Source organism: Papio anubis, chromosome 5 (assembly GCF_008728515.1).
Source record: "Papio anubis isolate 15944 chromosome 5, Panubis1.0, whole genome shotgun sequence".
Classification (NCBI taxonomy): Eukaryota; Metazoa; Chordata; class Mammalia; order Primates; family Cercopithecidae; genus Papio; species Papio anubis.
This window is the reverse complement of record NC_044980.1, coordinates 165358248-165422231: the sequence shown is the minus strand read 5'-3', so window position 1 is coordinate 165422231 and position 63984 is coordinate 165358248. Positions and strand designations below refer to the sequence as shown.

At 48.9% G+C, this 63984-nt stretch overlaps 1 protein-coding gene and 2 long non-coding RNA genes across 4 annotated transcripts; 2 read left to right on the top strand and 1 right to left on the bottom strand.

Moving 5' to 3' along the window:
- Positions 1-17272: 17272 nt before the first annotated feature.
- On the bottom strand, positions 17273-23320 carry LOC103885585. 2 transcript variants are annotated; one of them, XR_002522877.2, is made up of 4 exons: positions 22561-23320; positions 19693-19759; positions 18334-18796; positions 17273-18084 (listed from the first exon to the last, which is right to left on the bottom strand). It is a non-coding gene; the product is annotated as an uncharacterized LOC103885585 (long non-coding RNA). The 2 variants fall into 2 exon arrangements; XR_002522876.2 differs by having other exon boundaries at positions 17273-18796.
- LOC116274992 lies at positions 20997-24328 on the top strand. Its single transcript, XR_004183899.1, has 2 exons — positions 20997-21073; positions 23709-24328. It is a non-coding gene; the product is annotated as an uncharacterized LOC116274992 (long non-coding RNA).
- A 949-nt stretch (positions 24329-25277) lies between these two features.
- DUSP1 (dual specificity phosphatase 1) lies at positions 25278-28389 on the top strand. The gene is made up of 4 exons (XM_003900522.2): positions 25278-25941; positions 26223-26368; positions 26693-26912; positions 27355-28389. The coding sequence occupies exons 1-4, from the start codon at positions 25575-25577 to the stop codon at positions 27723-27725; spliced, it is 1104 nt and encodes a 367-aa protein (XP_003900571.1). The 5' UTR covers positions 25278-25574; the 3' UTR covers positions 27726-28389.
- The last annotated feature ends 35595 nt before the right edge of the window (positions 28390-63984 follow it).

Genomic DNA, 63984 nt, shown 5'->3' with positions numbered 1-63984 from the left:
AATAACCCAGGCTGCTTTGTCGAGAAAAATCTCTGGCTTTCTAGGCTCTCCTAGACCAACGCAGATGATGATGTGTGAAATGTGCCTTCAGTGCCTGCCGATGAAGAGTAGGTCTCTGTAGAGAAAGCATCAAAAGAACAAAGGTTCGGGGTCAGCCACTCTGGGATGGATTCCTGGCTGTGTGAGCCAGGCCAGTCCCTTGGTTTTCTTTTTTCTTTTTTTTTGAGACGGAGTCTCACTCTGTTGCCAGGCTGGAGTGCAGTGGTGTAATCCCGGCTCACTGCGACCTCCACTTCCTGGGTTCAAGCGATTCTCCTGCCTCGGCCTTCCAAGTAGCTGGCATTACGGGTGCCTGCCACCACACTTTGCTAATTTCGTATTTTTAGTAGAGACGGGGTTTCACCATGTTGGCCAGGCTGGTCTTGAACTCCTAACCTCAGATGATCAGCCCGCCTTGACCTTCCAAAGTGCTGGGATTACAGGGGTGAGCCACTGCACCCAGTCACCTTGGTTTTCTTGTCTGTGAAATGAGGCTCCTCTTCCTCTTACGCAGGGTCTGGAGAAGCGATGGCGTGTAGAACACCTGGCACCAGCTAGATGTCCTGTCAATGTTTGCTGACTACCTGTCTGAATCCATGGGCAAATGAGTGGGCGTGTTGCAAGGCGTCCCAAAGCACTAGCGTGCCCAGGTAGGGGGCCACCACCTTGCTGACTGGCCTTGTTTGAGACATCGTGCCTGACCTCCCTCTTCTGGGTCCAGCTACCACTTTTCTCCAAGGACAACAAGGTCTTATCTGGCCTCTTGGGCGAGGAGAAGCTCCGCCTTTTTGCTCCTGTTCGTGCCCATAGATGGGGCCTCACCTAAGATCTGATGCTTGCAGTGGTTCTACCCGGGAAAGTTGGGGACTGGCCGGTGTGACTTAATGAGATCAGTGATTCATTTTGGTCCCAAAAGGAACAAAAGCCCAGGTCTTCCCAAGGCCCCTCTGCTGTAGCTGGCCTGGTCCCTCCGTCAGGGAATGAGTCACCATCTTTCTCTTCGGTGCTCCTATTTTCACTTTGCCTGGGCCTTCGGAAAGCAAACAGCAGCTTCCTCTTTTCTTTGCTCTTGGGGGTAAAAGGTGATAGATAATAGAGGCCTGAAAAGAGCAAGTAAGTCGGCCTTCCGTGGCGGCTGCTGGAAGGACAAGGCTTCTCCGTGAGGGACCTTTGAACCAGTGATCTCTCACGTGGTTCAGTGATCTCTCACGTGGACCTTTGAACCACGCATCTCTCACGTGACCTTTTCCTCTGTCTGGCTGAAGGTAGGGCCTGCAGGCTGAAGTCCAAATTCCTTACCCAAAACTGGAAAACTAACCACCCTCTCCAGTCTGCTGGAATTTTAAAAGGTGTCCTTGATAATATTATCTGCCTGGGGCACCACTCAGTGATTCCCTGCTTAGATAAACCATTCGACCTCAATTTCCTCATCTGCAAAACGAAGATCTTCATCCCGAGCTGGCAAATTGTCACAGGCCACAAAGAAGATAACGTGGGTGCAGCACAGAGCAGGTGGCCCAGGTGGGATGAAGCCCCTGCTTGGGTTTCAGGGAGGAAGGAGCAGTGGAGAGTGTGTGGCCTTCCATGATCTGCGCCTTTCTTCCCTAGAGCTCAAGTTTATCTGGAGGTCAGACCTCTGGCCAAAGGCTAGACCCTTAGTTACCTGGAGTTCACTGTAGGCCCAGAGTAACTGAACAGGAATTCTGAGGAGGAACTGGGAGTCACAAAGCCCAGGCACATTTCTTTGAAGCCTCAGCTGAGACCACGGGCATCAAAGAAGATAGAGAGTAAAGGCAGAATGTCCTCAGAGGCCATCATCTCAAACAGCGGGATGTGGGCTGAGTCACTTCCCCTCTCTGGGCAGCGGGTTCTGGTTTTTCTTTAATCAGTAAATGGGAGATGAAAATTCCTCCCTCACAGAGCAGTGGGATTTGGGCATGGTTCGGTGATTACGTCCAAATTGGCAGAATGAGGGCATCTCATCACGTGGAACCTGCTTTGCTCATCCTTATGGCAGGGATGATCATAATTCCTCCCCAGAAGGGAGTTGTAATGATTAAGTAAGACGCTCGTGCCACGCGCTCATGGCTGGTGGATCCAAGCATGCAGTAACTGATAGCTGCCGTGATACAAACCACCAAGTTCAGTCTCCACCATATAACAGGTGTTCAATAAATGCTCGTTACTGTTGAGGATAACGATGCTATTAACGGAAGACACAAAAATAGAATAACGGAGTCTGTGCCATCAAAGAGGCAGTGGAGATCACAATCTTATTTTAGATCATCCCCTACCTTACCACGAGAATGTGGAGGCCCCGAGGGGAGAGATGCCCCGCCCAAGGCTGCCGCAAACTACAGGCAGAGCCAGGATGGAAGCCCTGCTCCACCGCCCAGGGCTCTTGGCTGACCCCACTTCACCCAGCAGACAGGGACCATTTAGAGTAAGGAGGCTCATGGGCCTCAGTGCCCCCACCCCCAGGAATTGCTGGGTGACAGCCCAGGACAGGAATGAAGGGGCTTCAGAAGGACTGAAGTCATCTAGAAAGATCCAGAGGGAATTAACTGTAGCAGCAGAGGCCAAATGCAATGACTTATGCCTGTAATCCCAGCACTTTGGGAGCCCAAGGTGGGAGGATTGCTTGAGGCCAGGACCATCCTGGGCAACATAGTGAGATCCTGTCTCTGCAAAAGACCAAAAAACCAAAAAAATTAGCCAGGCATGGTGGTGCATACCTGTAGTCCCAGCTACTTGGGAGGCTGAGGTGGGAGGATTGTTTGAGCCCAGAAGTTTAAGGATGGAGTGAACTAGGATTGCCACTGCACTCCAGCCTTGGTGACAAGCGCAAGGCCCTGTCTAATAAATAAATAAATAAAAATTAAAAAATCAGCAGCAGCAGGGAAAGCTGATGCCCTTCAGAAAGCTCTGCCCCAGTGAGTCGAGGTAACAGCTCCTCTTTGGAAGCAGTGTGGCTCTCTGGGACCGCATATGCATATACAGGCACGTGCATGGCTTGGAGCCAATGATGGTGGAGGGCAACAATGGCCACCATTGGGTGAGTGCTGACTGTACTCTGGGCCATGCCAAGTGCATACATCTCACTAATCCTCATGGCAACCCTATGGGGTCAGGACTCCAGGACCCAGCAAACTGAAGTACAGAGAGGCTAAGGCACTTTCCCAAGGCCCCACATTTGGTCCCTGGTAGAACTGGGATTTAAACCTGGACAGTGTGGCCCAAAGCCCATGACCCTCCACACAAGCCTGCTACCCTAATAAATCATTCCTGTGTCACCCTCCTCACTGATTCACATGGTTTCCAGCTCTGTGACCTCAAGCTTTCCTTGAGGGCAGCCCTGTGAGGCTCCAAGGGTCCTGCCCCCTGCGCCCAGCGCCAAGTAGGGTCTCGCTTGCACAGCAGGTATTTCCAAGCAGTACTGCATGCCAGGGCCTGAACCAGGGAAGACCAGCTTGGTGCTGGCAATCATGGGGCAGAAATCAACCTGTCCACAGTCTGTCCCCTCTTGGGCACTGGAGGTGGGCAGGGTGGCCTCAGTTGGAGTGCCCAGCCAGGTGAGGGGCATGGCTGGGGTCAAGAGCCAGGCATCCTGGTCCCTGCTGAGTGCCTGCTGGGCACCTAGGCCAGTCCCTGCCCCTCACTGGGCCTTGCTTTTCCCTATCAGGATGAAGAAGCTGGGTGTGGGTGTGGGTGGTCCTGGCAGGCTCTTTGAGTGGGCCACGGCAGTGGGGCTAGGACCTGCCTGAGGCCCCCGACCTGGCTGGCATCAGCCTTGGGCTCTGGTCTGAGAATCCAGCGGGCAGCCCTCAGCGGGTTCTTCTGGGCCAGAGCAGGCAGCCTGCTCCCAGGCTGGCCCCACCTGAGTCTCAGGTCGTGTCTCGGATCCTTGGTTGGCCCCATCACACGCTGGCTCACAAGGTGACATCAAATATCCCTATGAGTCCCTCCTCTGAGCTGAGGCCCTCACACCTTCATCCTGACCTAGGAAAGCTCTCCTTCTGTCTGTGAACTCAGGAAGTTCAATGGCAGCAAAACATATCCGAAGACACTGGGTCTGCTCTTCAAAGTCCCTTTGCAGACACTTCCCCATTTCCAATTAATAATGGCAGGTACCATTTATTAAGCGTTGCAGGTGTAGGGGAACTTTATACGCGCCTCTTGCCCTGGAATCCTCACAATCCCCTTTGTGGTACTATATTATGATTGTATTTTACAGATGAGGAGACAGAGGTTCCAAGAGGCAGAAGCAATCAGGCAGTAACAGAGTGGAGAAGTAAGAGAGCTGGCAAACAGTGGGGATGGGGGGACGGAGGGGAGTCCTCACTCCAGAGCCCCGGGAATTTCCTTCCTATGTCTGCACTGTTGCTCTCTTGCCATTCAGAGTACCGACTCTGCACCAGGCATCCTGCTAGATGCTGGTGCTAGAATGCACAGTGAATGGGCCAGGCCTGACCCCTGTGTGAGCCACAGTCTACCAGAAGCCCCTAAAGTGCTGAGAATACTAATCAGAGGCCAATGAGGCTTCTTTTTGTCTCTCCTCAACTACCCCCAGCTCTACCACCTGCCAGCCGCGTGACCTTGGACGGTTACCTTCCCTCTCTGTGCTTTAGTCCCATGAAAATAAAAATGACAGAAATATTAATTTCCACCTCACTGGGTGATTGCAAGGAATGAATAGGACATGCACGTCGATCAGTAATACCAGTGCCTGGCCCAGAGAAGGTGCTTGGTGCCCCATCTAGGTCTGTGTTTGTTCCAGCTGCAAGCACGCTCTACCAGGCTGCTGTCACTGCCAACTCCACTTGACAGCTGAAGAAACTGAGGCTCTGAAGGGTGAAGTGGCTCATCTAAGGCATAGGCTAAGAGGTGAAGCTGAAATAGAGCCCTCCAGGGTCCCAGATGCATGCTTTCTTTCCCTGGAACCCCTGGGCATCTGTACACCTGTGACCCTTCCCTCTGGGTTCTGAGTCTCCTCAGAAGGAGTGGGAGGTGAGGGGTTAAGCAGGCTGCTTGGCACTGCAGCAGAAGTCTCAGGAAGTACTGGGCTGAGAGTACTTCTAAGAAAGAGGGAGGCAGAAAAGGACATACTCATCCTGGCCTCAGTGGGCAGAGGTCAGCCTGGCTCCTGGCCCAGAGGCTTGCCCTCGAGGGGCCCCTGGCCTACAGCCCAGCTTGGCTCAGCATAGAAATGAAGTATTTGATGCCCCATAGTGGACCTCCTCCTTCCAGATTCTTCTCCAGGCCTGCCTCTCCTGGCCTTCCTGGGTAGATGCCTAAGGCTGAGGCCTGGGGCGAGATGACCAGGGCTGGGAAGAAAGCCCTCAGCCCCCTCCACCATTCAGGCGCTCTGAAAGCACTGTGAGGCCTGCACGTCGGGGTCAGGGGCCTTGGCTCTGCCCCTTTGGCAGGGAAGGCCCTGGTCATGTGACCAAATGGCTCAGCCCCATGGTTCTTGTCCACAAACAGGAGAAATAATAGTATTGCCTCCCGGGATTGGGGGAGGCCTTCATTTCTCTAAGTTCCTGGCCTGGCAGGTGCTACGCTTCTGGTTGGGGAAGCAGTTGCTGGGACCCTGCTCCAACAGGCTTAGGGCTGGAGTGGGGATTGCCCACTGCTTTCCTCCCATGCTTCAGGTTTCCAGGGGGTCTTGCTTAGGCTGTAGAGTTACCTGGCTCCTGCTCTGTATCCAGCCAGGAGAGCCCGAGGCAGAGTCCCAGGACGGTGCGGGAGGGGAGCCGAGCCTCAGGATGCCAGGAATTTCAGAGTCCTAAAATTCAGGAGCGTGTGTGGCTTAGGACCAGCACCGAGGGACCCTGAGCCTGGCCTTGGTGTCCCTATCAGCAGCCCAAGGACCCTGATCTGGCCCTCACAGAGCGCCACATGTCTTTTTTACGCTAGATAACAGCCCTTGGAGCGCTCTCCACACCGCTGCCTGGAGTTTTCTCTGAGACACCCAGAGGCGGGGCCTGGTGGCTGTGTCAGTGTGAGCTCACTAGAATGACTTGTCTCCACGACCTTGATCTAGTGGAGTGCCAAGGCTAGCGGACTCAGGAACCCAGGACCACCCCCCACCCCCAACCTCCAACCCCCAACCCCCACCAGTGCCACCAGCCCCCAGGGCCTCCCCAGCTTTTCTGTTACCACAACCCACGGCGGGATCCAGGCTGCTTAGGGACTCTTGAAGGGGTTTTGGAGGGGCTCAGCAGCTCAGCCCTGTGGGCTTCAGCTCACAGATTCAGCCCCCACTGAGGTGTTTCCTTTCCATGGCTATTTATGAGCATTTCCTGTCCCTTGAATAGGGAAAGAAAAAGGAAGCAAAAGAAACTGACCTATGGGTCCTTGAACAGCTGGCAAATCCTCTCCATTATCATTGATTTTAAAAAGCATACAAGTGGCCGGGAGTGGTGGCTTATGCCTGTAATCCCAGCACTTTGGGAGGCCAAGGTGGGCAGATCACCTGAGGTCGGGTGTTCGAGACCAGCCTGACCAACATGGAGAAACCCCGTCTCTACTACAAATATGAAATTAGGGGGGCATGGTGGCGCATGCCTGTAATCCCAGCTACTTGGGAGGCTGAGGCAGGAGAAGCGCTTGAACTCAGGAGGCAGAGGTTGTAGTGAGCCTGGGGCGTCCAGGCTACGCTCTAGCCTGGGCAATAAATGTGAAACTCTGTCTCAAAAAAAAAAAAAAAAAAAAAAAAAAGCATACAAGCTTGGAGTAAAGAATGCCAAAGCTAGAAAGCATAAGCATGGAAAAGTGCAAGTCTAATAACAGGAGGGAATCCATGCTGATACTTCAACCCTCCAGTGAACATATGCTGAGCACCTACTATTTGCCAACCACCGTGCAGATTCCTTGACTTGCTATTTTCATTCCATAATGTATGCTGGGTATGAAAGATAACCCTTTAAGTCAGTACTTTGCAGCCCTGAGACTGTACATTGGGATCCTTGTGAAGATGTTTACAGTCCCCATGCCCAGGCCTCCCGCAGGTGAGTGACATCAGAAGTCTGGAGGTGGGACCCAGGTGGCGGGAATCATGAAAGGTCCTAGGTGAGGAGCCTGGCTGGAGTATTGCTCTGGGCTTCTCCTGGCCGCCGGGGTCGGAGCCGGCCCTCCACGTGGCGTGTGAGGTGAAAACTAATGTGTCCTTGCATCTGAATGTCACTGTGCTGCTTTCTGCCTGGGAAAATGGGGGGAGAGAAGTCAAGGAAATATCCCTTTATTTTAATCATAACAGCATAGTCTCTCTCTCCGTGGGAAGATTGTGACAGCTTGTCTTAGGAAGACCTTACCCAGGTCATCACTGAGTAGGTTAGCCCTGGTGTCACCCCTTCTGTTCATTTCTACAGGAAGAATTTCATCAACACTTAGCTCATTCTGGAATTTGTTATTCTGACAATTTGGCAGTTCAGTTTACTAACGTATTATGTGTGTTTACATGTGTGTTTCTGAGTGTGTGTATGAATGTGTGTGTCTGTGTGTGTCTGTGTGTCTGTGTGTGTCTCTGTATGCCTTTCTGTGCGTCTGTATAACTGTGTATCTCTGTGTATGTATGCGTGTGTCTCTGTATGTCTGTGTGTCTGTGTGTCTCTAAAGGTCTCTTGGATATCTGTGTGTCTCTGTGTGTCTCTAGATGTCTCTCTGTGTATCTGTGTGTGTCTGTGTGTGTTTGTATGTATGCGTGTCTCTGTCTCTGTGTGTGTCTGTGTGTGTTTGTATGCATGTCTCTGTATGTCTCTGTGTATGTCTGTGTGTTCTCTGTGTGTTTGTTTCTCTGTGTGTGTGTGTGTGTGCCACCTAAATGACTCATGTAGGAGGTGTCACTGCTACTCCCCCATGTCCTAGGTAAGGAACAGATTTAGAGGCCAATGGTGGCACGGTCACCATGCACTCTGCCCTTTCCTGCCCAGCAGCCAATCTCCCTCTGGACTTCCCTCTCGCTTAGCCCAGATCCCCACGGTCCTCTGGACAAATGTCTCTGTGTGTGCCTGTGTGTCTCTGTGGCTGTGACCTTGAGCAGGCATTTTAACTCTCTAGGCCTGCAGGTATTGGGGGATAGAATAGGGCTCATGATATAAGTGGTGGGCTTGGTGCTTACTGTGTGTCACTGTGCTGAGGACTTTCCTGTGAACCCATCTCCTCCTCAACCTCCCAAATGAAGTGTGTCCCACTGTCCCGGTACCACACACGTCCATCCTGTCCTTGCTCTGCCCACTGTGCCCAGGGTTCCTGCTTCACTCAGGGGAGAAGCTCCCCATCCTTTTGATGGCCTGAGAGGCCCTGCAGAGTCTGGTCCCCTACCTTTCTGCACTCTTTCCTCCTTTCTCTCCCTTTCTCCCCCTCACTCGTGCTGTCCCCCTACACTGGCCTCCTCTCTCTCCCCTGCACACTCTTCATTCATTCTTCCTGTCTCTGTGTCTTTCATATAACATGTTTTTATCATCCGGATACTTCAGCTTCTCCAACCAAAGTTTTCATTTACCTATTTTTTTTACTTTCCATTCTCTGCCTACCTGTTTTAGGGAAACAGTAGGTTGTTTGCTCACTTTGTTCACCTTAAGTGGGCTATTTTTCCTTTTGCCCAGCATTCTCTTATATCTAGGATAAAATCACATTAGGTTAAATATATTGTACTTTTACCATGCTAATTTTTTCTTTTTTATTATTCTCACACTAAATCTCAATCAAAGACTTCCTTGATGAAATAAAATTCGGAAGTGGCATTCTCTTTCTGCTTGACTCTGGCTTTCCAAATCATGCTTATTAACTTTGTAAGCCTTTATTAAGTCCCATTTGTCCTCAGAAATTTATACCGAAGTGGAGAGCTGACTATATAAATGAATATAAACCAGTACCCATCCTACATGGGGTGGGGAGGTGTCTATAATGCTACCACGCACAGCGAGGGTTCCATGGCAAAAGGAGTGGGTCCTATCCTTGCCTAACACAGTCAGAAAGCCTTCTGGGTCAGGTGTTCAACACTGAATCCTTGAACTTGAACCTTGGTATCTGGACCCTGTGGTTTCCTGGCCAGAGCTGTGCTGAGAACAATGTGAACAACGTGCTGAGATTGTCCAAAGTCACAGGGAAAATGGCGGAAGGTTCACCCTTGCTATTGCCAGAAAGAGGCATTTATGGATTTTCTTTCCTTTTCTTTCTCTTTTGACAGGGTCTTGCTCTGTCATCCAGGCTGGAGTGCAGTGGCACAATCTTGCCTCACTGCAGCCTTGACCTCCTGGGCTCAAGCGATCCTCCCACTTCAGCCTCCTGAGTAGCTGGGACTAGAGGCATGTGTCACAACACTCAGCTAAGTTTTGTATTTTTTGTAGAGACGGGGTTTCGCCTTGTGGCCCAGGCTGGTCTTTAAATCCTGGACTCAAGTGATCCTTCCACCTCAGCCTCCCAAAGTGCTGGGATTACAGGTGTGGCCACAGTTCCCAGCCTTGTTTTTTTTCTTGTTTCCAGTTTAACTTCATACTGTATATTGTGTGGGCCTTTATTCCTGAATCATGGTTAAACTCCTTAGGCTTGGCCGGGCGCGGTGGCTCAAGCCCGTAATCCCAGCACTTTGGGAGGCCGAGACGGGTGGATCACGCGGTCAGGAGATTGAGACCATCTTGGCTAACGCGGTGAAACCCCGTCTCTACTAAAAAAAATACAAAAAACTAGCCGGGCAAGGTGGCGGGTGCCTGTAGTCCCAGCTACTCGGGAGGCTGAGGCAGGAGAATGGCATGGGCCCGGGAGGCGGAGCTTGCAGTGAGCTGAGATCCGGCCACTGCACTCCAGCCTGGGCGACAGAGCAAGACTCGGTTTCAAAAAAAAAAAAAAAACTCCTTAGGTTTGACTTATGGGCCTCAAAATTATTGGGCAGTTACATTACTTGTCTACCTCCTTATTCCTTATTTTAGTAATCAGTTATTGTGTTAGGTCATTCTTGCATTGCTATAAAGAAATATCTGAGACCGAGTGCGGTGGCTCATACTTGTAATCCCAGCACTTTGGGAGGCCGAGGCAGGTGGATCACAAGGTCTGGAGTTTAAGACCAGCCTGGCCAATATGATGAAACCCCATCTCTACTAAAAATACAAAAATTAGCTGGGCACAGTGGCAGGAGCCTGTAATCCCAGCTACTTGGGAGGCTGAGGCAGGGGAATAGCTTGAACCAGGGTGGCAGAGGTTGTAGTGAGCTGAGATTGAGCCACTGCACTCCAGCCTGTGGGACACAGTGATACTCCGTCTCAAAAAAAAAAAAAAAAAAAAAAAAATCTGAGACTGGGAACTTTACAAGAAAAGAGGTTTAATTGGCTAATGGTTCTGCAGGCTATACAGGAGGTATGACACCAGCATCTGTTTCTGGGGAGATCTCAGTCTCAGGAAGCTTCTAATCATAGCAGAAGGCGACGGGGAGCAGGCACATTACATGGTGAAAGCCGGAACAAGAGAGACAGGGTGTGGGGGGTGCCATATACTTTTATTTTATTTATTTTTTTGAGATGGAATCTCACTATGTCCCCCAGGCTCGAGTGCAGTGGCGCAATCTTGGCTCGCTGCAGACTTCCTCTCCCAGGTTCCACTGATTCTCCTGCCTCAGTCTCTTGAGTAGCTGGGATTACAGGTGCCCACCATCACGCCTGGCTAAGTTTTGTATTTTTAGTAGAGACGGGATTTTGCCATGTTGCCCAGACTGGTCTTGAACTCCTGGCCTCAAGTGATCTGCTCGCCTTGGCCTTCCAAAGAGCTGGGATTACAGGTGTGACCAGATCTACCATGAACACAGCACCTAGCCATGAGGAATCTGCTCCCATGATCCAAACACCTCCCACCAGGCCCCACCTCCAACACTGGGGATTACAATTCAACATGAGATTTGGGTGGGGACAAATATCCAAACTACGTAAGTTATGCACTCTTACTTGGAATTAGCACAATGGATACCCCTCCACTCAACTCCATTCATACAATCACAGATAACTAGGCCAAACACCAACAATAAAAGGAATACCAAAAGAGACCATACAAGGCATTAAGAGATACTCCCCGTAGTGAAGTAAAACAAACATCCTTTCTTGCAGCCAAAAAGCTTTACGCCAAATACTGAATTGTGTGTAGACATACTAATATGAAGCATTTGTTTTTAAGTTTTTGGCATAATTTTGACCATAATTATTTTGACTTTTTAAAAATTAATACCCAGTATTGAGATATTTTAAAAAATAAGTTGAATTTCTCTTAGATTAAGCTCCATTAACATTGTAAATGTTCTCAAATAATAGCCATTAATGGGCAGAACAAATAAAATACTGGATTACCATAAAAAAATGAACCTTGAATCTTTTTTAAAAAATAGATCTATTGAGGTACAATTTAAATATTGTAAAATTCAACCTATTCAAGTATACAATTCAATGTTTTTTTGTAACTTTACCAAGTAGTGCAACCATCACTATAAATCGATTTTATAGCCAGGAGCAATTGCCTGTGCCTTTAATCCCAGCTGAGGCTGGAGGACTGCTTGAGCCCAGGAGCTAAGACTAGCCTAGGCAAAAGGCAAGACCCCATCTCTACAAAAAAAATTTTAAACATTAATCAGGCACAGTTGTTCATGCGTACAGTCCCAGCTACTCAGGTAGCTAAGGTGGGAGGATGATTGTGCCTGGGAGGTTGAGGCTACAGTGAGCCAGGATCACACCACCGTACTCCAGCCTGGGCAACAGAGCAATATCCAATCTCTTAAAAAATTAATTAAAGGGCTGGGCTCATTGGCTCATGCCTGTAATCCTAGCACTTTGGGAGGCCGAGGCGGGAGAATCACGAGGTTAGGAGTTCAATACCAGCCTGGCCAACATTGTGAAACACTGTTTCTACTAAAAATACAAAAAATTAGCTGGGTGTGGTGGTGTGCCCTGTAATCCCAGCTACTCGGGAGGCTGAGGCAGGAGAATCCCTTGAACCCGGGAGGTAGAGGTCAGAGTGCGCCGAGATCGTACCATTGCACTCCAGCTCAGGAGACAGCATGAGACTCCATCTCAAACAACAACAACAACAACAACAAATTAATTAAAAATCAATTCTGCAGGCCGGGCGCGGTGGCTCACGCCTGTAATCCCAGCACTTTGGGAGGCTGAGGTGGGCGGGATCACGAGGTCAGGAGATCGAGACCATCCTGGCTAACACAGTGAAACCCCATCTCTACTAAAAATGCAAAAAATTAGCCAGGCGTGGCGGTGGGCGCCTGTAGTCCCAGCTACTTGGGAGGCTGAGGCAGGAGAATGGTGTGAACCCGGGAGGCAGAGCTTGCAGGGAGCTGAGATCGTGCCACTGCACTCTAGCCTGGGCGACTGAGCGAGACTCCATCTCAAAAATAAATAAATAAATAAATAAATAAATAAATAAATAAATAAATTCTAGAACATTCTCATGGTTCCCAGGAAGATTCCTCCCTGATGCCCACTTACAGATAATCATGTTCCCACCTCAGCCCCAGCCATTAATCTGTTTACTGTTTCTCTAAATTTGCCTTTCTGGACATTTCATGTAAGTGGACTCATACAATACACAGTTTCTTGTGCCTGGTTTCTTTCGCTTTCCCACCTTTGAGGTTCATCCATACAGCAGCGTGTGTCAGCAGTTTGCTCCTTTCTGTTGTTGAATAGCGTTCCAGTGCATGGATAGAGCACATTTTGCCTATTCATTCATCAGTGGATGGATATTTAGGTAGTTTCCAGTGCTTGGCTATTATGGATTATGCTGTATGAACAGTGACTCACAAGTCTTTGTATAGTACCTGTTTTCATTTCTCTTGGGTAGATACCTAGGGAGTGGAATTGCTGGGTCATATGGTAATTGTATGTTTAACTTTTTGAGGAACCTTCAAACTGTTTTCCAAAGAGGCTGCAACACTTTATATTCCCACCTGCAAAGTATGAGGGTTCTCATCTTAGTTTGTTTTCTGCTGCTATAACAGAATACCACAGACTGGGTAATTTATAAAGGTCCCACTACTTAATACTGCAAATGGCAATTAAATTTCAATATGGGTTTTAGAGGGGACATTGAAACCATAGCAGTTCTGTTCCTCCACATCCTAGCCAACTTCTGTTATCTGTCTTTGATTAGTCATTTTAGTGTGTGTGAAGTAGTACCTCATGGTGATTTTAATCTGTATTTCCCTAATGACTAATGATGTTGAGCATCTGTGCATATGTTTATTAGCTATTGGCATATCTCCTTTGGAGAAATATCTGTTCATTTCTCTTTCTTATCTGTTCTCTTTCTCTTTCTTATCTGTTCATATCTGCTTCTTTTCTCTTTCTTTTTTAATCCTAACCGATAGACCACCAGGGATTTTGCTCCTTTGTTGTCGTTGTTATTAAGTTGTAGAAGTTCTTTGCAAATACTGGACACAAGTCCGTTATCAGATTTGGTTTGGCAAATATTTTCTCCTAGTCTGCTGCTTCCCTTTTTGTTTTCTTAGTGGTGGCTTTCTTCAGCTTTATTGAGGTATAATTGACAAACAAAATTATATAAATATAAGGTGTACTCGATCTTAACCCTAACCTTAATCCTTATTCATCCTCGGTAACTGAAAGTTTGTACCCTTTGACCAACATCTCCCAGTGCTTTGCAACCACCATTCTATTCTTTGGTTTTATGAGTTCAACTTTTAAGATTCCACATGTAAGTGAGACCACGTTCTGTGTCTGGCTTATTTCACTCACCGTAATGCCCTCTGGGCTCAACAGCATTGCACGTGAACACCCTTATGCCCATCACATAGACTCAACAATCGTTAATGTTTTGCCACATTTAATTGATTTATTTGTGTGTATATTTTTCCTCCCCAAACCATTTGAGACCAAGTTGCCAACATCACGACCCTTCTCTGCTAAATACCTCAGCATGCATCTCTTAAGAACAAGATGTTCTTCTAGGCACCCACCAAAGTTAACAATTCCATAATATCACCTAATATCCAGTCCATAGTCAGGTTTCCCTTGTCCCAGAGGGTGCTGTCAAGTTTTTGGATTTTGGCTAATCTGATGATGGATGAGAAACAGTCTCTCAAGTAATTTTCTTGTCTCTTATTATGATTAACAATGGGAATCTTGGCCAGGTGTGGTAGCTCACACCTGTAATCCCAGCACTTTGGGAGGCCGAGGTGGGCGGATCACCTGAGGTCAGGAGTTCGAGACCAGCATGGCCAACATGGTGAAATCTGGTGAAACCCTGTCTCTACTAAAATTACAAAATGAGCCAGGTGTGGTGGCACGTGCCTATAGTCCCAGCTACTAGGGAGGCTGAGACAGGAGAATAGCTTGAACCTGAGAGATGGAGGTTGCAGTGAACTGAGATCATGCCACTGCACTCCAGCCTGGGTGATAGAGCGAGACTCTGTCTCAAAAAGGAAAAAAAAAAAAAAAAAAAAAAGAATGGGCATTTTACGTGTTCAGAAGGACTGTAGTTCTTTTTCTATAAACTATCTGCTCACGGTTTTTGTCTATTTTAAAATCATATTTTTGGCTTTTTCATCTCTGTTTTTAAGAACTCCTTTAATATTGGTGAAATTGGCCTTCATCTGTAAATTACAATTTTTTTTCCCATTTGCCTTTATTTTTTATTTATTTATTTTTTTAAAGACGGAGTCTCCCTCTGTTGCCCAGGCTGCAGTGCCGTGGCACGATCTTGGCTCATTGCTCCTGGGTTCACGCCATTCTCCAGTCTCAGCCTCCCAAGTAGCTGGGACTACAGATGCCCGCCACCATGCCCAGCTAATTCTTTTTTTTTTTTTTTTTGTATTTTTAGTAGAGATGGGGTTTCACCGTATTAGCCAGGATGGTTTCCATCTCCTGACCTTGTGATCTGCCCACCTCGGCCTCCTAAAGTGTTGGGATTACAGGCGTGAGCCATCACACCCAGCCCCATTTGCCTTTTTTAAAAATAAAATTTAACTTTGCTTCCGGAGCTTTAGGCACAAAAAGCTTTCTACAAATTTGGATTTTTGTTGTTGTTGTTGTTTGTTGTTGTTGTTGTTTTTGAGACGGAGTTTCACTCTTGTTGCCAAGGCTGGAGTGCAGTGGTGTAATCTCGGCTCACTGCAACTTCCGCCTTCTGATTTAAAGAGACTCTCCTGCCTCAGCCTCCCGAGTAGCTGGGATTACAGGTGCCCGCCACCACACCTGGCTAATTTTTGTATTTTTAGTAGAGACGGAGTTTCATCATGCTGGCCAGGCTGGTCTTGAACTCCTGACCTCGTGATCTGCCCTCCACAGCCTCCCAAGGTGCTGGGATTACAGGTGTGAGCCACTGCACCTGGCCGGGTTTAATTTTTATATAGTTGAATTTAATCAAGATTTTCTTTCACTGTTTGAGTCTTTTGAGTCCTAAATAAAAAATTTTCTCACTTCTGGGTTATAAATAAATTTCCCTCTGTTTTATTTTAAAAGTTGTACACTGGGCAGTGCGGTGGCTCACACCTGTAATCCCAGCACTTTGGGAGGCCAAGGCAGATGGATCACTTGAGGTCAGGAGTTTGAGACCAGCCTGACCAACAATGGTGAAACCCCATTTCTACTAAAAATACAAAAATTAGCCAGGCAAGTTGGCGGGTGCCTGTAGTCTCAGCTACTCAGGAGGCTGAGGCAGGAGACTTTTGAACCCAGGAGGTAGAGGTTACAATGAATAGAGATTGCTCCATGGCACTCCAGCCTGGGTGACAGAGTGAGACTCTGTCTCAAAAAAAAAAAAAAAAAAGAGTTGTAAACTTTCCTTGGCTGGTCCAAAGGTAGTGAGTTATCTCAATGAATTGTTGACTATCAGTTACTGATCAAACTCCTTGTTCTACCCTTTCCCCTCTTCTCACTACTGTAGTTGACTAGTCTTAAAAAAAGAAAAAATAAAAATAAAAAAGAAGTTGTAAGGTTTCATTTTTAAAAATCTGGATCTCTGGACCATTTGGTGTTTATTCTGATGTTTGGTGTGAGGTATGGATCCACTTTTATCTTTTTTTTTTTTTTTGAGATGGAGTCTCGCTCTGTCGCCCAGGCTGGAGTGCAGTGGCCGGATCTCAGCTCACTGCAAGCTCCGCCTCCCAGGTTCACAACATTCTCCTGCCTCAGCCTCCCGAGTAGCTGGGACTACAGGCGCCCGCCACCTCGCCCGGCTGGTTTTTTGTATTTTTGTAGTAGAGACGGGGTTTCACCGTGTTAGCCAAGATGGTCTCGATCTCCTGACCTCATGATCCACCCATCTTGGCCTCCCAAAGTGCTATGATTACAGGCTTGAGCCACCGCACCTGGCCTCACTTTTATCTTTTTTCCAAATGGAATGTCATGGTTCCAGCACTGCTTATTAAGAAGTCTTATGTCCCAGTGATCTGAGACGCCACCTTGGCCATGCACCAAATCTTCACATGTACTTGGATACATTTCTGGACTTTCTATTGTGTTCCATTGGTCTGTCTGGCTATGCGTTTCCAGGTACACCATTTTTATTACAGAGGCTTTAAAACATTAAAAAAAAAAAAATTTTAGAGGCCGGGCGCGGTGGCTCACGCCTGTAATCCCAGCAATTTGGGAGGCCGAGGCGGGGCGGATCACGAGGTCAGGAGTTCAAGATCGGCCTGGCCAAAATGATGAAACCCCATCTCTACTAAAAACTACAAAAATTAGCTGGGTGCAGTGGCATGCGCCTATAATCCCAGCTACTTGGGAGGCTGAAGAAGGAGAATTGCTTGAACCTGGGTGGCAGAGGTTGCAGTGAGCCGAAATCGCACCACGACACTCCAGCTTGGGCGACAGAGTGAGACTCCATCTCAAAAAAATAAATAAACAAATAAAATTAGAGACATGGTCTCACTCCGTCCCCCAAGCTGAGTGCAGTGGTGTGATCATAGCTCACTGCAGCCTCAGATTCCTTGGTTTAAGCAAGCCTTCCACCTCAGCTTCTGGAATAGCTGAGATTACCAGCGCACACCATCACACTTAGCTAACTTTTAACTTTTTATTTTTGTAGAGATAGAGTATCGCTATGTTGCTCAGGTTGGTCTGAAACTCCTGGGCTCAAGCAATCCTCCCATCACAGCATCTCAACGTGCTGGGGTTACAAGCATGAGCCACTGTGCCTTGCCAATTACAGAAGATTTATGGTATGTTTTAATGTCTGGTAGGGCTTACCTCCACCCCACTGCCCTTTTTTTTTAAAAAAGAAATTCTGCTATTTTTGCTTGTTTATTATTTCATATCAACTCCAGAATCAACTTGTTTAACTCCAGAAAAAAACACCTACCCTCAGTATTTTTGTGACGATCATGTTAAATGGATATATTTACCTGGGCCAATTGGACTGTTTGTGGTATTGAGTCATCCTATCCAAGAACAAGGGGTGTTTTCTTCTCATGTTTATAACTCACACCTTCATTGCACACAGAAGGAGGCTCTCTTTGGGGCACAGGCCCTCCGATGGGTTGAAGTATGCCCCCAAAAAACATATGTTCAAGTCCTAATGCCCAGCACCTTGATCTCAGACTTTCAGGCTCCAGAACCACGAGATGATACATTTTTATTTAAGCTGCTCAGTCTGTGGCACTTTGTTGCGGAAGCCCTAGCAAACTAATTCAGGCCCCCCGGAGGATCTCCTAGGGAAGAACTGAGCAGCCCAGCAACAGCTTGAGGATATCCAGAAACACTTGTGTGCTCTCCTGTCCCTGATCCTGGGCAGGCTCACATAGGCCTGTTTCTTGCCTGCCATGAAGCTAGGTGAGCGGATCAATGAATGCATCGCAGTGCTGGAGGTGTGACTTCACTCTCAATGGGTGGCCAAACCCACTGAGGTCAAGGCCAGTGAATAAACCATTTGTCCAATGCAGCTCAGACAGTCAGGCAGGGCCAGGAAGAAAGTCTGAGTTTGGGGCATATTTCTTTTTCTCTTTCCTTTGGAATCTAGAAGCAGCCCCCTGTAAATTATTATTCCAAGAAACAAACAGCAAAATTGTGCAGCACGCCACCCTCATACCATGCCTGCTATGTGCTGTGAAAAGATAAGAACAAAAAACTTAGAAAGCGGAGAGTCAGAGCCCTTGCTGTGTGTCTTTGGACAAGTTAGTTCACCTCTCTGGTCCTCAGTTTCCCCATTTCTTCACATGGAGATAGTAAGGGTACCCATTTCCCAGGGTTAATGTCATGATCACACCAGGAAATGAATATAAAGCACCTAGCAAGTACTGTGTCTTAGTAGAGATTGGCAATTATTAATAAGCACTGCCCCCACGTTACTTACAAAGGCAAAATTGGGATGAACAATTTCTGCATCTTCAGCTATGATTCTGAACATAGTGCCAATAACTTTTCCTCCTCCTTTTCCCAGAGATGAGTTTGGGACAGACAAACTGTGTTCACATTTGCTTCCAACAACATTAGTTACTAAGTGTTTTCTCATTATGAAAATGAAATTATGTCTCAATTCATATTCTGTTTTAAAAAAAGAAAAAAAAGAATCAACAGAAAGCTGTCACTTCTCACCGCAGCATCAGTTCCCCCAGTGGCGGGCGCGGCTTGGGGCCATTGTTGGCAGCTGCATCCTTGCTTCAGGGATGAGGCTTGTGTGAGTCATGGAGGCCCTGCTGTTCCTGGTCCCTTTCCTGGGCTCCTGGGCTCGTCTTCATTTATTTGTTCAACAAGCCTTGCTTTGAGATTTGTACTGGGGACCAAGAGAGACAAGAAACCATGCCCTTGCTTCCAAGCTAGTGGGAGAGAGAGAAATGATCACCGACAGGCCAGTTGCAGTGGCTCACGCCTGTAACCCCAGCACGTTGGGAGCCAAGGCAGGTAGATCATGAGGTCAGGAGTTTGAGACCAGCCTGACCAACATGGTGAAACCCTGTCTCTAATAAAAATACAAAGATGAGCCGGGCGTGGTGGCGGGCGCCTGTAGTCCCAGCTACTCAGGAGGCTAAGGTAGCAGAATTGCTTGAACCCTGGAGGTGAAGGTTGCAGTGAGCTGAGATCGCGCCACTGCACTCCAGCCTGGGCGACAGAGCGAGACTCCATTTCAAAAAAAAAAGAAAGAAAGAAAAAAGAAAATGAACGACAAAGTGGTCTTTAGGGGTTACTACTATTCTTATTTTACAGGGAGGTGAGGCTTCCAGGGGGAAAGTGGTAGGTAACTGAGGCCCACCTCTCAAAGGCATTTCCTCCAGGTATTTCTATCCTACATCAGCCTTTACATCTCCAAGTAGACATCCTCTCCTCTGGGCATCTTTCCTGGGTACCCAGTTTCTATCCTGGCACTTAACAAGTCTGTCCCACCACTGGAACGGCTGTTGACTGAATGACTGCAGCACTCAATTCTTTTCCATCTTCAACCTTTTACACTTCACTGCATCTACTGGCTCTAACATGTCATCAGTTCTCAGGCCCTTTCATTAATTTATGCACCATTAAGAAAGGAATATGCTGTCAATTAATGATGACATGCTTCCAATTGTTACGTCCTGAGAAATGCTAAAATATGAAAACTGTGCCTTCAACACAATGAATTATATGATGAAAGCAATTACTGCTTTTAAAAACATCCGAGGGGAAGAAGATTTTATAAATATCTATAGAAAAATAATAACAAAGTTTTCTAAACACTTACTCTGTGCCAGGCATTGTTCGAAAGTACTTTTCATCCATGAGCTCCTATCGGGGTTGGCAAACTTTTCCTGTAAAGGGATAAGGGTAAATATTTGAGGCTTTGTGAGCCATACTGTCTCTGTCACAATATACACCTCCCATTGTAGTGTGAAAGCAGCCACAGATACCACGTAAAGGAATGGGTGTGGCTGTGTTCCAATAAAACTTCATTTATGGACACTGAAGTTTGAATTTTATAAGACATTCACATGTCATAAAATATGATTCTTCTTTTGATTTTTTCCCCCCAACCATTTAAAACATAAAAACCAGTCTTAGTTTGTGGTTTGTACAAAAAGAGGTAGCGAGCTAGGTTTGGCTTACAGGCTATAGTTTGCCAATCACTGTCTTATATAACCTTCCTATCAATCCTACAAGATCGATACGATTATTATTCCCTCTTTAAAGATGAGAAAACTGAGTCTCACAGAGCTAACGTAACGTGCCCAAATACACACAGCTGGTGAGTAAGCAAGCTGGGATTCTAATTCAGGAGGTCTAACTCTGTAACTTGGTTTTAAGGACAATGCTGTTACCTTCATATGTTGCCTTCTAATCTTACCTTTTATTCTTTGTTACAAAAGTTACACATTTAAGTTTAAAAAGTTCAAATCACTCAGAGTCATAAGGAAGAAAATGAGAGGAACTCCACCCTCCACAGATAAACACTGTTAAGGGTTTGGACACACAGCTCACACAATGCTGACTGGTTAGAATGTTCTGAACACTGTGTGACTTTGGACAGATTGCCTAACCTCTCTGGGCCCTCGTCTCTCAAATGAGGAGGTTAGACAGGATGACACAGTTCTGTGGGCCCTGCCAGGTCTGAGCATGGAGATCTGTTTGTAAGGATTGTGCAATGACAGCTAGCTCTGTCCCAACTGCCTGGGTGTAGAGGGTGATGTCAGCCCTTTGCCAGTCCCTCAAGGTAGGCCTGAGTGGCTACAGAGTCTCTTGAGCAGGGGCATGAGGGCCTGAGTTGGGAGTCTTAGGAGGCTCCAGGCTCCCTGCTGGGCTGACACCAGGGACCACTCTGTCCAGTGAGAAGAGCTCCAGGAAGCTTGGAGACAGAGGCTCCAGGCAGTGCTGCCGGACATGGGGCTGGCAGACTGGCAGACGCGGAGGCCTCAACAGAGCCAGGCCCAGCTCCCTCTCTCAAGTCAGACAGGCGCTGGGTTTGGATCTGCGTCTGATGATTACCAGCTTTATGACCTCAGGCATGTGACCTTTGGCATGTCTCCTCTCTGAGCCTCTTTTCTTGCCTATAAAATGGGGACAACAAGCACCTCACAGGATCACTGCCAGATTCATGGAAAGATACCTGTAATGCACCTGGCCCAGAGGTGAGGCCCAATAAGTGTCAATGACCACCCTCCACCCTTCTGACACTTTTCAACAGTACCCTTTGAAACAATTCTACCGTTTCCCAAATTGTGAACCTACTATGTGCCAGGCACCACATCAAAGGTAGTAGGCTGGGGAGTGCAATGCTGAGAAAAAGACACCCCTTGTCTTCAAGCTGACAAGCTCACACCCTGTGGGGAGTACGACAAAGATCTAGGTGACTTGTACACAATGAGAATACATGGACAATGTCCTCCAGGCCAAGAAGAGGGAGCAGTTGGAGGAACCTAAGGAGTCTTCACTTGGAAAGCCCAGAGGGGCCACTGTCTGGCAGGGGGTGGGGGAGGAATGTGAGCAAAGATGTGGCAGAGGACAAGAACATTCCAGGAACACAGGCCCACAGAATTTTCCTGGAGCACAAGAGAGAAAGAAAAGAGAGTGGGAAGCTGAGCCATATAGATGGCGAGGCTCAGTAGCAGTGCGTTTTGGATTTGCTAAGAAATGGGGAGTTGTAGGATATTGAGGGGAGGAACCCCATACAGCACAGGGGAGACAGGAAAAAGGCCGTGGGTTTTCAAAGAGGGAACATGAATGTGGGACCCTGCTCCCCCTCTTGAGAACACCCCCTTTGGGTGTCATCCATATCAGGTTCTTTTTTTTTTTTTTTGAGACGGAGTCTCGCGCTGTGTCACCCAGGCTGGAGTGCAGTGGCGCGATCTCGGCTCACTGCAAGCTCCGCCTCCCAGGTTCAGGCCATTCTCCTGCCTCAGCCTCCGAGTAGCTGGGACTACAGGCGCCCGCCACCACGCCCGGCTAGTTTTTTGTATTTTTAGTAGAGACGGGGTTTCACCATGTTAGCCAGGATGGTCTCGATCTCCTGACCTCGTGATCCGCCCGCCTCGGCCTCCCAAAGTGCTGGGATTACAGGCTTGAGCCACCGCGCCCGGCCATCCATATCAGGTTCTTACACACTGTTTCACTTGGTCCTAAATGGATGTTATTCCCAGTTTACAAATGGGGAAACAGACGCTCAGAAATGGTCAGCTGCTTGCCCAAGGTCACCGAGCAGACAGTGAGCGGGGGCCTCTTTCTGACTGTCATTGGGGGAGCTCCACTCTTCTCAAACTGTGATCCCAAGAGAGATCCAAAGTCGCCTTTGAGAGCAGGATTAGGACAGGGACTATGAGCTAGGGCCAACCCTGGCTACACCCAGTCTCCCCAAAGTCCTTGGAGGTGTGTGTTATTATTATTCTCTCCATCATGGGAAGGAGGGGGTGGAGCTCAGCACCATGGGAGGACTTACTCAAGGCCACACATTAAAGGTAGGGAATCCCGGCCAGCTTTTGGGGAAGTATGGAACTCTGAACCCTTCCCGCTACTCCACACTGCCTCCAGGTTTACTCCTAAGCAGGACTAGGTAGAACTGGGAACAGCCCAGGTCAGAAAGGCCCAATTCTCTCCCCTGAGTCAACATCCACTGATTTACCTGCTTCATTCCCTCTGGTGGCCAGGCCCACAAGGCCAGTCCCTCACTCCTGTGGTTACAGACACCAGATGATGCTGGGCTCTCTTTGGCTCCATCCTCAGTCAGAAGCAGCATCTCCACTGCCTGGATTGGGGGCCTAGGTGGCTACACGTTTACCACTTGCCTCTAGGCAGGTGACCCACCGTGAGTGCTGTGTGGTAGAGGGTCTTAAAGAGGAGCTCTCCCTGAGTCGGGCCCCTGTCCACTGATGTCTCTCATAAGCAGATGGCTTGCAGTGACCTTCTCCCTGGTTCTGAGGCAAGTCTCTGAAAGGCACAGGGACAGAACCATTCTGCTGGGAAGGGGAAACCCTAGAGATACAGTGAATCATAAAGAGCAGGGGTGGGGTAGGGCCTGGGTTCCCTAACCCCCCCATCTCTCACTTGGGCCTCAAACCATCTACAAAGTGGGCCAGTGTAGACCCACGGTACAGATGTGGGCTTGGAGGCTCAGTAGGGGTCGAGACTCACCTCTGACCATCCAGCAGCAAAATGACAGGGTTCAAGTCTACTTTTATACTCCTTCCAGCAAGGGAGGAGAGAGAAAAGCAGGAGAGGCCAGAAGATACCTGGCTCTAGGGCCAGACTGTGCCACTACTACCGTGATAATGGCACTAAAGAGAATCTTGCTCTGTCACCAGGCTAGAGTGCCATAGTGTGATCTTGGCTCACTGCAACCTCCGCCTCCTAGGCTTCAGGCGATTCTCCTGCCTCAGCCTCCCGAGTTACTGGGATTACAGGCGTCCACCACTACGCCCAGATAATTTTTGCATGTTTAGCAGAGACGGGGTTTCACCGTGTTAGCCAGGATGGTCTCAATCTCCTGAACTCGTGATCCGCCTGCCTCAGCCTCCCAAAGTGCTGGGATTACAGGTGTGAGCCACAGCACCCAGCCCTTAAAAGAGTTTTCTTGTTGAAAAATTTCGGTAGGGGAAGGTATAATGAATTCTCTTGGTGAGAGAAAAAAAAAATGGGACAAATCAAGTCGGTATGCAGTGAAAAGTCAGCAGCTGTAACATTCTATGATTCAACGCAAAAAGTATGTTGAGTTCTTCAGCTGAATAAGTAGTATAAACAAATAATTTCTTTTTCTTCTATCTCTCCATACAGGGAGGGTGTTGCTCTTATCTGAGGACCTCTTTGCTGTCCTCGACCAATGTTCAAATGAAGGTAGAAAACGCCCTTTTAAAAAACAGCACTCCATTCCCTGAACTTTTCTAGAAGAATCCAGGCAGAACGTTTCCGCAGGCGAAAACACACAAGCTAAGCGAGGCAAATGCAGAAGTTGCCTCTGGTGATACAGCTCGCACAACGACGACAGAGGGTGGCCAGTGAAATCCCCTCCCCCAGGAGGGGAGGAAACCGCAGAATGTTCCTGACTCGGCACCCGGGCGGGTGGCGCAATGTTTATGTTTGTGTACCTAGCGCGTCGCGTCGCTGCAGCAGGCTGTGCTGTCCAGGGGGCCGTCACTGGGACTCAGGGCACGGATATCGCTGGGCGTTGGGGGCGGGGGGTCTTCCCAAGCGTTGCGATCCGTGTCCTGGCAATCCGCCCAGAACGGCCCGGGATTGGATTTTGCCTTCAGCCTATAACGGAAGCGACGACAGGGAGCGAGGGTTGGGGCCGGCTTCTGTTCCGGGTTGGAGCCCCCCAGCCCAGCGCTTAGTGGGCGCTCACTCAGTATACTGCCTATTTGTGTAATAAAGGGATGCAGAAGCTCGGTCTGGAGCCAAGGTGACAGAAACGTGTCGGGCGGCCCCTGGGGGGCGCCGTCGAGTCGCGCTGCGGGTCGCCCCTCACCCCTCCAAACGCCAAACCCGGGAATCCACCGCGGGGCCTTGCGACCCCCGACCGGGATTTCAGTCCCTTGAGCTGCCTTCCTTGGCTCCAAGTCTTCCGGGGGCCACAGACTAGGAATAGCATTATTTCCCGCTGGGGGTTTGCTCGCTTACACTTTCATGGCAAATGTAGATATTTTAAAGCCACCTTAAAGAAAGTCGGGGAAACAGGAAAGCATTGCCCTGAACCTCTCCGCCCCAACTCGCTCGAGTCGTTCTTGGTAGGAACGACTTTTCTATCGGCAGAACTGTTCATTTTTCTCCAAACTTCATCTTAGGCGCCTCTGTGCTGCCCCCCGCGCCGCCCCACCCCACACCCCAGTAGTGTGGTTCTGGGCAAGTCAGTAGCTTCGCTTGGGGAACCTCAGTTTTCCCGCCTGTTAGTGATGAGGAAATGAGAGAAAGGGGCACAAGAGTATGCAAAAGCGCAGGAAGCCCCTTTCGGCTCAGGTCGAAGGCCGAGGGGCACGGGGAAGGGGACTCGGGGAGGGAGAGACGGAGGAGCGGCGAGGCCAAGACAGGTGGCACGTCGCCCATTCTCCCGGCCGCTCGCATCCCAGAGGTCAGCCTCAGCTGGCAGCGAGCCCTCCGCCTCCCCGCTGAGCCCGGAGCGCGGCGCGGGCCCAGTCCCTGGGGACGCGCCAAGAGCAGGCCGGACGGCAGGGCGGGGGCCGGGCCGCGGGGCCGCGAGCCAGCGCGCAGCGAGCGGACCCAGCTCCGAGGTTGATGACGTCTTCCTCTCTAGCTCGGCGGCGCCGGGCCGGGCAGGGCGGGTGACGTCACCGCCCCGTCACGTGATCACCATTCAAACAAACACCCTCCTCCCCCTGCGCGCGGGTCAGGCCCGCCCAGTCGCCCAGAGGCCGCATATAAACGAGCTCTCCGGATAGGGCTAGCTGCGAAGGACATTCGGGCTGTGTGTGCGACGTGGTTCGAAGGGGCAGTCGGGGCAACCGCGAAGAAGCCGAGGAGCCCAGAGCCCCGCGTGACGCTCCTCTCTCAGTCCAAAAGCAGCTTTTGGTTCGGCGCAGAGCGACCCGGGGGTCTAGCTTTTCCTCGAAAGGCGCCGCCCTGCCCTTGGCCCCGAGGACAAAGAGCACCGCAGGGCTGATCACGCTGGGGGCGCTGAGGCCGGCCATGGTCATGGAAGTGGGCACCCTGGACGCTGGAGGCCTGCGGGCGCTGCTGAGGGAGCGCGCGGCGCAATGCCTGCTGCTGGACTGCCGCTCCTTCTTCGCCTTCAACGCCGGCCACATCGCCGGCTCTGTCAACGTGCGCTTCAGCACCATCGTGCGGCGCCGGGCCAAGGGCGCCATGGGCCTGGAGCACATCGTGCCCAACGCCGAGCTGCGCGGCCGCCTGCTGGCCGGCGCCTACCACGCCGTGGTGTTGCTGGACGAGCGCAGCGCCGCCCTGGACGGCGCCAAGCGCGACGGCACCCTGACTCTGGCGGCCGGTGCGCTCTGCCGCGAGGCGCGCGCCGCGCAAGTCTTCTTCCTCAAAGGTACGCCCTCGGGGAAGCTCGGGGCGGGCCGCACACCCCTGAGATTTTGCCCGGTACCCTCGGCTCTTGGCTCCCGGGGGGTCGCCCCACCTGCAGCGCGTGGGCGCTGGAGTACATTTATCTCTGGAACTTGGCATTGGCTTTGTTTGGCTCTGGGAACAAAGACTTGCCTGGGCCTTTCCGCTGTAAACTTCCAGCCCTTGGTGGGTGGGGGAGTCGTATGAAGGTGCCCTGTCCCGGCGTCACTAATGACGAAAAAAAAAATGTCTTTGTATTCCCAGGAGGATACGAGGCGTTTTCGGCTTCCTGCCCGGAGCTGTGCAGCAAACAGTCGACCCCCATGGGGCTCAGCCTTCCCCTGAGTACTAGCGTCCCTGACAGCGCGGAATCTGGGTGCAGTTCCTGCAGTACCCCACTCTACGATCAGGTTAGTAGGTGTCCCTGCCACAGGGGAGAAGTAAGAACTGGCAAAGGCACGGAGGAGTAGTGCCAGGGAGAATATAGAAAGTGACCTGCAGCATTATTTATAACGGAGGGGACACAGGGATATGATTGCAGGCTCTACAGAAATGAATTTGCTGGTCCTGCCCAGGCAAATGGGCTTAGTTCCCTATTTATTTATCCTCCAGCAACAGAACTGAGTTCACTCGCTATCTGAAATTGACTTTTCCAGCAGAAAGTTTTTGTGGGTGTGGGCACTGGCCTTGGCTTTGAGCGAGCTTGATGAATGTTGGATATTTCTGGATTTCAGGGTGGCCCGGTGGAAATCCTGCCCTTTCTGTACCTGGGCAGTGCCTATCACGCTTCCCGCAAGGACATGCTGGATGCCTTGGGCATCACTGCCTTGATCAACGTCTCAGCCAATTGTCCCAACCATTTTGAGGGTCACTACCAATACAAGAGCATCCCTGTGGAGGACAACCACAAGGCAGACATCAGCTCCTGGTTCAACGAGGCCATTGACTTCATAGGTAAATGGAATGGATGCCTGGGGCTTTTCTGCCTCTCTCTTCTCATTTTAGCCCCTAAGCCCAACCTCTGTGGCAAGAGCTTGAAGTCTTCTGAGCCTTCTTCCAGACATTCAGTATCAGTCTGGTGTGGGCAACATTCCTGCAAAATGTGAATTTGATTCAATGTCCCACTTTACAGATTTGCAAACTGGGGCTCACAAAGTTGAATTGACTGGTGTGAGATCTATCTGCTGAGTGGAAATCCCCAGTCTGAGTTTAAATCCTGTGCCATCCTTTGCGCAGTGCCCAAGTTGCTTCCATGAACAGTAGCCATGTGATGGCATGTGGTGATGTTGACCATTTCTAGACGAGACACACATGACCTTTCTCAGATACACTGTACCTGGGCTTGGGGTGGTTCTCCTGAGCTCTCCAGTAACCAGCCGCTCCTTTTGTTTTCTAGACTCCATCAAGAATGCTGGAGGAAGGGTGTTTGTCCACTGCCAGGCAGGCATTTCCCGGTCAGCTACTATCTGCCTTGCTTACCTCATGAGGACTAACCGAGTCAAGCTAGACGAGGCCTTTGAGTTTGTGAAGCAGAGGCGAAGCATCATCTCCCCCAACTTCAGCTTCATGGGCCAGCTGCTGCAGTTTGAGTCCCAGGTGCTGGCCCCACACTGCTCGGCAGAGGCTGGGAGCCCCGCCATGGCTGTGCTCGACCGAGGCACCTCCACCACCACTGTGTTCAACTTCCCCGTCTCCATCCCTGTCCACTCCACGAACAGTGCGCTGAGCTACCTTCAGAGTCCCATCACGACCTCTCCCAGCTGCTGAAAGGCTGTGGGAGGTGAGGCTCTTCACCTGGGACTCCAGGCTCCTTGAGAGGAGAAATGCAGTAACTCTGGGAGGGGCTCGAGAGGGCTGGTCTTTATTTATTTAACTTCACCCGAGTTCCACTGGGTTCCTAAGCAGTCGTTGTGATGACTTAGCGTCAAGACATCTGCTGAACTCAGCACATTCGGGACCAATATGTAGTGGGTACATCAAGTCCCTCTGACAAAATGGGGCAGAAGAGAAAGGACTCAGTGTGTGAGCCAGTTTCTTTTTGCTCGCTCCTGTTTTTTGTAGAATCTCTTCATGCTTGACATACCTACCAGTATTATCATTCCCGACGACACATATACATATGAGAATATACCTTATTTATTTTTGTGGAGGTGTCTGCCTCCACAAATGTCATTGTCTACTCCTAGAAGAACCAAATACCTCAATTTTTGTTTTTGAGTACTGTACTATCCTGTAAATATATCGTAAGCAGGTTTGTTTTCAGCACTGATGGAAAATACCAGTGTTGGGGTTTTTTTTTAGTTGCCAACAGTTGTATGTTTGCTGATTATTTATGACCTGAAATAATATATTTCTTCTTCTAAGAAGACATTTTGTTACATAAGGATAACTTTTTTATACAATGGAATAAATTATGGCATTTCTATTGAAATTTCAATGCTTTTATTTCTTTGGCAACCACACCCAGTCCCTCTCCCACTAGTGAACTAGGGAAGAATTTCGACAAGGGCCTGCAGAATGTGTTGAGATCTGATCCCTGTGGTGGCCCATTGGTCCCATGAAATGGCTGGGTTGCAAGGGAGGAAGACAAGTGAGTATCATGGAACACCAGATGCTACAACTGAACTCTTAGTATTGGATCAGTGTGTCTGCCCATGCCGATTTTAGCAGCTCTGTAACCTACTATGTCACCCAGGATGCTAAGGTGTCCCCAGAGCTAAAGCTAGGAGGAAATCGCCACTTGCCTGGATTACCTTTTTCATTTAATACCCTCCTCAGGTTAATATAAAAAGTCGCCTGACCGTCTCTTGAGCTGTGCTGGAATTATGAGACAAAAGTTTTTCCAAACACATGATATAAGGCAGTGTGTGCTACCTGCCCCCGGAGAAACTCAGCAAGGCCCTTTGCAGATGAGATGCTGAGACCCAGCATGGCTAAGTGGCAGAAACAGGGGAATTGGAATCTATATCTGTTTCGGACTTTCATTTGCCCATCTCACGGCACTCTTTTTGCTTTTTTTTTTTTAGACAGAGTCTCTGTTGCCCAGGCTGGAGTGCAATGGCATGAGCTCGGCTCACTGCAACATCTGCCTCCCAGGTTCAAGCCATTCTCCTGCCTCAGCTTCCTAAGGAGCTGGGATTACAGGTGCACGTCACCATGCCCGGCTAATTTTTGTGTTTTTAGTAGAGACGGGGTTTCACCATGTTGGTCAGGCTGGTCTTGAACTCCTGACCTATCTTTTTGCCTTTAAAAAGGCTTTTGTTATTGTGAAAATAATACATTGAATGGCCAAAAAAAAAAAAAAAAAAAATTCAAGCACTATAAGCAAATACCATGCAAATACATCACCTGCAACAGCCTGTTCCCAACCTGACCATTGCTAACATTGCGGAGGACATTCACGCTGGTGTTTCTGCATATAGACATGGCATTTTTGCTGGTTGTCTCCTTCAGGTCACCTGCTGTTCTGATTTCATAATTTTATTGAAGATAAGCAATTAAACCTAACTTGATCTAGGATAATACTCTGAATTTGTACTCCTTTGCCAAGCAGGCAAAAAACAGAAAAGATGTAATTGCTAACAACCTGTAATCCAGTCTACAATGTTGCGTTAAGAAACTGAAGTTCTTGGATTACTGGCCCCTTCGCGCCCCACTCCACTCTGTTTCTGGACAAAGTGCTATGGGAAGCAGAAAAGGAAATACCCCATTTGTCTGATCCAGGAGCACCCTGTGCTATGGGTCTGGTCCTGTCCTGTTGTTCAAGGTCTTTACACAGAATCAGTGTCCTTGACTTTGCCCCTCTGGCTCACTGTCTGCCACTTGACTCCCAGGGTCTGAAAGATCCCTGTGTTCTAAGTTTTAAGAACTTACCCTGGGCTGGCAAGCTCATTTCCTCAGCTGGGTTTCCGATTACAAGTATATTCATGCCTATCAAAACAAATCGTACCCAATGTTTCTATCAAAGCCTAGAAATTTACTATTGTAAATATCTCTCTCCGTGGAAATGTACCAGCGACATTGAGTCTGTGACAGATGCCATGGCTGACTTCCCCGTGGGTTAGGGCCTTCACTTTTTGCTTGGCAGGCACTGGCTGAACCAAAATTAATCTCCAGTGTGATCCACGCAGTGGAAAAATACAGCGGCTGCCTAAGGGAGCTGCCAGTGAAAACAAGTCACTCACTTCTCCCAGCTCAAGCCACTCTGCCTCATGCCAGCCCTGAGAGCCAGGGATGATAACCCCCGATCCCCATGTACTGGAGTCACTGTGTTCAGACCCTCCAGAGAATGTCATATTTGGCCTCAGACTGCTTTCCTTGGGGGAAAAAAAATGCCTCCTGATGAAAAGAAAGATACTTAAAGTCTATTAATGTGTTTGTTTCCCAGGAAGAGATTGAAATAAGACTTTTAATACTGATAATGTGGCAGTGATGGTTGCCAGTTTTCGAGTGAGCACTGTGTGCCAGGTACTGCTAAGGTTAAGTAGCCTTTGACAGCGATACCCATTTTACAGAGGACAAAGCTGAGGCTCACTTGTGAGAGAGACATGGGCCAATGAATGTAAAGTGCCTGGCACACAATGGGCCATGGAGAAATGTTTCCATCCCCTTGTCTCTGTCCTAATGACTTCTGGCAGTTCTCCTGGTTCAGTTTTCCCACCCTGTAAAATGACCAGTTTGCACTGGATCTCAGTACTGTTCTTCCCATCTCTCTAATTCTGGGATGTAGAAAATGCATCAATGCATACTTTATGCTTTTCTGTGGTTTGCAGGCACCCATTATTTCATTATAATACCTCCAACCCCCCAAACCCCCCCACCCGCCACCTCCACCGCATCCTCTCCTTTCCTCGGAATTTTGCAAATCGTAGCTAATTTGCTTTGGACTTGCAGCCTCTGGCGTTCCTTTCCCTCCCTCCCCTGGCCCCGTCGGAGGATGACATCATTGACATCATTGTGTGTACACCTTTAAGATTATATAAATCTGTGATCCTACAGTGGCCTCCATCCCCATGGTAACGCGGAGGAGTTTCCCTTTTGTGAGGAAAGCTGTCATGTCACTTCCTGCTGCTGACAAATCAGTTTAGGAGATTAAAATAAAGGGGGGTGGGGTGCCTCTGAGAAGTGCTGGCTGCGGTGGTTTCTGGTTGCCATACACAGAGGCAAACAATGCTGCTGCGGCCCCGCCCCGCGCCCGCCGGGTGGATCCAGGTCACCCTGGGCTGTTTTTCTCTGCAGGTTGCTTTCTGGAGAGCAGGTGGGAGGGCTGCTCATCTCTTTTCCGGAGCTCTGCGGGGCGAGCCTGTTTGAGAACAGCCTGTAGGTGCAGACCCGCAGCCCTGCTCCCCTCTGACGGCCCAGGAGGTGTCTTCCACCCTGTGGAGAACAAAGGGTGCGCTCTCCGTGCTAGCGCCACAGTGGACTAAACGGTGCTCTGCCAAGGAAGATAACGTTATAGCCACCTTTTCCTTGACTGTGGCTTTTAAAGCTAGGCAGGAGACCCACACATTCATTCATTCATTCATTCATTCATTCATTCATTCATTCATTCATGTGTTCAACAAATATTGATAAATATAGTCTTGGGGGATACTTTGGTGTAAGACAAAATTCCTACTCATAAGTAGCTAAAATTACTTTTACTATTTTCGCTAAACAGCAAAAGTAATTTTACTTTGTCACTTGCCATCTCATGGCACTATATATGGTGGGGGGGGGGTATATAAATAAGATAATCACAAAATAAGGATGAAGGCTATGAAAGTAGGATAAACTAAGACCTGAATTATATAACCCAGTTGCCCATTTGAGAGGTGAACTGGGAAGAGGGCTCCAAGGACAGGAGAGCAGCGAAGACCTGAGGTATGTTTGTGGACTGGTGGATATAGTACGTGATTTGGAGTTGACTAGACCTGCGTTCAAGTCCTGACTCTGCCACCTGTTAGTGGTGTGTAAGCTATCAAACTTTTTTTTTTTTTTTTTTTTTTTGAGATGGAGTCTCACTCTGCCACTAGGCTGGAGTGCAGTGGTGGGATCTCAGCTCACTGCAACCTCCGACTCCCTGGTTCAAGTGATTCTCCTGCCTCAGCCTCCTGAGTAGCTGGGATTATAGGCACGCGCCACCACACCCAGCTAATTTTTGTATTTTTAGTAGAGACAGGGTTTCACCAGGTTGGCCAGGATGGTCTCGATCTCCTGACCTCGTGATCCACCCCGCCTCGGCCTCCCAAAGTGCTGGGATTACAGGCATGAACCAAGGCGCCCGGCCTGCTATCAGACTGTTTAACCTCAGTTTTCCCAATCTGTAATATGGCCCAGTAATATCGTTCTCTTGTGACTCAGCTGCTCCGCATTCTGTCCCTCAAGCAGGAGCGCACCCCCGTACCTCCGGCCCGAGTGTCTGGCAAAGGAAAACAAAAGTGGGATGCCTCACCAAAGTCACACCCTGGGCCCGCGTCATACAATACTTTTCTCTGGGCCATCAGAGCTTTGGAGAAGTGGCCTCTGTTCTGAGCCCATCTAGCCCTGCCCCACTAACCTGGGGCAAGCTGCTTCCCCTTTCGGGGCCTCAGTTCCCTCATGTGTAAGAAGCACCTGCAGTGAACCTCATCTATTCTCCTCTCCCACCCTTCTGCCAGTGCTAAGTCCCTTCCATACTCAAGCTTGGGAGGGTCCTGGAATCCCCAGGGTTCCTGAAGGCTGGTTCAGGGAGACAAAGTGGGGAGGAAATAGACACTTTCTGGGAAGAGGTAGTGAGGGGTCCTGGACCTTCAGAAGGTCGGTTGGTGTTACGGAAATGGGACTGATTCTTGCAGGAATGGGTTCCCTACAAGGGCCTGTGGGGGCATCGCATACTTCTGACCCCTGGGCCCTCCTTCCTTCCCAGCCTGCACAGCCCTCTGCAGTGGAGCAGCACACTGCAAAGATGGGATTTAAAAATTTCACCAAGATTGACACCATTCACTCATCCAATAAACATATTTTAAGTACCCATGGTTTGTAAAACACCCAGTAGATGTGAAAATCATACCACCAAAGAGGATTTCGAGATTCTATTCCAAACACCTGGGACAAAACTGATAGGTCCAACTAGTGTCTGTATGACTTTGAGTGGATTATTTCTCCTCTCAAACCCTCAGTTTTGACATCTCTAAAAAGGGAGTTAAAGTATTTGCTTCATGACTGGGTGCAGTGGCTCACACCTGTTAATCCCAGCACTTTGGGAGGCTGAGGCAGGCAGATCACCTGAGGTCAGGAGTTCAAGACCAGCCTGACCAACATGGTGAAACCCTGTCTCTACTAAAAATACAAAATTCGCCAGGCATGTTGATGCATGCCTGTAACCCTAGCTACTTGGGTGGCTGAGGCAGGAGAATTGATTAAACTTGGGAGGCGGAGGTTGCAGTGAGCTGAGATTGTGCCGTTGTACTCTAGCCTGGGCAACAAGAGCAAAACTCTGTCTCAAAAAAAAAAAAAAAAAAAAAAAATTTTTTTGCTTCACATGGTATGAAATGTGAAATGAAATGGTATATATGAAATGTTTTGCGCAGTACCTGACACATAGTTAACAATAAATGTTAGCTATTTTAACCGTCATTGTCATTATCATCATCGTTATAAGGGAAATACGAAAAAAGGGAACAAACCCGTATCTCTAGCCTAGACCTCTCCCCTAGCTGCAGACTTGAATAGCCAATAGCTTCCTTGACATTTCCATTTGTTTGTCAAATAGACTCCCAAATTTGGCAATTCCAAAAACAAACCTTTGAGTCACCCAAAACCAGCTCTTTCTGCGGTCTTCCCACCTTTGTTAATAGAAACTTCATTCTTCCATTAGTTCAGGTCAAAAACTTTGGAGACATCCTTGACTCCTCCCTTTCCCTCATAACCTATGTTTAATTCAAAGGCAAGCTGAGGTCCACTTTCAAACACATCCATTTCCCAAATATATCACTTCTCATCACTTCCAAAACTACTTCTCTGAGCTAGGCATGGTGACTCATGCCTGTAACCCTAGCACTTTGGGAGGCTGTGGCAGGAGGATCACTTGACGCCAGGAGTTTGAGACCAAACCTACCTCTCTGGTCCAGCCACCATCATATCTTGCCTACAGTACTGAAGCTTCCAAGCTGGCTTCCTTGCCTCAGCACTGCCCCTCTATGTCTATTCTCAACCAGCAGGCAAAGCTCTCCTTTTAGTGTTGTGTTTAGGGCATTAGCTTCTGAGGACAAATTCTAGTTTCTGCTTCCCTACAAATGTTTTTATCTTCATTATTGAAGAAATTTCTTTTTTTTTTTTTTTAGATGGAGTCTTGCTGTGTCACCCAGGCTGGAGTGCAGTGGCGGTGTGATCTTGGCTCACCGCAACCTCCACCCCCCTGGGTTCAAGCGATTCTCCTACCTCAGCCTCCTGAATAGCTGGAATTACAGGTGTCTGCCACCCTGCCCGGCTAATTTTTGTATTTTTAGTAGAGACAGGGTTTCACCATGTTGGCCAGGGTGGTCTCAAACTCCTGACCTCAGGAGATCCACCTGCCTTGGCCTCCCAAAGAGTTGGGATTACAGGCATCAGCCACCGTGCCCGGCCTCGTTATTGAAGAATTTTTCCTGGGTAAAGAATTCAAGTTTTGACCTTATTTAATAACTTTGAAGATACGGTCCACTGTCTTCTGACTTGTGACATCTGCTGAGAAGTCAGCTAACTGCCTTGTTGTCCCTCTGAGGGTGATCTGTCTTTTCTCTCTACTTTAGGAATTTCTCTTTGTTTTTGATTTTTAGCAGTTTTATTTATAATATGCCTATAGTTTTTTTTTTTTTTTCCTGTTTATATTACTTGTGATTCATGAGGTTTTTGAATCTGTGGTTTGATGCCTTTCATTTGCCTTGGATAATTTTTCAGTTATTATTTCTCCATCTATATAATTTAGTTATTAAACAGAATTATTTTAATGTGTGTAACCAGTAACTATCTATATCCTTGTGTTTATTTCTGTTGCCTATTTTTTCTCTTGATTTTTGATTATGTTTCATTTTCTCATATTTTTGGTTGATTGTCAGGCATTGTATATGAAAAATTTTAGAGATTATTTGAAGCTTAAGATAATGTTATCTTCCATTTGTAGAAGGTGTCTAGGGGTGTTAGGAACCCCACATCACCTTCATCCAATCAGAGATTGAGATGGGTTGAGATGACTTGAAGCTGGGCTTTAGATCCTGTTATGACTGGTTCATTCTTAGTCCAAGGATGTACCCCTTTGGAGTTTCAACTAAAAGCTTGGTGGGTTTACCAGACCCTCCAGCCTGGGTTTTTTTTTGGGTAATACTCCCAAAAGCATAGGGGTGTGCCAGGTTCCCCCTTGATGTGCCCTGAGCTTTAACTTTCATCCCATTAGGCCCATGAGTCTTTTAAAAGCTCAACTCAACTTCTTAGCCTCTGATCCTTTTATTTTAGAATTGGCAGATACCCTTTGGGGAAAAGAGGCCCCAAGGGCTGTGTTCATCCTTCTGATCTTTCTTTCCTTCCTTCCTTCCTTCCTTCCTTCCTTCCTTCCTTCCTTCCTTCCTTCCTTCCTTCCTTCCTTCCTTCCTTCCTTCCTTCCCTGTCTCTACCTTGAGGCACAGCTTTGCTCTTGTTGTCCAGGTTGGAGTGCAATGGTGCAATCTCGGCTCACCGCAACCTCGGCCTCCCGGGTTCAAGCCATTCTCCTGCCTCAGCCTCTCGAGTAGCTGGAATTACAAGTATGCGCCATTACGCCCAGCTAATTTTGTATTTTTAGTAGAGATGGGGTTTCTCCATGTTAGTCAGGCTGGTCTTGAACTCCTGAATTCAGGTGATCCACCTGCGTCGACCTCCCAATGTGCTGGGATTAAAGGCATGAGCCACCGTGCCGAGCTCATCCTTCTGACTTTTCTTCTCCCAGGTCTTGATCCCAAAGTTCCTCACTGCCTTTTAGTGTCATAATGCCTTTAAACGAAAATATGTTAATATTTTGTCTAACTTACCTTGTCCTCACCAGTGGAATTGTTCTGAATTACATGCTCTGCCATGACTGGAAGGGAGTCAGGCTTTTAAAAATCCAGAGGGAAACTTTTAGCGCATCAGATAATTTTTCTCCTCTATTCAAACCCTCTCATGGCTCTCATCTCACTCAGACTAAAAGACACATCCTAACAAAGGCTACGAGACCTGATATTGGTCTTGCTGCACATCTCTGACTGCATCTTTGCCACTCTTCTCCCTCACTCATCTCTTCTAGCCAGCCCGGCCTCATTGCTTTATCTAGCACTGGCAGCGTTCACTCCTGCATTGGACTCCACGCTCTTCTTTCTGCCTGGACCTTGGCCATCCTGCCCTTAGAACAGTGCCTGGCATGCAGGGGAGTGCTCAATGAATGTGATGGATAAGTGAAAGATCTTTGCAGGCTGTGGACACTTCCCTTCCCTTCTGACTGGGTCCTGGGCCCAAGCTAGGGGGAAGTGATTCTCTTCTGCTCGACCAGCCTCTTTCCCTTCCTCATGAAGCAATTTGGAGACCTTCCCATAACACACAGTGGGGTGCAGATGAAATAAAGTGTGTGAAAGCACTTTGTAAGCAGGAAGCCACACGAGGGTCCTGGCTATTCAAGACCGGGGCCATCCTGGGGCTCAGCTTCTGGGGTCAGGGCTTTGTGTCTACAAAGATAACGGGAAAATCTACCTGGGGGACTCCACTCTGAGCCCGCTCCTCCCACCACTTCCCCCATATTTCCTCCCTCCCGTCTGAAGGAGAATTCCCCATGGCGTGTGCCTCCAGTGAAGAGAAGAGGGCAGTGAGTGATTCATGGGGAAGTCTGTAGGGCTGCTTGGGGCTTATGACTCACAGCTTCTCCTCCAATAGGAAGATTTGATATCTGTGCTGAGTCTCCTGGAAATCTCCTTCGCCAAGGCCTCCAGTGACCGCTGGGGATTCTTCTCGGGACTCCCGCAGAGCTCTCAACAGCCACCTTCCTGGCACTTGTCACTCTGCGTAGTTGTGTGTCTCTTGCCCAAAAAATACATATGTAAAGGAAAAGGAAGACAGTCAAGGAGGGAGGGAGGCAGGGGAGAGTATTGGCCTCCCTCACCTGACTGTGAGCCACCTGAGGGCAAGATCGTGCCTTTTTCATTTCTGTGTCCCCAGCCCCCACTGCAGGGCTAGGCACATTGTGAGGAAGTGAATGGTTGAATACAGGAAGGAACGCTTTGTGGGTGAGGGACCTCCTTCTAGGATATGACCGGCCCGGCAGAGCCTGAAGGCAGCGGCAGGGTTTGGGGTCCTGCTCTGGGTGTTGCTAGGGAGGCTTTGGAAGACAGTTCTGATGGAGACACATGCTTTAGCCCCCGCCCACAGTTCAGTCAGGGAACCGACCATACTGAGCTCTGAGTAGTGCCGGGCCCTGCATGGGATGCTGGGTGCACAGGGATGCAGGAGGCACGGTTTCTGACTTCAGGCTCTCCTGGCAAGTGGTGGAGACTGATACATTGGCCCATGATTTCGGCACAGTGATCTGGGGCTGTAGGTGAGGTGTGGGCAGAGCAAGGGGGTGAAGAAATGCAGGGAGGAGTGGGCAGATGAGAGAACAATACAGGAAGGCTTCCTGGAAGAGGTGACCCTTGAGCCCTAGAAGGGTGAGCACATAGCACAGGAAGGACTCCCATCTCAAGTGCTGAGGGATGACCTGAAGCCAATTTACTGCTGTTCCGTAGATTTTATAAAAGGAATAAAGGCCCCAGTACTTGTTCCAGGCCCAACCTTCTTCCCTAGAATTGAATTCCCAAGAGCCCTCATAAGGGTCACTGCCCTTATCCTGCTATTTTACGCAAAAAGGATCAGAGCCCCGTGACCTCTCTGGTGGGCGTTTCAGAGTGTGGGCACCGTGCTGCTCTGAAGCCAAGGAAATGACCGGCCGGGAAGAAGGACTGGAAAGAACTAGCCTGGCCACTGGCCCCAGCTCCCCTCAATGTCATCATCGGATGAGCAGTTTAAGCTGTTCTCCCTTTACCACGAGCCAGAGGAAGGGTCTGTAGTAGGTTTCACTGGCCACTCTCCTTCCTCATATCCTCATCGTCACCAACGACTTAACACTTCCTGAGCCATCGCCAAAGACTTCAGGCAGCAGCTCTGTGTTCTAGCCCCAAGTGTAGCATTTCGTTGCTGTGTGAATCTCAGCAAGTTACATCACCTCTCTGGGCTTCAGATTCCTACTTATCTGTTTTATTTTGTATTTTAAGACAGAGTTTCACCCAGCATGTGCTTTACATATGTGACTTATTTAGTACATCCATTTAGCCTGCTGGACGGGCTTCTTCTTATTGCTGTGTTTAGCAAACCGTTGATAGGGTTTGGGTGTTTTGTCCTCTCCAAATCTCACCTTGAAATGTCACCTCCAGTATTGGAGGTGGGGACTAGTGGGAGGTGTTTGGGCCATGGGGATGGCTCATGAATGGCTTGGTGCTGTCCTCGGGGTAATGAGTGAATGAGTGAGTTCCTTTTTTTTTCTTTTTTTGAGACAGAGTCTTGCTCTGTCACCCAGGCTGGAGAGTGCAGTGGTGCGATCTCGGCTCACTGCAACCTCTGCCTCCCAGGTTCAAGCAATTCTCCTGCCTCAGCCTCTCGAGTAGTTGGGATTATAGGCACCTGCCACCATGCCAGGCTAATTTTTGTATATTTATTACAGACGAGGTTTTACCACGTTGGCCAGGCTGGTCTTGAAGTCTTGACCTCAAGTGATCTGCCCACCTCGGCCTCCCAAAGTGCTGGGATTACAAGTATGAGCCATTGCACCTGCCAAGATCTGGCTGTTTAAAAGAGCCTGGCCCTTCCTCCCTCTCCCTCTTGCACCCTCTCACCATTTGATACACAGGCTCCCTTCTTTACCTTCCACCATGACTAGAAGCTTCCAGAGGCCTCACCAGAAGCTGAGCAGATGCTGGCACCGTGCTGCCTCTACAGCCCGCAGAGCCGTGAGCCAAATAAACCTCTTTTCTTTATAAATTACCCAGTCTCAGGTATCCCTTTATAGCAATGCAAAACAAACTAATACACCATGTCCTCTGGAGTAAGTAGCTGAGGCCTGGAGACGGAGAGGACTTGCCCATACCTCAGGTTTAACACAGTGTGTGTTCCAAGACCCAAGCCTGGCAGGGCCTTCCACTGTACTGGGCAAGACAAGGGTGAATCCCACCCTCACTCAGGGGCCTAACATCCCCTTTAAGGTTGGGGAAGGTAGGAAGTGCCAAGGATGGCTACTAAATGAGAAGCTCCCCCCATGGATTCCTGGAATAAAGCTTCATGTGTCCTCAGCACTTGATAGACCACTCACAGACCATTGTGACAGACCACTGTGACGCTGACTATGTAGAGATTCACAGACCACTGTGACACTGACTATGTAGAGCAGAAAGGCTGGTTGTTCCCCAGGCTCTAGTCTTCCTTAGTAATAGGCTTTTAGCCAGGTATATGTCCCACATTCCCCAGCCTCTCTTGCAGCCAGGCATAGCTATTTGAATAAGTCAAACCTAATGTGTGTGCAACTTCCAGGGAGTGTCCTTAAAGAGAGGGCTGATACATTTCCTCCCTGTTTTGTCCTTCCTGTGGTCTGGAATACAGAGTGATGGCTGGAGCTGAGGCAGCCATTTTTAACCATGAAGTGATGTTGGGAATGTTGGCAGAGCAGCAAGACAGAAGGAGTCTCCTTCCCTTCGGACTGTTGAGGGGCAATTCTCCGTGGCATTCTTATACCTTTTGTGACACCTTTTGTGTGGAACCATCTTTTCAAGGATGCTGTATGGCAGATAGCCTGGGGGAGCAGGAATAGTGTCGCACTCTGGAGCAGAGGGCAGGTTTATTTCCGGACCAGGATTATAAAGATAATGCCTTTCCCCAGGTCGAATGTTGACCAGGTTTGTTATCAGCCTCTTATGCTTATAAGATGAGGAGTTTCCTAAGCTCAGTATATCTCAGCTCTGACATGAGCCCACTGTGTGCATGGCATCCACCTGGGCCTCCTGCTCCAGCCCCATGGAACTTAGGGGGCAAGTAAACCAGAGCAAAGATAAAGCTTGTGCTGCCTACTGTGTTGTGAGTAATAAAGTCCTTTGTCTCTGACCTAAGAGTCCTGTGTCTTCTGCTAGCATCTGTGCAATTGTGATAAGCTCAGTTGTTAGTTTGCAAGTGGGAGAAAATAAATCTCAGATTCTTCGTATGTCTGACGAGGACTTCATGGAGCAGAGCACTATCATTAGCTTTGGTGCACTTTTTAAAGTTTTCCTTTTTCTAACTTCATTGAGCTAATATTTATTTTAATAAATATATCTCACTTAAGCCTACAGTTTAATAAATTCTGACAGATTTATACAGTTTTATATATTTTTAAATTTCAACAAATGCTTACAGAGTGTATTATACCTACCAATACATTCAAGATATGGAACATATCCGTCATCAAAAATTTCTTTGTGCTCCTTCCCAATCAATCCCTAACCTGCCCACCTTAGTCAACTAGCGTTATGCTTTCTGTCACTGTAGATTAAAGCTATGTTTTCTAAAGTGTTCTATAAATGGAATTATATAGTATTCCTTTATCGTGTCTATTTCAATTAGCATGTTTTTTTGATTAATCCATGTTTTTGTGTGCATCATTGACTCTTTTTAAAAAATTTTTTTCAATGGACTCCATTTCTTAGAGCAGTTTTGGCTCACAGCAAAATTGAGCAGAAGGTACAGAGATTTCGCATATACTCCCTGTCCTCACATACACTTAGACTCCACTATCAACATTCCCCACCAGAGTGAGTGGTGCATTTGTTACAGTCTGTTAACGACACTGACACATCAGTATCACCTGAAGTCCATAGTTGACATCAGGGTTCGCCCTTGGTATTGAACATTCTGTGGGTTTGGACAAATGTGTAGTGATAGGTATCCCCCATTGCAGTATCATACAGAGGAGTTTCACTGCCTTCAAAATCCTCTGTACTCTGCCTGTTCAGCCCTCCCTCCCCATAACTCCTGGCAACCACTGTCTCTGTAGTTTTGCCTTTTCAGAATGTCATATGGTATGTAGCCTTTTCAGAGCGATATCTTTCACTTAGTAGTATGCATTTGAGATTCATCCATGTCTCTTTTATGGCTTTGATAGCTCATTTCTTTTTAACACAGAACAATATTTCATTCTCTGGATGTATTACAGTTTATTCACTTACCTACTGAAGGACATCATGCTTACTTCCACGTTTTGGTAATTGTGAATCTGGATGCTATAAACATCCACGTGCAGGTTTTTGTGTGGAAATATTTTCAATTCCCTTAGGCAAATGCCAAGGAGTGTAATTGCTGAGTTGCATGGCAAGAGTATGTTTAGTTTTGTAAGAAGCTGTCAAACTGTCTTCCAAAGTGGCTGTAGCATTTTTCATTTTCACCAGCCCTGGATGAGACTTCCTATTGCCCCACATCCTCTCCAGCATTCGGTGGCATCAGAGTTTTGGATTTTGGCCATTTAACTAAGTGTGTAATTGTTGCTTTAATTTGTATTTCTCTGATGACACATAATGCTGAGCATTTTTTCACAGGCTCACCTGCCATCTGTGTATCTTCTTTGTAAGGTATCTCAGGTATGTTTTATTCATTTTTGAGGTGGGTTGTTTGTTTTCTTACTGTTGAATTTTAAGAGCTCTATGTGTGTTTTGGACGACAGCTCTTTATCAGATATATCTTTTGCAAATATTTTCTCCCAGTCTGTGGCTTGTCTTCTCATTCCCTTGAATCTGGTGGGCTTTTTGTGTGTGTGAGCAAATTGTATTTTTATCTTCCTATGTTGTTTAAGCCAGTGTGATGCTGGGCTTTTATTGGAAATGAACCTAATTCTAATACAGGAAGTCATATTTCTGCTTAGAACCTTCCAGTGGCTTGCCATCATATCCAGGATAAAGCCCAACTCTTTCTGTGTCCTCCATAGGCCCAGCAAGTCTGGGTCTCTGGCAGAGTGGTTAAGAGCAAGGCTTGTGGTTGAAATTCTAGTGGTGTTGCTTTCGATGTCTGTGACCTTGGGCAAGTTATTTAACTTCTCAGTGTCTCAGGTTCCTCATCTGTAAAATGGGTTAGTAATAGAATATAGCTCATCAGGTTGTGGAGAGAGCCAAATGAGTTACTGTAGTAAGCACAGGGTCAGGCACATGGTGAGCCCTCACTATATATCACTACGGATAGTGTCCCTTCCACTGCAAACAGCACATGGGTTTTCTTTCATTTCTTCAAGAAACTGAGCTTACTCCCACCACAGAGCGTTTGCACCTTTCCCTCTGCCTGGAACTCTAACCCCTCCACCCAACAAACACACACCATGCATGCTCACATACACGCTCCAATACATGCACTCACGCATGCTCACGCTCACACATGCTCACACCCACCTGCACATTCCTGAACACTAACACACGCACACGCTCACAAGCAATCACACACACATCCACACACGCGTAATAGTCACACTCAAATACGTTTGCTCACACAATACTCATTCCCATACACACTCATGTGCAGTCACAAACATGCACACTCACACCCGACATATTCCCACCCCTCTCCACACCCTTTTGTGAGGCTGACTTCTCCCCCTGCTCAGAAGGTCTTATCGACCGCATTACCTCCTGTGGCCTACGTTCCTCTGTTTGGGCATCCATTCCTTGGTTCCATAGCACCCTCAGTCATGGCTGTCCCATGCAGCCTGCATACCCTGAGCACACGATGGCCCAGGCACTGCTCCAGCGTCTGTTAAAGGGTGACTGTGGCTTCGTGTTGTCTCCCTGACTGCCCTGTAGGCACTTGTAGGGCAGGGACCTTGGCGGTCTTGTTCACAGTTGTTTCTCCCAGTGCCAGCCCAGGACTAGAACCTACTGGGTACCCAAGAAATGTGTTTTGGAATAAATGGATGAGTAGATGAACAGGAAGGACCATGGGCTGTCTGCACAGGAAGGTGCCCTGTGTACACCACCTGCCTGAGTTCAAGCGATTCTGCTGCCTAAGCGTCCCAAGTAGAAGGGATTACAGGTTCCCCGCCACCATGGTCAGCTAATTTGTGTAGTGGGAGGGTCCTGACGGGAGCTCCACTTCCTGCCCGCTGCTGGGGTCTTGTCAGACCCTGGCAGGCAAGTGATCCTTCTTTCTCTGGCTTTTCCACAGTGTTGCAAGGATAAGCATGAGCCTCCACATTTTTGGTGGGCTAGTTCCAGTATAGATCTCTTCTTCTTCCTCTTCTGTTTTCCCTTCAGAGAGCAGGCAGGCAGCCTGGGGCTGAATCTAGGCAGAAGCACCAGCAAATGCTTCTGCTCCTGCGTGTAACAATGACCCCCAGGTGTCCTGGCCTCCTAGCCCTGGCTCCTCACCCTGGGCAGGGCACCTTCCCACCTTCTCCCTCCCCAGGCTGTGAGGGCCAAGCCTCAAGGCAGGGCTGAGCATCTGGAACCCCATGGGTGTTAGGAATGCAGAGGACAGCTTGACATTTATGTAGTGAAAATGATATGTTAGCCGTGAATGCATGTGTGTGGCTGTTTTGTGTATGTTGAAGTGTACAGAAGGCAGGGAGAGTGTGGCTGTGTGTTCCCGTTTGTATGGATGCCCGTGAGGCTGTGGGTGATTGTCCAGGTGTGGACACGTGCGACGGTGCCGCGCTTGCCTGAGTCAAGGACATAAGCACGACAGTGGGTGGAGGAGGGGATGTCTCTGGGTGGGCGGCCTGGGTGGTCCTGGCCTGATAGCCGGTTTGAAGAAGCTGAGTGGGAGCTGACCTCCTCTGTGCCCTTGGTCAGCCAGACCAGCAGAGCTCTTGGTCATTTAAGGCGCTGGCTCAGGCTGGCAGCTCAATAGGCCGTCTGGGGTCGAGATGGCGCAGGCCTTCTGGGGGGCAATGAAAGCTATTTTTAGTGGCCTGGGCTATCTCCCAAATCCTACTGACTATTTCTGGCACCAAAAGATTGCCCTGAAGGATGTGGAAAATTTTCATGTCAAGAATGTCTGGTTTTCCTTTGGCTAAGCAAGGGTGGAGCAGGGAGAGCAGGACAAAGGGCTCGAGGCCCAAGGAATTCTGGGAAAATCTCAATAGTGAGAGCATGAAATGGCCCTTGTCCTGTCCTTTAGAGAGGAGCATGGACTTTTAAAAACAGCTTCGTTACTGAGGCGGGAGAATCGATTGAACCTGGGAGGTGGAGGTTTCAGTGAGCTGAGATCATACCACTGCATTCCAGCCTGGGCAACAGTGAGACTCCGTCTTAAGAACAAAACAAAACAAAACAAAAACAAACAAAAAAACCCCAACAGCTTTGTTATGGGTGACCATCTGTCTTGGTCTGCCAGGGACTGTCTTGGTTTTAGCATGGAAATTCCTGCGTGCAGGGCTCTCAGCTCCAGCAAACTGGGACAATCAGTCACTCCAGCTCCATTTCACAGGTTTTAAAGTTCTAGAAGCTGCCGGGCGCGGTGGCTCAAGCCTGTAATCCCAGCACTTTGGGAGGCCGAGACGGGCGGATCACGAGGTCAGGAGATCGAGACCATCCTGGCTAACACGGTGAAACCCCGTCTCTACTAAAAAACACAAAAAACTAGCCGGGAGAGGTGGCGGGCGCCTATAGTCCCAGCTGCTTGGGAGGCTGAGGCAGGAGAATGGCTTAAACCCAGGAGGCGAAGGTTTCAGTGAGCCAAGGTCGCGCCATTGCACTCCAGCCTGGGAGAAAAGAGCGAAATTCCATTTCAAAAAAAGAAAAAAGATAAACCTAAGCACTTAAAATTTTAGGAGTTTGATTCAAGAATCAGGCAGTGCCAGACGGCGGGTGGTTTGGAGCCCAAGGGGAAAGCTTGTATAAGGTGCACACCGAAGCAAGGCAAAGAAAGCATTTGAGGCCGGGCGCGGTGGCTCAAGCCTGTAATCCCAGCACTTTGGGAGGCCGAGACGGGCGGATCACGAGGTCAGGAGATCGAGACCATCCTGGCTAACACGGTGAAACCCCGTCTCTACTAAAAATTACAACAAACTAGCCGGGCGAGGTGGCGGGTGCCTGTAGTCCCAGCTACTAGGGAGGCTGAGGCAGGAGAATGGCGTGAACCTGGGAGGCGGAGCTTGCAGTGAGCCGAGATCTGGCCACTGCACTCCAGCCTGGGTGACACAGCAAGACTTCGTCTCAAAAAATAAAATAAAATAAAGTTCTAGAAGCTAAATTATAACAGTAGCTTGAACTACATGTATCGTTTTCTAGAATGTTCACAATTACCCTATCAGTACGGACTGTTACCATCTCCATTTTACGCGTAAGAAACTGAGGCACAGAGAAATGCTGCAACTTGCCTTTGCCTGGCCGCTAGCTGAGTGATGAAGCCAGGATTTAAGTTCTGTTGTGCTGGTGTCAGAGTCCACCATTGTGCTGTATGGAGAAATGATGTCTTTGGACCCAGGAAAACCTGGATTCAGTTACTTCCTAGAAAGATACTGTATTTGGCCAGGTTGTCAGGAGGATGAAAGGAGAAAAGTAGCTGCTTAGGAGGTACTGGCTCGCTCTCTCCCTCTCTCTCTCTCTCTCTCTCTCTCTCTCTCTCTCTCTCTCTCTCTGTCTCCACAATCTTGCTCTGTCACCCAGGCTGGAGTGCAGCAGTGCGATCATGGCTCACTGCAGCCTCGGGCTCCCTGGCTCAAGCGGTCTTCCCACCTCAGCCTCCAAAGTAGCTGGGACTACAGGCTTGCGCCATCATAACAGGCAAATTTTTGTATTTTTGTAGAGACAAAGTTTCACCATGTTGGCCAGGCTGGTCTCGACTCCTGGGCTCAAGCGATCTGCCCGCCTCGGCCTCCCAAAGAACTGGGATTACAGGAGTGAGCTCCCGCACCCGGCCTCTGGGCTCCACATTTCTTAGAATGGGCTGATGGGCCCATCCTCGCAGGGCTCCCGGAGGGAGGGTTCGGGAGATCAAGTGGGATCTGCTTCTCTGACTTCTCCGAAAAAGTCTCTCTCTCCCTAAGCAGGTCGGGCCCCGATCGCCAGTGAGCCTGTGCGCTGGGAGCGGAGGTGCGGACGTGCGTGCGGCCGGCCGGGGCATGAATGGAATGCGTTTGGTCCCGAGAGACGCGCTGTTCCTTCCGCAGACCGCGCGTCAGCGACGGAGCAGGAAGGGCCGGGGCCTCCTCGCGTTCCCAACGGCCCCCTTCGGGCTGGGAAAGTGGCTGAACAATAGGGCTGCCCGGCTGGCTGCCGGGGCTGCTGGGAGGGACTGATGCCCGGGGTGTGTGTGTGTGTGTGTGTGTGTGTGTGTGTCCGCGCGCGCGATCCTTAGGGTAGGAGGGCCCTAGAGCCCTATGCTTCCTGAGGGGGAAAAGGGAGGACTCCTTACTGGGTTTCCCCAAGTGTCAGGCCCTTGGGCATTATTTCATGTGGTACCCACAACCACCCTGGGAGGGAGGCACTGGCATTCTCATCTGCAGAGCGGGCCACAGAGGCAAACTGGATTTGTGTCTTGCTTAGAATTTGTGCATTGTTTAGGGAGGGTCCTACTGGCATCGGCCATCTTTCAACAGTGGGTTTGGGGCTGAGGCAGGGGCCAGGGAAGAGGCCCAGGTGCCCTGGAAAGCATGCATATGTACACAGCATTTGCTAAGAGAATGAACTCTCCCCAGATACCAGGATAAAGCTGTGAGGTCACCAGCACCTCCAGTTTACACCTGTGGAGACAGGCTCTCAGAGGAACCTGCCCACTCACACTGCAAGCTCATATTCACTGTGCCAAAAAGGATTTGAATAATTAATTCTGCCTTTTCTATGTAAATGACACCTCCAGGTAGTCAAATGGTTGATGAATGGAAGTTTCTATTTCTGCTTAAAAATGTAGAAGGGATAATAGACTAGAAAGTCATTGTTCCACTCCTGATGGGATAATGGAACTAGGTATTAGGCAACTATGGCTGCTCACATCACAAAGAGACAGAGAAACAGGTAGTATGAGCCTCTGGGTGGAACAACGTGGCTCCGCCCATGGAACAGTCTTGCCCAAAACTGTAATCTGAATCTGAACAAGTCCCTAGATTCAACCAGGTTACAGAAGCTACAGGGGACAGAGGAACATGTTAAGTGGCACCACAGGGATGTAGTAAGCACTCTTCAGATGTGGGGCATTCTATAGATAAACAACTGGTCTCTTCTACAAATAAAATGCAAGAAAAAAGAGACAAATAATAAATAAACAGTAAATAAATAAACACGGGACAGGGGTGCATCTCTAGAGTAAAGCAGATTAGGAGACATGTCAACCAGTCACCATGTCTGGATCTCATTAGGACTCTGATCTAAACAAACTGTAAAGCAAACTCACCAATCAAACAAATGAAAAACATTATGATACAATCAGGAAATTCAAATAGATCCCTAAGAACCACCTGTCTGGGACCTAGTGATCTGTTTCAGCTGATGGTTCCAGATGGAATTCTTAGGATCAGGCAGCTTTGAGACTTGGGTAAAATGGGAACTGCCCCCAAGGAGTGATATCTGCCTGTCTCCTGCTCCTTGGAGCTCCTGGAGGATACGTCCTTGCTGGAGAAGTCGGTCTGTGGGAGGAGAAAGGTAGGAGGGAGAGACTGTTTTCTCTTTTCTGTTATCTGCCCTCAGGGTCACTTTTTTTTTTTTTTTTTTTTTTTCAGTACGTGTGTCTTATAGGTAACGAGGGTCTGGCCTTTTTATTCTGTCTGCCCAGAACCCAGTGTTTAAAATTAGGCCCCTTGAGCCAGGGGCTGCTGTAATCCTGCTCCCTGGAAACGGTGTAAGCAACAAGCTTCTGTTATTGGGACATAAAGTGTGTGCTTGAATCTGGAGTGGCTCAGGATGGCTGATGTCCCATTCCCTCTGAGGACAAACCTGCCTTGATTGGTTTGGTCCCACTGAAATGCAATGTTCTGCCCAGGCCCACAGCCCTGGGTGCTGGGACTCAGGAATGGGTCTCTGATGTGGAGCCTGCATTTCTTCTTGAGATGGTCTTTTCATTTCAAAGATGGAGATATGGAGTCCCCATGAGTCCTACCCAAGGTCAAACAGCAAGTTATTATTATTTCATACATATGGGCCTTACAAAATCCTTATTTAAAATGGTTTGCTTTCATTTTTACAGGTTAAATCACATCCATAGCAAAATACTTAAAACTACTCAAGGGTCTGATCTGTGACAAGTGACTTCTATGCAAACCTGCCCCCAGTCACCTCATTCTCTATTCCAGGAACTGATGTTATCAGTTTCTTGCACGTCCTTCCAGAGATGGTCTGGCCAGGCTTTCTCAGGGGGCTTCCACAAGAGAACTAGGTCTCAATGCCCCATGGCATCTGTAGTGTGTAAGGAATTAACTTCTCTCCTCTACATCCCGATGGTACCAGGTCTGCACCATCCTTGGGCAAGCTGAGCATTAGTCCCTCATGCCATTTTCTCTGTTCTGTGGTTAGACCCTGACCCCCAGCTGCTCAATTCAACAAATTATTCCATATCTTTCTTTTTCTCTTACGTTATCCGGGAGTTGACTTACTGTGAGTTTGTGGAGAGCTGCCTCTTTGTTACGACTGTGTGGCACCCACTGCATGCATGCAAGTAAATCATTGATCTGTTTCTTCTAATGGGCATGGAGGTTGTTTCCAATCTTTGGCCTCTATTCACAATACTTCAGTGTACATTCTCATGCACATATGTGAGGGCACCAGTGAGAAATTCCTGGAGGAATAGGACCTTACTAATTTGTGTCAGAACTGGACCTATTGCCAAAGCTTAGAGGAGCAAGGACAAAAAAGGTATTGCAGCCGGTCTAGGAAGAGCCTGGCTTAGGATATCTCATTTGCATCCTAGACATGCAAACAATCTGGAAGTTAGGGGAGAAGAACAGGAATTGCAGATGTTCAAGGAGGGGAATGAACACTTATTGTGGGCCTGCTACAAGTTAGACATTTTCTATTGACTTATATAACTCTAGCAGAAGCTCTGTGAGGTGGGTGCCTGTTCCCAGAAGCTCGGAGAGGTTAAGTCATTTGTCTGGGAGCACACAGTGGGGAAGCGGCAAAACTGAGATTTGAACCCAAGTAAGTCTGAATGCAATGCCTGTGCCCCCTTTGCTCCACCACCTGGTGGCTTTCAAATATTTCCAGAATGGCCAAGGGTCAGGGCTGGCATGTTGCCCATCTCCAGACAGTGTAATTCACATCGCTGCCTGTGTGCTCAGCACCCCAAGGCATTGTGCAGTGCACAGTCTGTGAGGTTGCACATGGCAACCCCATCAGCGTGCCACACTCTGCTCTCAACAACTACAAAAATCAGTAAACACAATTGCAGCTCTTAAAAGCATGCAATGGCAAAGTAGTTGATTTATGAATTCTCTTTTATTTTTTATTTTTTTTTAGACGGAGTCTCGCTGTGTGGCCCAGGCTGGAGTGCAGTGGCCTGATATCGGCTCACTGCAAGCTCCGCCTCCCGGGTTCACGCATGATGCCTCACGACCTCAGCCTCCCAAGTAGCTGAGACTACAGGCATACGCCCTGCCTTGACGGCTTGGATTTTGTATTTTTAGTAGAGGCAGAGGTTTCACGGGTTAGCTGGGAATAGTCTCGATCTCTGACCTAGAGTGATCATGCCGCCTGAAGCCTCCCAAAGATGCTGGGATTACAGGCTTGAGCCACCGCGCCTGGCCTGATTTATGAATTCTCTTATTTGTTCATTAAGAAGTTAGTAGGCTGGGTGTGGAGGCTTATGCCTGTAATCCCAGCACTTTGGGAGGCCGAGACGGGCGGATCACGAGGTCAGGAGATTGAGATCAGCCTGGCTAACACGGTGAAACCCCGTCTCTACTAAAAATACAAAAAATTAGCCAGATGTGGTGGTGGGCGCCTGTAGTCCCAGCTACTCGGGAAGCTGAGGCAGGAGAATGGTGTGAACCTGGGAGGCGGAGCTTGCAGTGAGCCGAGATCGAGCCACTGCACTCCAGCCTGGGCGACAGAGCGAGACTCCATCTCAAAAACAAACCAACAAAACAACAACAACAAAACAAACAAAAAGTAAGTGATTAGTAGACACGAAGAGGATCAAAGTTGAAAGTCTGTTCTCTCTTCGGTCATTGTGATTTAAAGATATCCCATGATCAAGGAGGATGATAAGACTGACTCTGTTGGGCAAGGCTTCTTGGAGGAGGCAATTGGGCTGGGCCCCAAAGGATGAGTAGGAGTTTGGCAGATGGGAGAGGAGTGAAGTGGGGAGTGAGGGTTCAGGAAGAGTATTTCAGGTGTGGAGGATAGCCCGCAGAAGGCACAGGGTGTGCAGTAAGCAGAGTCTTCAGGGACTGCAAGTGGTTCCCTATGACGTGGGTGGAGGGAGTGAGGGAGGAAACGAGGGGTGGGGCTGATGGCCAGAAAGTCTGGTTGCGGGGGCCCTTGGAGGGACTCAGACCACACAGACACATGCACTTGTGTGTTCAGGAGACAAAGAAGGAATTCTGGAGCCCCTACCTGAGTTTAAATCCTGATCCTGACTGTGTGACCTTGGGCAAGGCCTCTTTGTCTGCACACTGGAGGATAAAATTAGCTGTGATAAGATCCAGCAAAGGGGTCTTTGGTTGGGATCGTGTGTGCAGAGGCCAGAGCACACAGGTCACTCAGCTATCCTTCGCAATGTGTATGCATCTCATTCACCATGACCTGCCCACCTGGGAACTCCCGGGTATGCAGAGTGGCATGGTGGGGCCAGGGGAAGGGCAGGCTGGGGCTGGCTTAGCTGGTCTGGCTTCTGCTGGGCTGGGCATGCAGACTGCTGGGAGTCTCCTTCCCACCCTCCCTGGGTGGCTCAGCTCGCTACACACTGCAGCGGGGGTGGGATGGGGGATGGGGACAAGAACGAGGAAGCCTGGCATTGAGTGCCTACCGTGAGCCAGGCCTGTGCCCAGCCCTTTATTCACATTGTCTTGTTTAACTCTCAGCAAATCAGGTACCTCATTCCCATGTCACAGATGAGGAAAATATGAAACCAGTTTACACAGGGTAAAAGGTTTCACGCCATGGCCATCTACTCTGGAGTCTGAGTTCTTTCTATTCATCTTTGAACCAACAGTTTCTTTATCTCCACTCAGGCTCAGGAGAAAATGGAGGCAGGGGCATGGGTTCACAGCCCCCATTGATTTAGGTGCCTTCCAAGCTTGAGGTAAAGGTAGGACCTGGGGGTATCTCCATCAACCTCTTGCACTTTATGCTCTAGTAGTTTCCTACTTCAGGCCTCCATACCTTTGCATATGCTGTTCGCTGTGCCTGGAATGTTCTGATTCCTCTCTGTCTGCCTGGCAAACTCCTATTCATCCATCAAAACCCAGATTAACCAGCACCTTCTCCTAGAAGCTGTCCATGACTTTGCCCTAGGCAGCAGCAATCCCTCCTTCCTCTGGACCACCTGTACCCCTTGTAGCATCCTTTTACTATGCCCCTTTTACCATGGATTGTGATTACGAAGAGGCTTATCTGTCTTTCCAGTTAGATGATTAATGGTATCAGGGCAGGGCCTGTTCTTGTTTAACCTCTGGACCCTTAGTCCTTATTGCAGGGTCCAGGACATAGTAGGTGCTCAGGAAAGCCTGGTGGAATTTTTTTGTTGTTGTTCTTGAGACAGAGTCTCACTCTGTTGCCCAGGTTGGAGTGCAGTGGTGCACCCGGCCGCCTGGTGGAATTTAATTGCGCCTGTTTGATTTGTGTAACTAGATATTGTGTGTTCAGCCAGTGCTCTGTGCAGCACCATTCTAAACACTTCTCACACATTTAATTCTCACAACACCCTGATGAGGTTGGGTCATTCTCTCCACTTCACTGAAGAGGAAACTCAGGCTCAGAGAGGTTAAGTAACCAGGGCAAAGCTTCACAGCCAGGAAGTACCGTAGCCAGAGCCCAGCTGGTGTGAAGTCCCCAACCCTAGCTTATGTATTGCTATTTCCCAAACTTGCATGAGATGATTCAAACTGGTACTTGGGTTAACTTTTTAAAAAAATAATTATTTTATTTTCATGTATGTTAGAAAAAAATACTGTATCAAATCCATGTGTTCCCACAAACCTTTATTCTTATAATTTCACTATTCATCTTTAGTATTAAGACTATATTTACTCAGTGACCTAAACTTTCAGAATAGTTACATATTTTGGAGGCTGGGCACTGTAGCTCATGCCTGTGAACCCAGCATTTTGTGGGGGCCGAGGTGGGTGGACCACCTGAGGTCAGGAGTTTGAGACCAGCCTGGCCAACATGGCAAAACCCTGTCATATAAAAATACAAAAATTAGCCAGGCGTGGTGGTGCATGCCTGTAATCACAGTTACTTGGGAAGCTGAGGCAGGAGAATCACTTGAACGCGAGAGGCAGAGGTTGCAGTGAGCTGAGATCATACCACTGCACTCCAGCCTGGGCAACAGAGTGACACTCCATCTCAAAAAAAAAAAAGTTATATATTTATGTTCACGTGGATTAGAAAACATATGTAACCTGTGCATCAAACCCATGGCCTTTGGCTATGATATAATTTCCTTTTAAAAAGTAAAGTTAGGCCAGGTGCAGTGGCTAGTACCTATAATCCCAGCACTTCGGGAGGCTGAGGCTGGAGGATTGCTTGAGACCAGGAGTTTGAGACTAGCCTGGACAACACAGCAAAATCCTGTTCTTCCACAAAAAGTAAAAAAAAAGTTAGCTGGGTGCCATGGGTCATGCTTGTGACTCCAGATACTTGGAAGGCTGAGGTGGGAGGATTGCCTGAGCCCACTGCACTTCAGCCTAGCAACAGAGCAAGAAACCGAGGCTGAAAAAAAAACAAAAACAAAAAACAAAAACTCAACAAAAACCACTACAGTGTTACCAGAGTGAGGCGGGGACTCTTGCCCAGGTCCCATTGGAAGAAGTAGGGGGCAGACAGAGTGGGGCCTGAACCAGGATTGAAAGCTGTCCTGGTCCCAACTTTCCCTTTACCCAATACTTGTCCACTCCCCACCCAGCAGCCAGAGTGAGCTTCAGAAAATGTAAGTAAAATTCCTGTGTCACTGCTATAGTCCTCAGAACAGTGCCCAGCACATCACTAGGTGTTCCTGTTGCTTTTTTTTTTTTTTCTCTCATGTCTAGGTCGTCCTGAGACTCTGGAGTGCAGTGGGCATGACTCTCCGGCATCCACAACTGAAACCTGCAGCTGCTCCGAAAACAGCTGACAGATGCGAGGTTCTCTTGCCTCAGCCTCCCAAGTCGCTGGGACCACAGGTGCACGCCACCACTCCCAGCTAATTTTTTGTATTTTTAGTAGACGATGGGACTGTTTACACGTCGTTAGCCAGGACAGATCTCGATCATCTGTGGGACCCGATGTATCCAGGGCCTACATGTGGCAGCTCTGCCATTAAGCTGCTGGGATTAGCCAGGCAGGGTGAGCCACCGCGCCTGGCCCTGTTGCATTTAAAAAGGAAAACCTGGCCTGCCCACTGCCCCAACTTCATTTTCTCTCCTTCCCCCTTGGCTGTGAGGCAGGAACCATGTTGGCTCATTTTCTTTCCAGATCTTCACGCAGTTTGTCCTCAGCCACCTCCTCAGAGAGGCTGCATCCCCACACCAACTACCCAATCAGAAATTCTTCTAAGTATTCACAATCGCTTCACCTTGTTTAATTTAGATGAGCAGAGCCTCTAACATTATCTAGATCTTTCTTTCTTTCTTTCTTTCTTTTTCTTTCTTTCTTGAAATATAATCACATACCATATACTTCACCCATGCAAAATGGACAATTCCATGGTTTTTAGTATATTCACAGTTGTGCAACCACCACCACAATCAGTTTAAGAACATTTTCATCACCCCAGAAAGAAACCCCTACCCCATTAGGAGTCACTCCTCTTCCCCTTCACCACCAGCGTAAGCAACCGATAATCCAATGTCTGTCTCCATAGTTTTGTGTACTCTGGACATTTTAGATACATGGAATCATACAAGATGTGACCTTTTGTAACTGTTTCCTTACACCTCGCTGCATGTTCTCAAGCCATCCACGTCATAGCACATATCAGTACTGTATTCCTTTTTAGGGCCAAATATCCATCATTGTATGAATAAACTATATTTTATTTATTCATTCTTTGATTGGTGGACATTTGGGTTGTTTCCATTTTTTTCTTTGCTATTATAAAGAATGCTGCTATGAACATTTGTGAGTGTACAAGTTTTTGTGTGGATGTATATTTTCATTTCTCTTGAGTATATACCTAGTATATTCCTAGGAGCGGAAATCGGTTTTCTTTTCTTTTTTTTTTAATTTTCTTGAGACAGAGTCTCACTCTGTTGCCCAGGCTGGAGTGCAATGACATGATCTTGGCTCACTGCAACCTCTGTCTCCTGGGTTCAAGTGATTCTCCCACCTCAGCCTCCCGAGTAGCTGGGCTCACAGGCGTGCACCACCACGTCCGGCTAATTTTTGTATTTTTGGTAGAGATGGGGTTTCACCGTGTTGGCCACGCTAGTCTCAAACTCCTGACCTCAAGTGATCTGCCTGCCTTGGCCTCCCAAAGTGCTGTGATTACAGATGTGAGCCACCATGCCCGGCCACTATTTTCTTTTAAAAAGAAAAAAAAAAAAATTCCCCAAGTCAAAATACATACAGTGTGGAGTGGATTTAAAATGTCAGTTGCAGTTGCAATAGCACAAGTGAACTTCACAAGTGTGGAAGCCACAGCTGTGCCTGGCACATCCTGGAAGCCCAATGAATATTTTCGAACAAATGCCCAAATGCTCACTCATTCTGTTGTCCCCAGTGAAAAGGCCTGGGAGTAGAAATGTGACAAAAATGCTACTTGAATTTAATTGATTGTTTTGGGTTTCGTAGACAAAGATGGAGAAGCACCCCCAACCCCTAGCCCCAGCATGTAAGGAACTCAGTCTAGAGGGAAACGCAGACAAGTAAACCCAGCACCAGGACACAGGAAGGACAGCAGGGAACTCTTTTCTGTCCTCCTCACTTTTGGCATTTGCTTCTTGAGCCGATGGCACTTCCCCTAAATTCCTGGTGTGGGCTGCCTCTGGTCTCCATGGGAGAACCCAGTAGGAAGAGAAAGCGCCATCTTCAGGAGGATGTTGGCCTGTACTTGGGACACACCTGCCCCTATCTTTGTGTCTGACGTTGAGGACCTATTGATCTCTTTTATGAAATAAAGAACATCCTGCCTATTGCTTTTTTCTGATTGTCAACATGCTTCCATGATTTTTTTGTTTTTTTTTTGAGATGGAGTCTCACTCTGTTGCCCAGGCTGGAGTGCAGTGGTGCGATCTTGGCTCACTGCAACCTCCGCCTCCAGAGTTCAAGCAATTCTCCTGCCTCAGCCTCCTGAGTAGCTGGGATTATAGGTGCGTGCCACCACACCCGGCTAATTTTTGTATCCTTAGTAAAGACAGGGTTTCACCACATTGGCCAGATTGGTCTTGAAGTCCTAACCTCAGGTGATCCACCTGCCTTGGCCTCCCAAAGTGCCAGGATTACAGGCGTGAGCCACCGCACCTGGCCACTTCCACGTATTTTCATTGTACCCGAAAGTACATCCAAACTGCACTGGGTGCCTCAGGTTCTGAGATTGACAGAGACAGCCCCTGTCCACCTGGACCTCCCAGCCTGGTGGGCACAACAGAGGGCCCACAAGCAGGCCCAAGGGCCCTTGAAGATATCTGTTTGAAAATATACAACCCTCTGAGTTTTACTGACTTATGAGACACATTCGTGCATCACTTCCTGGTATGCTTTTTGTTTGTAGAATTTTAATGTGTTTATTTATTTATTTTTTTATTTTTGAGATGGAGTCTCCGTCACCCAGGCTGGAGTGCAGTGGCACCATCTCAGCTCACTATAACCTCTACCTCCCAGGTTCAAACTATTCTCCTGCCTCAGCCTCCCAAGTAGCTGGGATTACAGGCACCCACCAACATGCCCGGCTAATTTTTGTATTTTTAGTAGAGACGGGGTTTCACCATGTTGCCCAGGCTGGTCTTGAACTCCTGACTTCAAGTGATCTGCCCACCTTGGCTTCCTGAAGTGCTGGATTACAAGTATGAGCCACCACGCCCAGCTCATTTATTTTTAAAGAAGATATTTGCTTGTTCATCCACAAATGTCCTCAGAAGGACAGAGAGAGAAGTAAAAGTTTCCCTTGACACTCAAGTGCCTCACAGCCTAGCAAGACAGTCAGACATAAATAAATGGGAGCCCTCTCTTTGTGCTGTAATGGGGGACCCTACAGGGCATAGTACTTTCATTCTCTCTCACATATAATTTTCTTATTCAGAATCTACAAATGCACATACACATTATTTTAGTCGCAGATCTGACATATATTCTGTCCTCATGCGGGTTATACGCAATTTTATAATTTTCACTTTTCAATGTTACACTTATATTTTTGCATCCATAAGTGAGATATTTTATATCTTATGCTTCCATTTAACAAAATATTATATCCTTTTTAAAAAGTACTTTTTTCTTGTGATTTTAATAGTAGTACATTTTCAATGGAGAAAATTTAGCAAATACAGAAAAAAAAAGACATGTAAATAAAGACCACTCATAACCTCACACCACCCAGAGACAGGAATATCAACGTGTTGCCATCTTTCCTTCTAGTCTTCCTTCTAGGCTGTCTGCTGTGTTATGTGTGTTCTTATGAAGACACGTGTTGTCCAATGTGGTGTTCAATTCCAGTGATACTGGTAGGGGTCTGGGTGTCCCAGCAGAGGGAAACATTTGGATAACACACCTCCCTTCCAGAGGGAGCCTCTATTTCCTTCTCTCCAGGTCACTAACTCACTCTGCAGCAGCCACTGAGTGGAGGAGTCCAGGCCACTGGTCAGCCAGTGGCAGGGAGGGTTTCTGGAAGGGCCCAGGAAAGGTTCTGAACCTGGGCCCAAGGTTGGGGAGTCTGAGCTCTTGAGCCCCACCCCCAGGAGGGTGAGGAGGTGGGGAGAGCAAGGGAATTGCTGTTGAGACAGAGAGTGTCTGCCCCGGTCCCCCAAGCCAAGGTTCTAAATAAGGGCCCTGAATCTGCTGTGTCAAGCGACAGCTGAGAATCCCTGTGGCTTGGTGTCCCCGCATCCGCTGCCAGAGTCACTGGGGGGTGGAGGGTGGGAAGTGGGGTGCACCCAACTTTTACTAGTGCCCCTGACAGCCTTGCTGAGCAAAGAAACTTCTCAGAGAGAGAGAGAAAAAAAGGCCCTGGGAATGTTAAACCCAGTCTGTGAAACCGAAGTCCTGCTTCTCTCCATGGAGTGGCAGCGTAACCGTCATCATTTTTTCACCAAGGTAGGAAAGAAAGAACAACTGTGAGAGGTTTGGTGCTGTGACTATTCCTGCAGAACCTTCACAACAGCTCTAGGAGGCAGGCATCACTGTCTCAATGACAGCAAGGTGGAATCTGGGGCTGGGAGCAGAGGTGACTTGCCTATGGTCACACAGGGCTGGGGTGACTCCCCATGCTCTCCTGCCCCTGCTCTGGCCCGTCCCTGGCCCTGTGTGGGGCTTCCCTCTCTCCAGGCACCGAGCATTCTGCCTGACGAACTTCACCGCCCCGGGTCCCCACCTCTCCCTATCCCTGTGCAGGCAGGAAACGCAGGCTCCTCACCTCAGCTTCCCAGCAGCCCCAGTCTGGCCCTCCCCTGGAAATATTTATCCAGTGAATGAATAAACACAGAGAGGGGCCCTGCACATAAAACCAGGCTGGGGCAGCATCATCCAGCACAAGCTCTCCATGCCTCACGTGCAGATGCACACATGTGTGTATGTTTCTGTGTGTGTGCACGTGTGTATGTGTGTGGGGAGCTAGGAGGTGGAGTGGAGTGGTTGGACATGCAGACTCAGGAGCCAGACAGCTTGGGTCTGAATCCCAGCTTCTCAGCTGTGTGCCCTTGGGCAAGTGGCTGTCCCTCTCTGTGTCTGTCTTTGCCTCTGTGAAATAGTGAAGGGTTGTAAATAATCTCTACCTCATCATCCATGCAACAGCGCTGGTATAGAAGTTAGTCCAGTGCCTGCCGCAGAGCAAAAGTTTTTAGAATGCAACAAATTATTGGGGAAACTGAGTCAAGATTACCAGATGAAGTGACTCTATGACTTTAGGCAGGGAGAGGCCACGTGCACCAAGAGGCTCTTGTGAGGAGGTCACATCAGAATCGTCCTGGAACTCTCCTGCCTGCAAGTCTTCGGTGGCTCCTCTGCTATCCTCAGAGCAGTCCAGAGAGGTTTGTTTGTTAGCTGCAGGGCTCCCAAGGCTCCCTGTGGGCTGGAACCCTACCCACCTCTGGGGTTTGCCTCTGTGACCCTGCTCTGTTCCCACCTTCCCCACCGCGGCCTCCATCCCTTCCTGCAAGTGGATCAGCCCCAAAGCCTGAGGCTGTTTTGATGACTTTATCTCCCTCCCACCTAGGGCTGCCTCACAGCTCTTCCTCCAAAACATATGCTGGCCCAGCTGCCACCCACCCCTCCAGTGCCCACCCCTCAGGACCGCCCGGCTGTCTCTCGCCTGGCCTCGAGTCCCTCCTGGGCTTCCATCCTTGGCCACATGGCAGCCAGAGGGGTCCTTTGAAAATATGACTCTGAGAGTGCCACCTCCCCAACACGCTTGGGGGACACCCCCAGTGCCTGGCCAGTACACCAAGCCCCGCTGCTCAGGCCCTGCCAGCCTCTCCCTTGCCTTCACTCTCCTTACCCTCCCAGGTGCCCGCAGAGCCTGGGCACCTGCCCCACAGTGCAAGCATCTCCCCCAGGTCTCTGCCCAAATTCACCTGCTCAGAGAGGCCTTCCCTTGTCTCCCCAACTGGCCCCCATACACACAAACACACACACACATGCACACACACATACATACACAAATACACATAGATATACACACACACTCTTATACATACACAGGCACAGCATACACACACAAGTCCACATACATATAATATATTGTCATAGAGTTATAGAGCTTACACTTTAGAGAGAAGGACAATATTGTAAAGTTTATAAATCAGTGTTTGTGCATTTCGTACATAAAATTTAAAAAGAATATCATTTTGGGTGGAAATACGCACTTTATAAAGCTAAGGAGGTGGATGGGCGTGGTAGCTCACACCTGTAATCCCAGAACTTTGGGAGGCCAAGATGGGCGGGTCACCTGAGGTCAGGAGTTCAAGACCAGCCTGGCCGCCAACATGGTGAAACCCCATCTCTATTAAAAATACAAAAATTAGCCAGGTGTGGTGGCGGGCGCCTGTTATCCCAGCTACTTGGGAGGCTGAGGCAGGAGAATCGCTTGAACCTGCCAGGTGGAGATTGCAGTGAGCCAAGATTGCGCCACTGTACTCCAGCCTGAGCAAGAGAGCAGACACTGTTTCAAAAATAAATAAATAAATAGGAGGGAAGCAATAAAGAAGGGATTAGGGTATATATGTCACACACACACATACACACACACACGCAGCCTAGTCCCCTCTTCATCTGTTTCCTTAATTTTTTTCAAAGTGCTCATTTCCACCTGAAATTATATTCTCTGGTAATTTTATTTATGAAAGGTATAAATCAATTATTTCTAAGCTTCACAATATTGCCTGTCTCACTGAATGACAACACAAATATTGTCTGCAGGAGAGAAGGAAGGAAAAATGAAGGAAGGGAGGAAGGAAGGAAGGGAGGGAGGGAGGGAGGGTCAGATTTGGCTGGGCAGAGACAGCAAGGAGAGGAGAGGTGAGCCTGTGCCGGCTTATCTGGGGAACAGCCTGGTCCGGCTGGCTCAGAGAGAGCGCAGGCCATTGTGGGACAAGAGGCTGGGGGATGACTTTTGGAACAAAATGTGTGGAGCCTAAATGCCAGAAAAGAGAGCTGTGGAACCAAGGAGAAGATCTGCGTTTTGACCCTAAACCTTTTCCTCCCTGGAAGACAAGTTAGTGTCTAGAAAGGACAGCGGATCCCTCGGGGTCCGGTCCTGTAGAGCTGCTCATATTCCAACCTCCAGCCCACAGCCGGGGAGGGTGTGGACTCGGGGAGCTGGGGCCCGGGAGGAACTTGCAGCGTAACACCCTCTGGAATGCTGTGGCTGCAATTAACTCGCTCCAGATTCACTCAGTTCCCGTCAGAACATGAAACCAGAGGGAAAAAACCCATGAGGCCCGGATTGATCAGCGAAGAACTTAGCAACAGCACAACAAGCTGCAGCTGACCCGTCCCTGGGGCTGAGGTGCTTTCCAGCCAGGCCCAGGGGTTAGGAGCTGGGAGCTGATCTGCCGCTTCTGGCTGGTTTGTGGAGCCAGGGGCCCACCCCAAGACCTCAGGAGGTCCACCTGGCCGGCGCCAGTGGGGTGAAGCTGTGGTTCAGGCTGGACAGAGAACCACAAGGGCTCCCCGGAATGGCTTCACTTCCCCATTCCACCACGTGGAGGGACTGAGAAGGGTATTGTTGGCTGGTCCCTGCTCCCAGACTCAGTCACCTTGGACATCCTGGTTTGCTTCGCTGGTTGATGGACTCACTGGCTCCACACCCTTGCCAGGAGCCCACAAGGGAATCTGGGACTTCAGAGTTTTAGCAACATCCCAATCATCCGGGCATTTCTCGGTGACTCACAGCCTCCCATCTGCTCCACCATTACATCTGGATGGCCAGGAGCTTGGCTGGCTCCTGACCCAGTTCCTCCATCCTGCCTCCTCTCTCCCAGGCCGGCTTCACACTCAGTGGGCCAGCGTGATTGTATCATAAAATATCTCAAGCATATGGAAAGGTTCAGAAAATCATTTTTCAGCCAAACAGCCGCCACTCCTATTTAACCCTTAATGATCTGCCTGATTTGTTTCAGGGGGTGATGGTGGGGTGTACCCAGGCCTGTCTGGGGAGCAAGCTGAACAGCAGGGCTCTGGAAGGCACAGCGTCTTTGTGTGTGTTTAAATGTCCATCACATCCGTTGTGAATGTCTAGCAGGTCTCTGACAATAGGCCTGGCACCATAGTAGGTCCTCAGGGAGCAGTGGTTTTCCTGATATTGTTGCGTCACACCTCAAAGCCAGTGAGGCAGGCAGGTAGTCTGCAAATGAGGAAAGAAGCCCAGATTGGGGCTCAAGGTCACTCAGCCAGAAAGGGGACCAGGACGATGAGCCAAGTCCTTGTTGGGAGCAGAGCCATGACAGCCACTGATGGGCTCCTCTTCCCCCAGTGCCATCCCTTCCTGGGGGTACATGGAGGAGGGCCATCTCCAGGATGAGCCCTTCGGAGGGGAGGCTGAGGGCACGATCCGGCTGGAGATCAGGGCTTGTGGGAGAAATGGCCTGGATTTCTCTGATGCAGCCATTTGGGGGATTGGAGGCAGAGGCTTCTCCAGGGATGGAGGTCTCCAGGCTCGCTCTGACGACCCCTCCCTCCCTCTGCAGCATCTGTAACTGAGTCTGCTTGAAACTGCTCCTCGCCTTGCCTGAGTGACAGGGAGTCAGAGCAGTCTCTTCACAGCTGGGGGCCCACAGGAGGAGTGGGTCTGGGGGTCCAGAGCTCGGAAATGCCAAGTCCCACATCTGTTTGATTGACTCCAGAGTGCCTTGACCTAGTCCATAACAGTTCAGCGCAGCTTACTAAGGACAGACCACCCATGCTATCCTCCACGGGCCCTGTCACAGGTACCATGTAAGAGGTAGGGCAGTGAGGGGGGATCCTTCTGGAACCCCAGTCCCCAAAATGTAGTCCCTGGCCACCACTTCTGAGCTGTGTGGCCCTGGGCAGGCAGTTTCTCCTTACTGAGGCTCAGTTCATCATGTGTGAGCTGTGAGGGTTAAGTGACGAATGTGGCACATCCCTGGCACCCCAAAATGATGGCCCTTATTACAGTGGAAAGTCCAGGCGCACCTGCTACCCTTCCCCCACTGTGTTGGTCTAGAACTTTGGTTCTCAAAGTGTGGTCATTGCACCACCCGCAACAGTGTTGCCCAGGAACCTGTTAGAAGTGAAAATTCCCCAGCCCCACCTCAGAACGACTGAATCAGAAACCCTGGGGTGGGGCCCAGCGCTCTGTGTTGAACAAACCTTCTGGGGATTCAGACGTGCACTCAGGTTTGGGGACCACTCCTTTAGGGCATCTACATAACCACAACACTTCCCTGCTCTAAACCCTTGCATGGCTCCCTATTGTTTTCTGGATAAAATTGAAAGGCTCTAACCAGCATTCGAAGCCCTCCCCTTATGGCCCGGGCTGACAGGAGGTGGCAGCTTGTTTTCCCAGCCCCATGATAGGCTGCTAGAGGTGACTCATGCCTCAGACCTGTTTACCTGGTGCCCAGCCAGGCTGGCAGACAGGGGCGAGGGCAGGAGAGAAGGATGGCCCATGCTAATGACACGTGTGGCAGTTTGAACCTGGTGGTGGTTTGAGGCTCATTCTGTTACTGCCGTGTGAACTGGCCAAGTTGCTTCACTCTCGGAAGCCTCAGTGTTCTCATCTGTCCAGTGGGGATGATAACAGCGCATCTGCCTCGGTCGGCTAGGACAAAGCACGATCACCTGTGCAAAGCGCTCAGCCTGATGCCTAGCAAACAACAGGTGCCTTAGAATACTAAGGGCCCACAATCCCTTATCTTGAGGCTAGAGGTTTCAGGATTCTGGGTTTTTCAGGTTTTAAAAAGGGAAATACAGCTGACCCTTGAACAATGTGGGGGTTAGGGGTGCCGACCCCCCCAACAGTCAAAATCCACCTATAACTTTGGACGCCCCCCCCAAACTTAATGACTGATAGCCTGCTGCTGACTGGAAGCCATAACGTAAGTGGTCAATTAACACATATTTTGTGGTTATATGTTGTATATACTATATCCTTACAATAAGTAAGCCAGAGAAAAGCCATTAAGAAAATCGTAAAGAAGAGAAAATATAGTTACTGTTCATTAAGCGGAAGTGGATCATCATAAAGATCGTCATCCTTATCCTTTCACGGTGAGTAGCCGGAGGAGGGAGAGGCAGAGGAGGGGTTGGTCCTGGTGTCTCAGGGGTGGCAGAGGCAGAAGAACATCCACGTATGGGTGGACTTACTCAGTTCAAACCTGTGTTATTCAAGGGTTAACTGTACAACCTTTATCACCTAACACACACCCTTTATCCCTTAACACATTTGTGGATGGTCTTCATCCATAAACAAACACACAGCTGTTTCTGCATCAAAGCATGCTTTTGCAAAGTGGAAAAAAATAAAAACTGTCAATATGTAGCTTCCCATTAGTTCCGGCCATGCTAAGGCTCTTGGACTTTACCCAGCAGGCAATAAGGAGCTATGGAAGACTTTAGAGCGTGGAAGTGGCACGGTCAGGTAGATGACTTAAAAGAGTGGTGCCCAAGCAGAGAATGCAGCAGAAGTCCCTCGAGGGCTTGTTAAATGCAGAATCCTGGGCCCCCACAGTCACTCAGGCCTCCTGGCTGCTGGTGAGGACAGCACGGCGACTCTCCCGTGTTACAGATTTTACAGGACTGTGAGGCTCAGAGAGATGACATGACTTGTTTAAGGCCTCACAGCTTGTGAATGATGGAGCTGGGTCATGCCAAATGAGCTCTGGGGCCAAACTTATGAACTATCTTTTGGTTTTCAGGGTTTTGGAATTATGGGTAAGGGATTGCGAGCCAGAATGGATGACCCTCGTGCTGGGCTTAGTGAGGGATCTGTGGCAGCGTGACAGCATAGGCTTTGGGGTGCAGATCCTGGTTCTACCATTTCTGGGATGTTTCACTCCAGCCAAGTGACCTTACCTCTTTGAGCCTCAGTTTCCCTATACAGAAATTGGGATTAGCCGTTGTTCTTTGGTGGGGTTGAGGGAGGAAGTGCTGAGACGGAGGGTGCTGGGAACCCCACTGGTGTTGGTCGTGGATTCTGCTTTCCTCTGGGGTTGTCAGGCTGTGCCCCAGAATTCCCCAGGCCCCTCCCCAAGTCCACACCCTGACGTGCCCAGGCCTGGGCCCTGGAACGAGGAGGAGCCCTTCCAGCTTGT

Coding starts and splice junctions, on each gene's coding strand:
- DUSP1 (XM_003900522.2), top strand. CDS start 25,575: ATGGTCATGGAAGTGGGCACCCTGGACGCTGGAGGCCTGCGGGCGCTG. Junction 26,369..26,692: donor GTACCCCACTCTACGATCAG/GTTAGTAGGTGT, acceptor TCTGGATTTCAG/GGTGGCCCGGTGGAAATCCT. Junction 26,913..27,354: donor CGAGGCCATTGACTTCATAG/GTAAATGGAATG, acceptor TTTGTTTTCTAG/ACTCCATCAAGAATGCTGGA.